The 71102-nt window shown below is 42.3% G+C and overlaps 3 protein-coding genes across 10 annotated transcripts in view; 1 reads left to right on the top strand and 2 right to left on the bottom strand.

Annotated features, from left to right (window-relative positions):
* The first annotated feature begins 10320 nt into the window (after positions 1–10320).
* TEKT1 (tektin 1) lies at positions 10321–42364 on the top strand. 2 transcript variants are annotated; one of them, XM_063629604.1, is made up of 9 exons: positions 10323–10401; positions 11930–12136; positions 22661–22826; positions 25660–25788; positions 26322–26465; positions 28570–28792; positions 39116–39312; positions 39825–40034; positions 40873–42364. In XM_063629604.1, exons 2-8 carry the CDS (start codon positions 11947–11949, stop codon positions 40030–40032), a joined length of 1257 nt encoding a protein of 418 aa, XP_063485674.1. In that variant the 5' UTR covers positions 10323–10401; positions 11930–11946; the 3' UTR covers positions 40033–40034; positions 40873–42364. The 2 variants fall into 2 exon arrangements, with proteins under 2 accessions (XP_055113943.1, XP_063485674.1); XM_055257968.1 differs by lacking the exon at positions 40873–42364 and having other exon boundaries at positions 10321–10401; positions 39825–40078.
* A 9493-nt stretch (positions 42365–51857) lies between these two features.
* Positions 51858–64222, bottom strand: FBXO39 (F-box protein 39). Of its 3 annotated transcripts, none has more exons than XM_055257207.2 (4): positions 64110–64222; positions 59527–60629; positions 52548–52724; positions 51858–52203 (listed from the first exon to the last, which is right to left on the bottom strand). In XM_055257207.2, exons 2-4 carry the CDS (start codon positions 60547–60549, stop codon positions 52075–52077), a joined length of 1329 nt encoding a protein of 442 aa, XP_055113182.2. In that variant the 5' UTR covers positions 60550–60629; positions 64110–64222; the 3' UTR covers positions 51858–52074. The 3 variants fall into 3 exon arrangements, with proteins under 3 accessions (XP_055113182.2, XP_063485673.1, XP_063485672.1); XM_063629603.1 differs by lacking the exon at positions 64110–64222 and adding an exon at positions 63967–63981; XM_063629602.1 differs by lacking the exon at positions 64110–64222 and adding an exon at positions 63680–63694.
* Positions 64223–64778: 556 nt separating this feature from the next.
* The window catches only part of XAF1 (XIAP associated factor 1), a 20161-nt gene continuing 13837 nt past the window's right edge, over positions 64779–71102 (bottom strand). For 4 of the 5 annotated variants that reach the window (XM_055257209.2, XM_055257208.2, XM_055257210.2 and 1 more), the window contains 2 exons: positions 69401–69742; positions 64779–67311 (listed from right to left, as the gene is read on the bottom strand). In XM_055257209.2, the coding sequence (XP_055113184.1) occupies positions 67255–67311; positions 69401–69742 (399 nt within the window). In that variant the 3' untranslated portion in view covers positions 64779–67254. Of the gene's footprint in view, positions 67312–69400; positions 69743–71102 lie in introns of those variants that run through there. The other variant, XM_055257211.2, reaches the window with a different exon arrangement.

Below are 71102 nucleotides of genomic sequence, written 5' to 3' on the forward strand. Positions count from 1 at the left end.
GTCCTGTTTCCTGTGGATACGTGAAACCAAAGAGAAGCTCACTGGTAGGACGGACCAAGCACCCGTGAAGGTGCAGCCTTTTTTAAACTTAAGTTCTGATCAGCAGGTTGGCGGCGGGTCCTGCGAATCCATCCTTTAACAAGCATCCCCTGCGAGAGGGGCTCTAATGCAGAGTGTAGGAGGGCTGCCTGTATTCTGAGAAACACTGGATGGTGTCTGCCAAGACTCAATAGCAGACATTATTACAATTATCAGGAGACACAAGCTGTGCCAAATAGTAAAATAAGAATAAATATATTTACATTTCCCAGGGTTTGGCCCAATCAGACTTTGCTTGGCTCACATAAATGCCAGCACATAGGTATTTGCAAACAATAAACATATGTTTAGCATCCTAAACTCTACTTTGAAATAAAACATTAAGGAATAGTCATGATTTATGCAATTAGTAAGTCCATAATTAACACTGAAGACTATTAACAATAATTAACACATAATTTTTACTATGTAATACAAATTTTATTTTTATTTTTATTTTTAATTTTTTTTTTTGAGATGGAGCCTCGCTCTGTCACCCAGGCTGGAGTGTAGTGGCGCCATCTCAGCTCGCTGCAACTCCACCTCCCGGGTTCATGCCATTCTCCTGCCTCAGCCTCCTGAGTAGCTGGGACTACAGGCGCCCGCCACCACGCCCAGCTAATTTTTTATATTTTTGGTAGAGACGGGGTTTCACCATGTTAACCAGGATGGTCTTGATCTCCTGACCTTGTGATCCGCCCACTTCGGCCTCCCAAAATGCTGGGATTACAGGCGTGAGCCACCACGCCCGGCTGTAATACTAATTTTAAAATACCTTTCACAACTCAACGGATCAGGCAGTTGTTCAAATTTTTCTAAAGGCCTGAAAATTTTCTAGAAGGCTTACACCAGCATCCATGACTATCTTCCTTTCTTGGAAACTGAACCTTCAGATCTTATTAATGTGTCTGATAATTTCATCATAAAGAACAAAGACAACTGCAATGTGCAGACATACTCTGCCACAGCATAGAATTATTCTTTGTAAAAGTTTGTCCAATACAAACTTTATATGAAAAAAAAAATGCCCTTCGAGAAAAAAATATACTTTTCTTGGAAGTTTCTGGTATTTGTATGGGAAATGCAATCCAGTTTAACCATATATATATATTTTTTTTGCTTATGAATTTTAAAAAAGATTACTGAGTGCCTATTTTGTTACAGGCACTCTTTTCAGTATTGGCCTAGCACCATCTTTAAAGCAATTTTCAGTGAATATAATATATATAGATTATATACTATACACTGCCTTATTGACTAATATGAGATAGAATAGTTAATTTCAAAAGAAATGGTTTTTCCTGGGCATCATTTTAGCAGAAGTTCTGCTTCCTTTTCTTTCATGTGTAGAAAATGTGTTTTCTCCTAATGCAGAGGAGTGGGGATGCTTTTTCTGCCCCTGAGTGGCCAGGAGAGAAATGCTTTCTCTTTGTCTATGAACTCAAGGGCCAACATTATTCTAGCAACAGTAGGACAGGTGGCAAAAGTGTTCTGGTGTCCTAGTTGTTGCCATTAGAAAGTTCAGGTAACTAGAAAGTTCCCTGAGGTCATGCCCTGCAAGTTATATGCCTTATATAATGAGGCACCGGAGAGAGAGCCCAAAAATTCCCAATTAAAAATATGCAAGCTAGGTGAGGTGGCTCACGCATGTAATCCCAGCACTTTGGGAGGCTAAGGCAGGAGGATCACTTGAACCCAGGATTTCAAGACCAGGCTGGGCAACATAGTGGAACACTGTCCCTACAAAAAATTTAAAAAATAGCAAGATGTGGTGTCATGTGCCTGTGGTCCCAGCTACTCAAGAGGCTGAGGTGGGAGAATTGCTTGAACCAGGAGGTCAAGGCTGCAGTGAGCCATGTTTTTACTGCTGCGCTCAGCCTAGGCAACAGAGGAAGACTCTGTCTCAATTAAAAATACATGTGCAAAAGTCAGTGTGTTTTGGTGTCTTTCTTCAAATCACTTAGCAGAATTCCTGCTGTTTTCATTTACGTTAGATGCTTGAGACAGTTTTCACGTGAAATATTATTTTTAAAGGATCCGAAATCCAAAATTGCTTTCAAGGTGAATAAAAGGATTTTAAAAGATTGTAACAATTTTATTTCTGTGATGATCACTGAATCTAAATTCTTCATTCTCTAGACAGGGAATCCATCTAAGAATTAAATAGAAGGGAAAAATATATATTTTTAGTCTGTGATTCAGGGGAAATAGTTCATGAGATAAGAACCGGATATAAATGGAAATATGTTCAGGACGAATGAACAAATAGGAAATTTCATCAGAGAAATAGAAACTACCAAAACACAACCAAATGGTTGCATTCTAGAACTAAAAAAATATGATATCTAAAATATTAAATTCACTGGATGGGCTTATAGCAGGATGAAAACGACCAAAAAAAGTCAGCAAGCTTGAAGATAGAAACATAGAACTTATCCAATTTGAAGAACACATAGAACAAAGATTAGAAAAAAAAATAATGAGACGTATCTTTGGACAAAATGAATGCCTTTTGGAGGGAAAAAGGAGCCAGAGGGATAGGAATGGGAGGGAGATTTACTTCTCGCTGTATTCCCCTTTATATTATTTAAAATTTTAATCCTCAGCACATATTACTGATTTAACAGGAAATAGATACATATTGAATTTTTATGCCCTAGCCCTACCTTTGGTGACTCTAAGTGAGCAGGTCTAAGAATAACTTTATAAGAAGGTTTTTGTTTGCTATTGATATGAGCTGCTAGTTAGGAACTACTGTCCTGTGATATACGCTGTTTGTATCACTTATTTGTTACAATATGCTGCCTTGTAAATAAATATTCCTGAGTATGTTAAGACACCAAGAACCTTAAAGAGAAAGGAAGGACATAACATACTTATTGAGCATCTGTTGCAATTTGCCTAGTGATATGGTTCGTATCAATACGGTGGAAGTAATTGAATCTTAGGGGTAGTTTCCCCGTGTTGTTCTGATAGTGATCGTGAGTGATAGTGAGTGAGTTCTCACAAGATCTGACGTATATATATATATATCTTTTTGAGATGGAGTCTTGCTCTGTCACCCAGGCTAGAGTGCGGTGGCGCGATCTTGGCTCACTGCAACCTCCACCTCCCAGGTTCAAGTGATTCTCCTGCTTCAGCCTCCTGAGTAGCTGGGATTACAGGCATCCGCCACTATGCCCGGATAATTTTTGTATTTTTAGTGGAGACGGGGTTTCACCATGTTGGTCAGGCTGGTCTCGAACTCCTGACCTCAGGTGATCCACCTGCCTTGGCCTCCCAAAGTGCTGGGATTACAGGCGTGAGCCACTGCGCCCGGCCAAGATCTGATGGTTTTATAAGAGGCTCTTCCTTCTTCTCTCTGCACTTCTTCCTGCTGCCTTGTGAAGGTGTCTAGCTTCCTTCTTGCCTTCTGCCATGGCTGTAAGTTTCCTGAGGCTTCCCTAGCCATGATGAACTGTCAGTCGATTAAACCTCTTTCCTTCGTAAATTACCCAGTCTCGGGCAGTTCTTTATAGCAGTATGAAACTGGACTAATACATATACGTGATTTCATTTAATCCTTATAGTGCCCTATGTGGTAGATATTGTTGTGTTCATTTGTCACAGATGAGGAAACAGATGCAGAGAGACAAGCAATTTTCCCAACATCACACAGCTGGGGCTGGGCACAGTTGTTCATACCTGTAATCCCAGCACTTGGGGAGACTGAGGCCAGAGGATCGCTTGAGACCAGGAGTTTGACACCAGCCTGGGCAACATAGGAGACTGTGACTCTACAAAAAAAAACAAGAAAGAAAGAAAGAAAGAGAGAAAGAAAGAAAAGAAAGAAAGAAAGAAAGGAAGGAAGGAAGGAAGGAAGGAAGAAAGAAAGAAAGAAAGAAAGAAAGAAAGAAAGAAAGAAAGAAAGAAAGGCACAGTGGCAGGTGGCCATGTGCCTATAGTCCCAGCTACTCAAGAGGCAGAGGTGGGAAGATCACTTGAGCCCAGGAGTTGGAGGCTGCAGTGAGCCACGATTGCTGCCACTGCATTTAGCCTGGGCAATAACAGAGCAAGACCCTGGCAAAAAAATAAAAATAAAAAATAAAACTAAACATCCCCCAAACAAACAGACAGACAAACAAAAAACAAGGGAAACAAATCCTGCAAGTAGTATAAGCCTGAATTGGACTTGAACTTGGGTCTGATACCAGAGGCTGACCCCATGCTACCCACCCTGAAGCACCTAGCACTGTGAGATGCAGGGAGCAGAGCTTAAAAAGAGACTTATTAAATGATGGATAAATAATGCAAACACTTTCTGATATACAGGCACTCAACTACTATTATTCAGGAAAACTACGAAATTTCTATTCATTATTCTGCCTGAATCACTTCTGGGGCCTCACTGCAAGAAGAAACAATGATTAGGAACTGGAATTAATCCAAATGTAAGTTATGTAATGGCTTCACCAAAGCACAGATTTTATTTCGGCTTTCTTTACAGCAAATGACCAGATGTAGTGACTCTTTTAACTGGCTAGTCCTGACCCGGTTCATAGCCCATCATTGTAACTGAAATATTCTAGCCCTTTGTCTTATTTGTTATAAGATTTTCTATCTTGTTCCTACTTATCAATACTGGTCTAGAACTAATTTTAATAATAATAAAATAAAATTCAATTATTATTTTTGCAAAAGTAGTACATACATGTGTATGGTTCAAAGTGTAAAAGACACAAAAGGGTATTCAGTGAAAAGTCTCCTTCTACCACTGTCCCTGGCCACCTAGTTTGCTTCAGAGTCGGCCAAGGTCACCAGTTTCTTGTGTATCCTTCCAGAGACATTTATGCATTTACGAGCAAGTATGTATATATGTTTTCTTCCTCCCCTCTTACTTATAGAAATATCTTTGAGGACAAAATAGGTAATATCAACCTTTCTGCTTCAGCTACTTAGGAGGCTGAGGCAGGAGGATCACATTGATTTTTTATTGTTTTTCACTGAAAATTATCCTTTGGAGGTCATTTCATTTGGCTACAAAAGGTCCTTCCTCATTCTTTTGTAGCTTCATAGTTTCCAATGGTAAGGATGTGCCATAATTTGTTTAGCAAGATACCTACTGATGGGCATGCAAGTTGTTTCTAGTCTTTTCCTGTTACCAGCAATGCTGAAATGAATAACATCGTGCATGCAGGTGTCATTTTAAAGCCGTCTCATCATTTCTTTCTTGCTTACTTTTGATTATATTTGGTCTTGTTTTTGGAGTACTTGGTAAAACCCTGAATATGTTCAACATTTGGTTTGGTTGCCTACAAAGCAGCCAAGAGCAAGCCTTCTAAGCCTGATCGAGTAGATACATGTTCCCTGAGGGTCTCCAGAGCAAAAACCTTAGACCCTGACAACAAAAGAGTTTCATAAAAGTTACTTCAGTAGTTTTTGGAGATGAGGACCGCTCATCATCCTCAAATTCAAATTGCCAAAGCACAGTCAGGATCCTGTTGTGATTCAAGAGCCCAGACTTCCAGACGTAGGAGACAGCCTGGAAACAAGGCTTCTGCTCAGGACCTTGTCGGCTGGGTGAGGAAGCTTACGGGAGAGCCCGTGGGGGCAGATGGGGTGCTCAAAGGATCACGCACATGCCTGGTTTTTCTTTAAGGAGAACCATACAGCGGGCAGGAAATAGCCACTTTGCTCAAACTCCAGAAGGCAAATAGGAACCAGACTTAAGAAAGGTCTAGTGAAGCCTCCAATGTTACACAATGAGAAGATCATTATGCACTACCTTGAAAAGAACTAACCTGTCTCTTAGGAGCATGTGAGTCAATATAATGCTCTGACAATGGGTATAGTAGTTAACATTGCAGGCTCTAGGGTCAGGTAATTAAAATCCCCCCCTTTTTTTAACCATGTAGTAGCTGTAGGTAACTTCTTTGTGCCTCCTCTCTTCTAAAAAATTGGGTCATTAATCATAGCTCCCCTAAAGGGCTGTGTGTAGATTACATGGGATAATATCTCCAAAGCACAGTGCCTGCCACATACTACGTGCTTGATAAATGATGGTGGTGGTGATCATTCGAGAAACAGAAAGCATTTCACAACTTAATTCTATACCACAAGCTACTTTAAAATTTCGTGACGACTTGTAGAAATAAATACATGTTGCACATATTCTTGACTATCATGTTTCTAGCCTCAGGATTTTGATTTATTTTGTACTGTGGTGTCAGTTACAGAGAAAAGCCACCTTCTAGAAATGAGAAATGGGGACCCTGAATGGGGCCTCGCTTGTGAACTGTGCTGGGACATCCTGGTGTGTGCCATACAGTCCTGTAATTGATCAGTGTCTTATGAATCTTTCCCATTTTTTTCTTCCTTGTTGATTTGCTGTGAACACCTGAAAGAAAGATGGTGGAGAACATCTCTTCATCCTTACTGGCGGTGAAAATCTGTTATTTCAAAGGGGAAGCACATGCTTTACATCCTCTTATTCCCCTAAGGGCCTCTTAAAAGCACACCACAGTTATTTGGTAGGTTAAAATTCCAGTGAAAAGCTTTTAAGTTATCATGTTTGTTAACTGCTAATTTGGGGATAGCGTCATACAACAGGGGACTAAGTCCCTGCTACAGACCCAGGACACTGGGATCTTGAATGCCCAGCTTCACACAATGGCCTGTGATATTGATACTTATTATAAGGAATAGCGAGCATAAAAGGCGGGTGGTTTCTTATCAATGAACTCACTGTTCCACAGTGAAACCGAAGATGGAAAACAATTCATATCTTACCAATACCCGTATATGAAGGAAGCTTCTTTTCCCCCCTCATCCAGGTGCCGTTCAGTGGGGAAGTTGACACAGATCCCAATACCACTGGCCATGCTACCAAAACAGAGGTCAAGGGTCACAGTGGCCACTGTATGAAAGTTAAACAAGAAGTGAATAAGATCTGATGTTTGGGTAGCACTTTTGCATCCATAAAATACTCAGGATAGCATGACAGATTTATCGAGGATGGGAAACCTGAGGCTCGTCCGTGGTGAGATCCAGGCTGGAAGCCAGTCTTCAGGCCCCTGGCTAAGTGTGTTGTCTCCTAGACGTACCGCCTCTGTTCATCTCCCTCCAAATTCTTCTGGTTTCAAAATAACTAGTTAGCTCTTTCTCAATGCTTTCACTTCTCCTGCTCTTCTATCGGCTGCCCTATTTGTGTCATTCGTTTACTGAAATCATTTATTATAAAGAGTTTCTGCATTTTTATATTCTTTTAAAAGAGATAATATATTGTACAACTCTCAAAAGGCAAAAGATTATTCAGTGAAGCCTCCTTTCCCCTCCACACCCCAGCCATCCAGTTCTCTTTCCAGAGGCAACCAGTGTTACCAGTTTCTAATGTATCTGTCTGGAGAAATTCTATGGGTACACAAACAATTACATTTTACCATTTTCTATCATAACAATGGTAAAATACTATATATATAATTCCTCTGAACCTTGCTTTTTTCATTTAATATATCTTGTTGGTCACTCCATATCAAAGAGATGTAAAAAAGATTTCCAATTATATATTTTGCAGTAAAAAATACTGTATGACTGTTTCATAATTTATTTAACCAGTCTCCTCTTGGTGGACATTTGGGATATTTAAATTTTTTTCTATTAAGAACAATTTTGCAATGAATAACTTTTTACACACAGTTACATCATTTTGCACATGTGCAGATGTATCTGTAGGATAAATCCCTAGGTGTGGAATTGAATTGCTGTGTCAATAGCTGTGCATCTATAATCTCCACAGAAGGCACAGACTGTGTTTTATCTTCATCTATCCTTAGTGTCTAGTACAGGTCTTGATACTTCATAGATGTTCAATAGGTATGTGGACAAATTAATGAATGAGTGAATTCAGAGAACGAGTTCAGAGAGTGGTCAACAAATCTTTGTTGAGCAAATCAATGAATGAGTTCAGAGAATGAATGAGTTCAGCTGCGATGCTCATGAAGGGGGTGGTGACTTTTGGCACCATCTATTGTATTTCATATACTACTCTGAAAATGACATCAAAATTTAATTTTCTTCATACTTATAACTTTCTTCTGTAGGTTTTTTATTTATTTTTATTTTTTTAGAGACAGGGTCTCACCATGTTGCCCAACCTGGTCTTGAACTTCTGAGCTCAAGCAATCCTCCCGCCTTGGCCTCCCAAAGTGCCAAGATTACAGGTGTGAGCCACCATGCCCAGCCCTTGTGCAGCTTTTAACTTTTCTCAGAATTTGTATTTGTCTATTTTTAACTTATAAAAATTAAAAAATATTTTAATAGACAGGGGTCTGTGTCACCCAGGTTGGAGTGCAATGGTGTGATTATAGCTCACTGCGGTCTCAAACTTCTGAGCTCAAGCCATCCCTCCCAGGCATTCCAAGTGACGGCACCTCAGGCATGCATCACGGAGCCTGTCATCATTTATCTACTTTTTATTGATCAGAAGAGACATAATTTCAACTCACCATGTGGTTATACTTCTGGGTTATGAATCATAGTTTGTATAACTCTTCTTAAAGATATTGTTCAAAACTTCTTTTGACTTTCAGTTGTAATTTGGACTGATTGCTTTTTAGTTCTATAGCTATTACACTGAGCTTTCTTTTCATCACACAGCTGGGTTGGTTCCACTATGTCTTATGTCCAATATCTTCTTCTTTCTGGATTTTTTACTTTTGCTCTATTATTTTTTTCCATAAAGAATGTACGCTCACCATTTTGAGTACTGACGTGTCCAAAGAAGTCTTTTATTTTGCTCTCATACATGAAACGCTTTGACTGGTTGTAGAATCCCAGATTTGAAATAATTTTCTATAGAATTTTGAAGGCATTATTCTAGCATCATTTCTAGCAACCACCATTTCTAGACACCTGTGTTAGAGATGAAATGCTTGATACCTATTCTTTCTTTAGCTCCTTATTCTTTGAATTAAGAAATTCCACCAGAATAGGTATAAAGTTGGCCCTTCATATCCGTGGATTCTACATCCTTGGATGCGATGACACACAAATAAAAAATACTCAGGAAAAAAATTCCACAAAGTTCCAAAAAGCAAAACTTGAATTTGTTGCGCCCTGAGTGCTATGTTGAATCCATGTGAATGAAGTGATGAGTAGGCATTGTTAGGCATTGTATTAGGTATTGTATTAGACATTGTATTAGGCATTGTATTAGGTATTATATTAGGTATTAGGCGTTGTATTATGTATTGTATTAGGCACTATATTAGCTATTGTATTAGGCATTGTATTAGGTATTGTAGCAATCTAGAGATGATGTAAAGTATGCCTATCTAGGGATGTGCATAGGTTATATACAAATACTACACCACTTTATATAAGAGACTTGAGAATCTGCAGATTTCAGTATCTGAGGGGGATCCTGGAGCTAATCACTCTATGGATTATATGTATAATCCACAGGGAGGACTATATGTAAGGAGTGGGCGTGTGTGTGTTAATTTCAGGTGGGTCGTTAATCCAAAGACTTGAGTCTTCGGCTCAAGTTCTCTCTCTCACTTTCACAATTGTTTTGCCATTCTCTCTCTTGTTTTCTTTCCTTCTGGAAGTCCTACTTGATAAATATTAAATCTTCTGGAGCTATGCCCTCCGATTTAATTTTTCTCCCATATTTTCCATCTCCTAGTGGATGCAGAGTGACTTCTGGAGTGTTTGCCTGAAGGCGTTCTACTCACACCTGCCCTCACAGTGTGCCCCGTCGGGCGCTCCACGCAGAAATAAGCCAGTTGTGGTGACAGACCTATACAAACTCTGGAGGAAACTCACTGTAGCTTACAGAAACAATCAACTTGGCTTCCTGATTGTTAACCCTCAATTTCGCCTGCGACTGCGAGGGCCTGGAGGCATCACCCAGCCCACCCCCTCTGTATAGCCGGGGAGTCCGAGACCCGGGGTACAGCGCGACCCGAGATGATCCCGCCCGCGGGAGGGCCCGGACTAGACGCAGGTCTCCTGACTCCCAGCTCGGGGCTTTGGCTGCTGTCTTCTGTTTGGTGCCCCGCGTCTTCGCGGTAGGTTGAGGTGGCCGGAGCATCTGGCCCTACCCTTCCCACGCGCCACACTCCTGGGTCTCTGGCTCTGGGGTCCGCAGAATTTGCGCCTGCGCCAAGCCTTTGGCCAGGCTGCTCAGTGGCGGAACCCGCCCTCGTTGCCCTGGTAACGCGTGTCACTTGTTGTCATGGAGACCGCGATGTTTACCTCTTTGTTCTGCAGTAGCTGGAAGCTCCAGTTTGGGTAAGGAGGCTCCCATTCCGAGCTTGCGTAGTGGTTCTGTGTGGCGCTGAGGTAAGTAAACCTTGAGCCCACCCCACCGACCCCTACCTGCAACCCTCCCCGCCTAACCAAATCCTTATGCCGTTGGGATGAGCCCTAATTTAGGTCCCCACCTCTCTGGGGGCTACTCAGACTTATCCAGGAGTCTTGGGTTAAATGCTGGGCTCCACACTCAGATAAATTTGGTAGAAGCCATAAAAGGGACTGAGCTAGGAAGAAATGGAGAAATTCCATGTTGTCTGAGGGGGCTGAGTGGGCTGAGGTTCTCAGCCTGGTCAAGATCTGACTCTAGTTTCATCCTTATATATGTGAAGGCTTCAGAGATCCAGAGGGCCCTAAGAGCAGGGGCTCGGACTTTAGGGCAGAGATGGGAGTGGGGGCAGATTTCAGCCCTGTCTGAGGAAGGCAGTTCTCACGGTCCATCAGAGTTGTATGAAGATGAAGTGGGTAATTTTAGCGTTTCCAATGCCGACAGCCTCTGCCAGCTGGCTTCCCCTGTGTTTTTCCCCTTCCTGTTCTCTCCTTTTCTTTGTCCTGAAAGTTTTTAGATTCTTTTATGTGTTGAACAAGTTCAATACCCAGTTGTCAGTTTACACATGTTACATTTCCTCCTCCTCCTCTTCTCCTCCTCCTCCTGCTGCCTCTTCTTCTTCTTCTTCTTCTTCTTCTTCTTCTTCTTCTTCTTCTTCTTCTTCTTCTTCTTCTTCTTCCTCTTCCTCTTCTTCTTCCTCTTCTTCCTCCTCCTCCTCCTCCTCCTCCTCCTCCTCCTCCTCCTCCTCTTCTTCTTCTTCTTCTTCTTCTTCTTCTTCTTCTTCTTCTTCTTCTTCTTCTTCTTCTTCTTCTCCTCCTCCTCCTCCTCCTCCTCCTCCTCCTCCTTCTCCTCCTTCTCCTCCTTCTCTTTCTTCTTCCTTCTTTCTTCTTCTTTTTCTTCTTCTTTTTTAAAGAAAACATGTCTGGGCTCATGTGTTTGGCAGAACATTACTCCATGAACCCACAATTCTAATGAGTATAAAAATGCATACACGTGTTCCCCAAAAGACAGGTATGAGACTATTAATAGCATTCTCATTATGGCCCTAGAGTGTAAACAACCCAAATACCCATAAACAGTAGAAAAGAAAGCTAGATTATATTCATATAATGGCACCTACACAGCAATGAGAACGAACAAATTGCAATCATATAGACAATATGGATGAATTTTACAAACATAACGTTGAGCTAAAGAAGTCAGAGACAGAATAATACACACTGTATTATTCCATTTATGTTAAATTCAAAAACAGCAAAACAAATTTGTGGTGTTAAAAGGCAGGATACTGGTTACCCTGAGGGGCTTGAGGTGGAGTAACTGGGAAGAAGTTAGAGATACTGGTAATGCTTGATTCTCGGTTTGGGTGCTGGCTACACAGACGGATTCATTTTGTGTACAGATTATGATTTATGCAATTTTCCATATATATGTCACGCTTGAATAAAAATTGCCATAAAAAAGGACAAATTGCTTTCATTTAATCTAAAAGAGTCTGCTTTTGATCAGGACTTTGGAAACCTCAGATGGCTAAACTACTACAACCTCCGCCCAAGTTCCTGCCCTCAGAGTGGCACATTGCTAACAAGAACCAGTACCACAGAGCAGACGCTCAAAGGTCCCGATCAGAACGCCTGGTCGCAGAAAGCCAGAGGCTTGTGGATGAAATTGAAAAGACCACAAGAAAATCTCAAAGCGATGTGAACAAGAAACTAGGTAAGACAACATGCTTGGCATATTCGTGAACATGCTAGGATGAGGCTGTTGAGTTTAGCTATAGTGTCATGTTCAGGTGTGGCAACATATTATTTTTGAATATTAGAGAAAATCATGTGTATTCTCCAGGTTCTATGTTTAAGTTCACTGCCCTAAGACAGATGCAAGGTAACCCAACCTGATTTTCAGCCACCCATCATTCATTTATTTGTTGATTTGATCCACAGTTATTGAGCATCTATGTACTACACACTAGGCATATCACAGGGAATGATCAGAATCTCTGCTTTTTAGGGGCTTCTAGCTTGAAGAGGATAAAGATACAAAAATTAACCATCAGAATACAGTCAGCCCTTCATATCCACGGGTTCAGCCAATTGTAGGTCCAAAATACTTAGGAAAAAAACCAATAAAAGATAACAATACAATTAAAGAATACAAATAAAAGCAATATAGTTCAACAGCTATTTACATAGTATTTGCATTGTATTAGGTATTATAAGTAATCTGGAGATGATTTAAAGTATACTGGCTGGGTGTGGTAGCATGTGCTGGTAGTCCCAGCTACTTGGAGGGCTGAGGCAGTAGGATCCTGTGAGCCCAGGAGTTAGAGACCACCTTGGGTGATATAGCAAGACCCTGTTTCTTAAAAAAAAAAAAAAGAAAAAGGAGGGAAGAAAGAAAGAGAGAAAGAAAAGAAAAGAAAGAAAAAAAGAAAAGGAAAGAAAAGAAAAGAAAGAAAAGGAAAGTATGTGGGAGGATGTGCATAGGTTATATGCAACACTACACCATTTTGTATAAAAGACTTGAGCATCCATGGATTTTGGTGCCTGCCAGGGACTCTGGAACAAATCCTCCAGGGATACCAAGGGGCAGTTGTATAACCAGATAGGTGCTGGGGTAGGGGAACAAAGACAGGGGTGGAGTAGACATGAAAAATTGGAAAAGATTTTCTAGAGAAGAACGTTTACTTGAGTCTTAAAAGAAGAGTCATTTTCTCTTGACAATTCCTTACTTAAAACAGTATTTATTTATATTTATTTAAATTTCTTTTTTTTTTTTTTTTTTTCTTTTTTTTTTTTGAGACGGAGTCTCGCTCTGTCGCCCAGGCCAGAGTACAGTGGCACAATCTCAGCTCACTGCAATCTCTGCCTTCCAGGTTCAAGCGCTTCTCCTGCCTCAGCCTCCTGAGTAGCTGGGATTACAGGTGTGCACCATCACACCTGGCTAATTTCTGTATTTTTGGTAGAGACGGGGTTTCACTATGTTTGCCAGGCTGGTCTTGAATTCCTGACCTCAGGTGGTCCACCCACCTCAGCCTCCCAAAGTGCTGGGATTACAGGCGCGAGCCACCGCACCCGGCCTAAAACGGTATTTAAAAGGTAGTGTTCTTTAGCAAAGACCTCAGGAAAGCACATTAAAATAAAAAGATAGTGTCCTTAAATAATCAAAACAAAAATAAACATCATAAAACAAAACAAACAACCAACATCTGCTAAATGCCAAAAAGGGATTAACCAGAGGTCACCAACTAAACTATCTATAGGGGCCAAGCAGGTAGCATAGGGGTTGAATGTAAGGCATTAGGATTTAGTATGGACTGTGGGGACCTGGAGAACATGTGCCCCATCTAAGGAGGAAGCTGCTACTCGATTTCAACCCATCGCTTCCAAGAAAGAACATGGGCCCAGTGTTGCCTGACTGTCCGATTTTTTCAAGAAAATCTGGAAAGCTAGAATTTATTCACGTTTTAAATGTTGGTAACTGACTTAATTTACTTATAACACTGGGCCAGCTCAACAAACACATTTATGGATCAAGCCTAGTCTGAGGACTGTAGTTTTCTAATTTCCAATAAACGAAACCTTCACTCAGGTCAGCAATGTTATATGTTAGGCTCTCCTAATAGGTTGACCCTTAACATTGATACCACCCTGTAGATGGGCCTGTTCTAAATAATTGTGCAAATAGGTAGGTGTTAAAAATGAGAAGGCGCCCGGGCATGGTGGCTCACGCCTGTGATTCCAGCACTTTGGGAGGACAAGGTGGGCGGATCACGAGGTCAGGAGATTGAGACCATCCTGGCTAACACGGTGAAACCCTGTCTCTACTGAAAATACAAAAAATTAGTGGGGCATGGTGGCATGCATCTGTAGTACCAGTTACTCAGGAGGCTAAGGCAGGAGAATCACTTGAACCCAGGAGGTGGAGGTTGCAGCGAGCCGAGATCATGCCACTGCACTCCAGCCTGGGTGACAGCAAGACTCTGTCTCAAAAAAAAAAAAAAAAAAAAAAGAGAAGGCATTATTCATTTTCACAATACTGTGTTTCAGTAGATATGGGAAAAAAGTGAACCTTCATTGATTGATAGAATCATTTTAAAAATTAGCCATTAGGCATTAAAAACATCAAATACGTAGGAATAAATCTAGCAAAAGATGTGCAAGTGTTTTGCACTGAAAAATCATTTTTGCAAGAAATTAAAGAAATTCTTAGTAAATGCAGGGATTTATGAGTTAATGGATTGGAAAACCTAGTATTTAAAAAGTTGATTCCCTTCAAAAATTAATCTATAGATTCAATACAATGCCAGTGAAAATCTCAGCAGGTTTTACGGTGAAATTGGCAAACTGCTTCTAAAATTCATATGGAAATGCAAAGCGTCAAGAATAGGCACGAGGCTGGGTGCAGTGGCTCATGCCTGGCTCCCAGCACTTTGGGAGGCCGAGGCAGGTGGATCACCTGAGGTCAGGAGTTCAAGACCAGCCTGGCCAACATGGCAAAACCCTGTCTCTACTAAAAGTACAAAAAAATTAGCTGGGCGTGGTGGTGGGTGCCTGTAATCCCAGCTACTCAGGAAGCTGAGGCAGGAGAATCCCTTGAACCTGGGAGGCGGAGGTTGCAGTAAGCCGACACTGTGCCACTGCACTCCAGCCTGGGCGACAAGAGCGAGACTCCATCTCAAAAAAAAAAAAAGAAAAAGGCACAACCATCTTAAAGAAGAACACAGTTGGAAGACTTCTACCACAGGTACTGAGAGCTGTGACAAAGCTATGGTAATTGAGACAGCAAAGTATAAGTGAGGATAGACCTGTTGACCAATGAAACATGACAGAGTCCAGAAACAAACCCACATACATTCATTCATCTGAGTATGACAAAAGCAACACTACAGTGTAATGGGAAAAGGAGAGCCTTTTCAATGAATTGGCCAATTGGATATTCATATAAAAAAATGATATCCCGGCCAGGCACGGTGGCTCATACCTGTAATCCCAGCACTTTGGGAGGCCGAGGCAGGCGGATCACGAGGTCAGGAGATTGAGACCATCCTGGCTAACATGATGAAACTCCATCTCTACTAAAAATACTAAAAATTAGCCAGGTGTGGTGGCGGGGGCCTGTAGTCCCAGCTACTCGGGAGGCTGAGGCGGGAGAATGGCGTGAACCCAGGAGGCGGAGCTTGCAGTGAGCCGAGATAGTGCCACTGCACTCCAGCCTGGGCGACAGAGCAAGACTCCATCGCAAAAAAAAAAAAAAAAAAAAATCCCAACCCCTACCTCATATTATCTATCTATCTATCTATCTATCTATCTATCTATCTATCTATCTGCAAATCTAAGTGGAGTGCATATCTAAATGGGAAAGGTGAAACAATGACACTTAGGGGAGAATATATTTATGATCTTTATGACTTGGAGAAGGCAAAGATTTCTTATTCTTAAGCAGGCCTGAAAATAACAATTCATAGAAAAGAAAAACAATAAATTAGACTATATTAAAATGAAGAAATTTTGTTTAACAAAAATACCTCATCAAAAGGCTGAACAGAAATTTAAGGAGTAGGAGAAGATATTCGCAATATATATATCTGAGAAATCCATATCCAAAATATATAAAGAACTTTTAAGAATACAAAAGAAAAAGGCAGATAACTCAATAAACAAATGGACAAATCTTGACAGACACCTTACAAGCGAGGACATTCAAACAGCCGATGAACATGTGAAGAGGTGCTCTAATTTTATGAGTCATCAGGGACATACAAATTAAAATCAAGTTGAGATGCCATTATACAGCCATGGAATGGCTACAATTAAAAAGAAGGAAGAGAACAAGAAGAAAGGAGAGGAAAGAGGATGTGGAGCAACTGGTACTGTCATATTCTGCTGGTGGAAATATAAATTGCTATAATCACTTTGGAAAGCTTTGGCAGTATTGACTACAGTTGAAGACATGCACACTTTTCACCTGGTTATTCTACCTTTAGAGTTTTATCATACAGAAATATATGTTTACCAAAGCTATATGCTGCAATGGCCAAAGGAGTGCCATTTGTAATGGCCCCAAACTGGAAATTACCCACATGTGCATCAACAGTAGGATAGATAAATATGCTATACCTCACAGCAAAGAGAATGAGTGGCCTACAGCTATATACAACACTACCTATGAATCTTACAAACTTAGTAAGATGTTGAGTGAAATAAATGACACACAGATGAGTACATGCCATATTATTCTATTTATGTAAAGTAAAACAAACCAAATAAAATGAAAAATTAATCTATACCTTGGTGTGTGGAATGATACGAACTGGAAGGGGTCATGAGAGACCTCCTAGGATGCCAGTTATATTCTGTTATATTCTGTTTCTTGAGTTGGGTCTTATATGTGTGTGTTCACTATGAAAATACATTGAATTTTATGATTTTATGATATGTGTACTCTTCTATAGGTTTTTGGTATTTCAATAAAAAGTTAAAAATAACTTGCAAGTACCTGTGCTGGTGCTGATGATATAGACACACTAGACTGGTGCTTGCCCTTGGGGAGCTTGCAGTCTGAAAGTAGAGATGAGTCCAGTACAGGATACCCAGGATATGGTGTGCTTCATCCCATAAGAGGCACCAATAAGGCACCGTCAGATTGGAGGAGAGGGCAAATCACTTCCAAATGGTCACATCAAATGACTACTCAATTTTCCAATCTAATGATCACTTAGTCGTCATCCAGCTTGATCTCTCTACGATACTGGATGCTCAAAACTGGATGTGTCCAGTTACTTTTAGAATTCTATGACACAAATTTTTCCTGATTCATTTCCTTTCTCTCTGGCCATTTCTTCCTCTTCTCTATTGTTGATGCTGCTTTCCACATTCATTTCCTATTGGTATTCTTTAGTGTTTTGTTCTTGGTCTTCTTAGATTTTTCTTCTCTTCCCTCTATGCAGTCTCTCTTGATGATCTCATTAGAAATTTTATCACTATTTTCTTTGTGTTATTGGTTTGCAAATAGAAATCTTCAGCTCTAATTTCTCATGAGAACTTTTTGGGGAAATAGAGAACTACTTGCTATATATTGCCATCTAGATTCCTTCAGGCACCTCAAAATAAGTATATCCCAAGATGAACTCATCATTGTCCTTCAAAACTTGTTTCTGCTTCTGTAGTTCCCTATCCTGGTTAATGGGACCAGAGCTCATTCATTCATTAATTCATTCATCCTTCAAATAGGTCTGACCCTGTGCTAAATGCTTAGGAGTATAAAATTGAAAAAGACTGATACATTCTACTATGTAAAAGAGACACAACACAAGTAAAAAGACAAGTAACTAAAATTATTGTAAGTTGCTGGCCTAGATGAAGGCAATGGCAGTAAAGATGGAGAGAAAACATGCTTGATAATATGTATGTTGGATTTATGAATGAATTTTAACAACAAAAGTCAAGGAGATAGCTTGGACAAAATAATAAAGGCAGGATGAGTGTGACATTTATGGGGAATGAGTAGAGAGGTCCAAGTTGATGTATAGAGTACGTGAGGAAGAGCAGCGTGATGAAGATGAGAGGGAGATGAAGCAGGGTCAAGTCTGAGGAAGACCTTGATTTTGGAATGTTCAGTTCATTGGGTAGCCTGTTAGAATTTAAGAGGTAACGCTAGAAATCTGGAGGTAATCACATAAAGATGGGTGAGGGGAGCCATAAGGGTAGATTAGACTACCCAAAGAATATATCAAAAGAGAAGAAAAGGGCACATGAGTTGAAGAGGACCAAGAGAAGAGCTGAGGAACATAAGTTCAGGTGGAAGAATATAAAGATGAGACCAAGGTTATGAAAGCCAAAAGATGAGGTTTCGGCCGGGCGCGGTGGCTCACGCCTGTAATCCCAGCACTTTGGGAGGCCGATGCGGGAGGATCACGAGATCAGGAGATCGACACCATCCTGGCTAACGTGGTGAGACTTCGTCTCTACTAAAAATACGAAAAATTAGCCAGGCATAGTGGTGGGCGCCTGTAGTCCCAGCTACTTGGGAGGCTGAGGCAGGAGAATGGCATGAACCTGGGACGCGGAGCTTGCAGTGAGCTGAGATAGTGCCACTGCAGTCCGGCCTGGGCGAAAGAGTGAGACACTGTCTCAAAAAAAAAAAAAAAAAAAAAAAAAAGATGAGGTTTCACAGGCGAGGAAGTCTTCTATTGTATCAGTGGTTGTCTAAATGTCAAAGAGGTTGAGAGCTGAGCCAAAATAAATATGGACTGGTGACTTGAAGATTATTGGTGACCTCTGAGATACGAGATGTCCAGTAGGATAGTGGAGGGTACACAGTAGAGGTGAAAATCAGTTACAAGGTGTCAATTGGAAGATGCCCATCTATATGGTGGATTAAGCACATGCAGTGTCTTCTCTTCCTTTTAGAATTCCAACAAAATAGCAGTAAAGAATTAATAACAGTAAAGCTAATAAAATAAATAATAAAGCTATGCCCCAAGCATGAGAGAGATTGAGACACATACACATGCAAGCGCATGTGCACACACACACACACACACACACACAGAGTTAGAGAGGAAGCAACAGTAGACAAATAATGAAATCAAGATTTTAGAAAGCAAATGTCAGCCTGTAACAGACCTAGGGACTGCAGAAAATCAGGGTGGGTAGAGAACAATAAGAAGCCAGCTGATTCATGCTGCAGAAATCTTGTAATGCTTGAAACTGGATGCATCCAGTTACTTCTGAAGCTGGAGGGTCAGGATAGAACCAGAAACAAGATTGGTTGAAAGTCTTTATAAAGAGCTTCCTCTTCATTCTGGCTCTCCCTCACCCCAGCAGAAGGTTAAAAGTTAAAGGGTTCAATGAATGTCTACTTAGTGATTCATTCATTCCTATGTCTACATAGTAATTCCTCCAGCTGGTTCCTAGGACACTGGTAGCCAGGCTTCTACCCTCAGACAGGAGACTGGAGGATTTTTCTGTGGAGAAAGTAGAAAGTAACTGGCCCCAAAAGGAAAGATCTATAAATATTAACATTTGAGGATTCTCCTGTGAGATGCCAGGGTCTCACCTGATCACTCTGTACAATAAAGCATTCTGGTTGACAAGCACTGTCCCTGTAAACAGCATTTCCAGGTAGCACTTTAGCATCTCAATCTAAATCAGATGATCACCAAATAATTGAGGAGAGCCACTAACATGGCAGACACCAAAACAAATAATCAAAGACACAGAAACTCAGGAGACAGACAGTGCATAGAGAAAAAGAAGAAATACACTATCAAATCCATCAAGAATTTAGAGAAGAGACTGCATCCTTGGAACAGGCAGAGGAGTCTTTAAAAAAGAGAACATTTGGAGAACAGGCATTCTTAGAAATTAAGAATATAAGAGCAGAAAAATTTTAAAAATCAAAAGAAGTGTTGAGAATCTCCAGAAAGTGGGAAAAAAGGACAACAAAATAAATAACAGCAAAGAAAAGACAAGGAAATTAGAGGATCAATCTGGGAGTCTCAATAACTAATAGGATTTTCAGAAAGAGCATAGAGAAAATGGAGAAGATATGGTGGCTCACACCTGGCATCCCAGCAGTTTGGGAAGCCAAAATGGGAAGATCAATTGAGACCAGGAGTTTGAGACCAGCCTTGGCAACATAGAGAGACCCTTGCCTCTACAAAAATAAGAAAATTAGGTGGGTGTGGTGGTGTGTACCTGTAGTCTCAGCTACCCAGGAGGCTGAGGTGGGAGGATCTCCTGAGCCCAGGAGTTCAAAGTTACAGTGAGCTATGGTTGTGCCACTGCACTCCAGCCTGGGTGACAGAGTGAGATCCTGTCTCTAAAAAGAAGATGAGGAAGCAGGGCCCTAGGCCTGGCCCAGGAAGCATTTCTTTCTCCTAGGCCTCTGGGCCTGTGATGAGAGGGGCTGCTGTGAAGATCTCTGACATGCCCTGGAGACATTTTCCCCATTGTCTTGGCAATTAGCATTCGGCTTCCTGTTTCTTATGCAAATTTCTGTAGCTGGCTTGAATTCCTCCCGCCAAAATGGGTTTTTCTTTTCTACCACATGATCAGGCTGCAAATTATTTAAACCTTTATGCTCTGCTTCCCTTTTAAACATAAGTTCCAACTTTAGATCATCTCTCTCAAATTCAAAGTTCCACAGATCTCTAGGGCAGGGGCAAAATGCTGCCAGTCTCTTTGCTAAAGCATAAGAAGAGTGAACTTTGCTCCAGTTCCCAATAAGTTCCTTATCTCCATCTGAGACTACCTCAGCAGGACTTCATTGTCCATATCACTGTCAACATTTTGATCAAAACCATTCAAGAAGTCTCTAGGAAGTTCCAAACTTTCCCAAAACTTTCTGTCTTCTTCTGAACCCACAGTTCCACATGGCTAGGGAGACCTCAGGAAACTTACAATCATGGTGGAAGGCGAAGAGAAAACAAGGACCTTCTTCACATGGTGGCAGGAGAGAGAAGAGAAAGTGAAGGCAGAAGAGACCCTTATAAAACTATCAGATCTCAAGAGAGCTCACTCACTCTCAGGAGAACAGCATGGAGGAAATTGCCTCAATGATCCAATTACCTCCCACCAAGTCCCTCCCTCAACAGGTGGGGATTAGAGCTGGAGATGAGACTTGGGTGGGGACACAGAGCCAAACCATATCAAAGGGTATATCTGGCATGTGGCACAACAATTAAATAAGTTTCACACCAGTGTGAAATTTCAGAAAACTAGGAAAATAGATTACTAAAATTTTTCAGAGTGGAAAAAACAGGTCATATACAAAGAATCAGGAATCACAATGTCATCACACTTCTCAACAGAAACTCCAGAAATTAGGAGGAAATGGAGGGACACAATCACAATTCTAAATAAAAAAGAGTTACAAACTGTAACTCAGGGCACAGCCAAATAGAATGAAATGGTGAGGGTAGAATAACGACATTTGCAGACTTGCGGGTTTTCAAAAACTTTACCTCACATGCGTCCATTTCTTAGGAAGTTACTGAAGGATATGCTTCAGCATACTGAAAGAGTAAATCAAGGAAGAGGAAGAAATACAATCCAGGAAATGGGAAAGCAACACGAGAAGAATGAAGGGGATTCCCGGAAGCAAAGTCATAGAATGATAGCTACACAGCAAACTAGAGAGCAACTCATCCAGCTGGAGGAGAAGGTGCTCTAGGAGAGACATCTCCAAGGAAGAAAGAAAACTGATAGCTTACTTGATGGGTTGGAATATATTGAGGGCATACTGAGAAAAAATTAATAATATAAAGACAGTGAAGCAATCACTATGCTACCCATTTTACTATCTCATAATGTCATGTTGCAAACCTCAAATATATACAATAACTTTTTTTTTAAAAAACAGAGTCAGTTTACGGAAGTGGAAACTGACACTGCAATACAACCAGCACATTATGACTTTAAGATTCAAATGCTGAACTACTCATTATCAATTAAATATATATATAATATATAGTTTTCCTAGTATAATCAGTCATTTTTTACTGATGGTGCCTAATAAATCTGCCTTTAATTATCATTTAAAAAAGAAAGTGAAGCAAAAATGCCATTTTAACTCCTCCCCGAGACAGAAAATTTTATAAGAAAAGAAATTTATTACAGTGTATGATAGGGCTCAGGTGTAAATAACATTTATATGTTTACAAAATATAAATAAACAATAAGTTTACTTATTTATTGTTTAACAAAATGGTGATACAACCATATTGGGAGACGGAAGTATGCTGTGTGAGCTGGTTAAGAGCGAATCATTATCTTTCATCACAGGAAATTAATGTATAATATCAAAACTGACAATGAGTGAATAGCAGTATAAACAAATGTCAGAAGAAAGTGATAAGCATGTTTAAAGTGGTTGCCCCAGAAGGTGGGCATGGGTGGGTACAGGTCAGAGAGTTTTAATTCTTTGTGATACTATTTGACTTTTCAAACAACATACACTTATATCTTTGATAAAATTAAAAGTTATTAAAAACAGTGGGCACCAAAGAACTAGTGGGTATAGAATGATAAATCTGATGTGGACTGTAAGAAAATATATCTTCCTTCCTTCCTGCAAATAAACATTTAAAAAGATGAAAAGATGCCCCAAATAGCACAGCGCTAAGAGGAAAAGAGCATATCACAGGTAGTTTTACAACAGTCCTCAAGTTTCTAATTCAAATGTTGGCTACCTTGGGGTAAATTAACCCTGGTGTAACTTCCCTGTGTGCTTCAGAACAGAGACTCGAGGAAGTCCGGTTCTGGAAGAAGGAGTTAGATGACAAACTTGAGCAGCTTGTGAATGTAATCAATGATCTACTCATATATAAGATCAGATTGGAAAAAGCCCTGGAGAGATTGAAAGAGCCCTTGCACATTACTGAGACGTGCCTGGCATACAGGTAGGAGTGAAGGGCCCTCAAATGATTCACGTGTTGTGACAAATGAGATGCTGGGTAGTAAATGCTTGCTGTGGGCGATGGTGAATTAGAACACGGCAATTGAGCAGGTGTTCTTTTAGAGCCTGAAGTTATCCTGGCATGCCCCTGATGCTGGGCAGTGCAAGGGGCACTGGACTTGGTTCATGCCTCAACTCTGCTCTTGACTAACTCAACTCAAATATATGTTAGGACTAGGTTTGGCTGTGGGTAGCAGAAAACTCTAAAATAACATTGAATTTAAAGAAAATGATTTCTTTCTCTCTTACATTCAAAGAGCCTAGAGATAGTCAGTCCAGGGTTGGAATGGTGGGCCACAGTTTTAGGGTTCCAGGCTTTGTCTATCTTCTTGTTCTACTGCACATGGCTTTCACTCCTAATGTTACCTCATGGTTTAAGATGGCAGCTGGAGCTCCAGCCATTATGTCTACATTCCAGCAAGTAGGAGCGAGTGGGTTCTGGCATTCATCATTTCTATTTGCATCCTACTGACAGAACTTAATTACATGGCCACACCAACAGAAGCTGGGAAATGATTGGTTTTACTTTGGGCAGCCAGGTGCTCAGCTAAAAAGCCAGGGGTTCTGTTGCCAAGGAAGAAGGTGAGAACAGACACTACAGCTCCCAGGGGACAGTCTGTCTCTCCCAGGCAGAGCCACACGGAAGCACTTTGTAATCCAGACAGCACCATAGGAACATGCTTTTGATTATTATTTCCCTCCTCTAAATCCAGTGAGTAGAACGATCCTTTCTACTCTGGGGTGATGCTGGTTTCCAGACCTGGGTCCTGCCGCAGCCCTAGCTGGAGTGCCCTGACAGGTCTCCTTGCTGTTAGCATAGTCCCCTATAATCTAGTGCACACTCCACACTGGCTGTTGAGTGAACTTCTCCAAATGCAAATTTTTCCCGGTCACCGCCATGCTTAGAATCCTTCAAACCCCAATGGCTTCAAGATAAATTTTAAGCTTCTTAGCTTAGCAAACCAAGGTTCTTCATGATAGGGCCCCCAGTGACCTCTCTGAGTCCATATCTTGTCCCCAGTAGTGGGATGTGCTTAGGTGTGTAGAGCTACTTGCAGTTTCTCAAATGCACCATGCCCCTGTCTTCCTGGAAAGCCCTATTCCTTCCATAAGCTTAACCAGGACCCTTTGCAGGAAGCAGGCAGCAGTCTCCCCAGCCAGATTTAGAAAGTCTATGAAGCAAAGAGAAATAGCAGCTCATCAAAGAGCTCAACACCCACTTGGCTCAAGTCTAAACCTAAGAATAATGATAATGTAGAGGCTGCTAAGTTTATTGAGCATGTACTATGTGCCAGGTACTGTAGCTTATGCTTTTATAGCTCATTTGTAGTGTGCTACAATCCTATGAAGTACTAATAATTACCCCTATTTTACAGAAAAGGAAACCAAGGCACAGGTAGGTTATAGGGTGGCTAAGGGCACCCAGCTAGTGAGTAGGGGAACCTCCTTTCCAAGCACTATCATGCGGGTTGAAAAAGAGCAAAACGTCATGCAGCAGGGTCAGTTTGGGAGGAGGATGGCATCTTGGCTAGAAGCACATGTGACACACAGTTCTGTGACACTGGGTAGATCACTTAATCTGAAACTCAGTTTCCCCATCTGTACTTGAAAGGGCTAAGAAAGGATGTTTATATATAAATAAAGCTCAGCACAATGCCTGTCACGGAGTGAAGTGCTCACTGGCAGAGGCAATATTACTATTGGCGTTATTATTATTCATAGTTATTATTACTATTGGAAATGGAAAAAAAGTCCATTTGGCTGCAAATCAAAACCACAATGAGATATCATCTCACGCTAGTTAGAATGGCCATCATTAAAAAGTCAGGAAACAACAGGTGCTGGAGAGGATGTGGAGAAATAGGAACACTTTTACACTGTTGGTGGGAGTGTAAATTAGTTCAACCATTGTGGAAGACAGTGTGGCAATTCCTCAAGGATCTAGAACTAGAATTACCATTTGACCCAGCGATCCTATTACTGGGTGTATACCCAAAGGATTATAAATCATGCTACTATAAAGACATATGCACACATTTGTTTATTGCAGCACCATTCACAATAGCAAAGACTTGGAACCAGCCCAAATGTCCATCAATGATAGACTGGATTAAGAAAATGTGGCACATATACACCATGGAATACTATGCAGCCATAAAAAAGGATGAGTTCATGTCCTTTGCAGGGACATGGATGCAGCTGGAAACCATCATTCTGCACAAACTATCACAAGGACAAAAAAACCAAACACCGCATGTTCTCACTCAGATGGGAATTGAACAATGAGAACACTTGGACACAGGGTGGGGAACATCACACACTGAGGCCTGTCAGGGTGTGGGGGGCTGGGGGAGGGATAACATTAGGAGAAATATCTCATGTAAATGATGAGCTGATGGGTGCAGCAAACCAATGTGGCATATGTATACCTATGTATCAAACCTGCACCTTGTGCACACGTACCCTAGAACTTAAAGTATAATTTAAAAAAAATACAAAGAAAAGAAAAAGAGAGAGAAAAAAAGTCCATTTGGCATGTTTCAGACCAAGTGACCAGTCATCAATCAATTTTTCTTCATTGTATTCAAATTGTATTCATTTGGATATTTTGAAGTCATATAGACACCAACTAATATCTGTCACCCACTGTGTCATCGGATGGATCGGGTGACACTCAAATCAGTTGTGCAGGTAGTTCTGAGTGTGCAGACATTAGCCAACGTTGAGTCACCTCATGTTGCACGTGTTGGCTGAGTGGCTGCCTTTCCCCCTGCCAGGGAGAAACGCATTGGCATTGACCTGGTGCATGACACAGTGGAGCATGAGCTGATAAAGGAGGCTGAGATCATCCGGGGCATTATGGCTCTGCTGACCCGTACCTTGGAGGAGGCTTCCGAGCAGATTCGGTATGACTCTTCGGCCTGCCCTCCAAATCTCCACTGGGAATTTTGAGAAGAGGCAGTGTCCACAAAAGCTGGGCTCCATGGCACAGAAAGAAAGGGGTTCAACATTCCCACTCCCACTGTGTCCCCAGATCGCCCCAGCACTCAGGGTAAGAGCTGGCCACATCCCTCATACATGGCAGCCGCCCTCTGGTAAGGGTGGGGCTGGAGCTGGATTTCACCCTGGTTATAAACTGGAGGACCCACTGGAACCCACTGGTGAGGCTGACCCGTCACATATAGTAGGCTGCGATGGTGACATTGGAAAATGTCACAGTAGAAGGGAGAATCTCCAAGTCCATGTTTGGTTACGTTGATTTGTCACCAGGCATCAAATGGTATACGCATGAGTGTTGGGGTGATGGGTTGGGGGGGGTCAGCACCATCATCCTGCACCAGACCCAGCTGCAGCTTCACTTTCCAGGACCTCCCTGAGGACCTGTGGGTGCCACCTGGGCACTCCAGAGGCAGAAACCCAGTTTGCTTTCTCCCTTCAGGATGAACCGCTCTGCCAAGTACAATCTTGAGAAGGATTTGAAGGACAAGTTTGTGGCCCTGACCATAGATGGTATCTGCTTCTCACTCAACAACAACTCACCAAACATCAGATACTCTGAGAATGCCGTGAGGATTGAGCCAAAGTGAGTGGGCCTTACCATCTTCCTCCTTGTTGGTGATGTCCCAGTGCTTCTCAGACAGGCAAGACCTAGCGGCTCGTCCTTGCAGCTGGCTGAGAGCTTGGAAGTGGTGGGTTGGGGCAAAGACAGTGTTGAATGGTGACCTTCACATTGGGCCCAGAGGCTGCTGATCCTCCAGGTTAGGCCCACTAACTAAGAAAGTCTGACATAAAACCTTTAAACCGTGAAAGAATAAAACAATTTATTCCTTTATCTATACATGTTTTTAACAAGTAAAATAATCTAAAAATGTATAAAGAGCAAGTTAATTTTTCTCCTTTCCTTTTTTTTCTTTTTTTGAGGTGGAGTCTGGCTCTGTTGCCCAAGCTGGAGTGCAGTGGCACGAACTCGGCTCACTGCAAGCTCTGCCTACTGGGTTCACGCCATTCTCCTGCCTCAGCCTCCCGAGTAGCTGGGATTACAGGTGCCCACCACCATGCCCGGCTAATTTTTTGTATTTTTAGTAGAGACGGGGTTTCACCGTGTTAGCCAGGATGGTCTTGATCTCCTGACCTCATGATCTGCCCTCCTCAGCCTCCCAAAGTGCTGGGATTACAGGCATGAGCCACTGCGCCCAGCCTCCCCTTTCCATTTTTACATCCACTGAGATAACTGGTGTTAGCTGCATGTTCATACAAACATATGTACATATGCACTCACACACGTATGGTAAACTTTGTTTAGTTTATAAAAATGAGATGATACTATGTACCTTTTCTGTGACATCTAATTTGCATTTTTCAGTTAACATTATATCACAGCCTAACTCACTCTAATTTTTAAAACCTTCTGTTTGAAATAAAACATACATATAGAAAAACGCACAAGTTCGTAGCATTTTCATTGTGTTAGTTATCTTTTGCTGTATAATAAATTATCCCAAAACTTTGCAGCTTAAGACTATAAACATGTATTATCTCATGGTTCCTTGGGTGGGGAAGCCAGGACCTGTTCAACTGGGTGCCCCGGGCTCGGCGTCTTCTGAGGTTGTAGTCAAGCCAGGTGCCAGGGTTGCAATCCATCTGAAGGCTTGACCCGGGTAGGGTCCAATTCCAAGCTGATTGTGGGTGATGGTGGGCCTTGGTTCCTTACCTTGTGAATTTCACCATGGGGTGTCCCATGACATGGCAACTGGTTTCTCCCATAATGAGTGATCCGAGAGAGAGAGAGAGAGAGAGAGAGAGAGAGAGAACCGATGACAGAAGCCACAGTCTTTTTTATATCCTAATCCCAGAAGTGACATCCTTCTATTTATCAGAAGCAAGTCAATAAATTCATCCCAAACTCAAGGCGAGGGGATTACACAAAGGCATGAACACCAGGAGGGGGGATCACTAAGGGCCATCTCAGAGGCTGCCTCTAATCACAAACTGAACAAGCCTCATATCACCACCAGGTCCAGAAAGAAAACATTATCACCATCCCTATCATCCTGTCCTCTTCCAATCAATAGTCCCTCCCTCCATCCTGAAGGTAATAACTTTCCTGACTTGTAATAGGGTGGTTTTGCCTGCTTTTCATTAAACAGCATTATATACTAGATATGTGTGTGTGTATGTGTGTGTGTGTCTGGTTTCTTCCAATTAACATTATTTTGAAGTTCATCAGTGTCATTCCAGAAGATAGTTCCTCTTCAAATGAGTAATTTATTCACTTGTTTATTTAAATCTGTATAGATGGATGGTTTCTATTTTATTCAGTGTAATCTATTACATTAGTATTTATTTTGATGCTCAAATTTTCTCTAGCTGAGCATTCTCACCCAACTTACTTCATTTTTCTGAGCTCAGTTTCCCTCATCTGTAAAATGGGGATTAGAAAAGTTAGCTCACTTGGCCGTCATGAGGATTAAATGAGATAATGTCTGTAAGGTGCCAGCCCAATGCCAGAGTAGGGCGGTTGCCCAAAGTGACAGCTATTGATACCGACAGACCACTATTTGCTCTGCCTAGAGACAGGGTATCATTCTAGGTGCTTCTGATGAGAGGAAGGTGTAGCTCGTCCCTCTCTCCCAACCCCCTTCCCCACCCCAAATATGCTGTGAATGAAAGCGTGGGATCTGTTTCAGCTCCGTGAGTCTGGAAGACTGGTTGGACTTCTCCAGCACCAATGTGGAGAAGGCTGACAAGCAGCGGAACAACTCCCTGATGCTGAAAGCCCTGGTGGATCGAATCCTGTCCCAGACAGCCAATGATCTGCGCAAGCAGTGTGATGTGGTGGACACGGCATTCAAGAATGGGCTGAAGGATACCAAGGATGCCAGGGACAAGCTGGCTGTTCATCTGGCCAAGGTGAGGTCCCTTGAGGGAGCATGGAAGAAGAGCAGATTCAGGAGCTTTCACCATGGAAAACAAGAATGCCCCCTGGGCCAGACCGCTAGACTTCTGGGCTTGGGATATTGGGTTAACTTGTCGGTAAGGGTCACTCATATCTCTCCAGCTTAGCAGCAGGCTTTGCATTTTTGGGGACTGGAGTGGGACTTTGCCCCACTCTGGGTCTTCATTTTCACTCACTACTGCAGAGAACAGAAATGCAGACGACAGAGCCCTGAGGCAAGAGACGGGATGCTTAGGGGCTGGCTGCAGCTTTGTGCCTGGCTGTCTTCCCACTCCAGTTGCCATTTCTCCGTATGTGAAATACGGAAATGGACTACATGCTCTCACGTGTCCTTTAGGACTCTGAAGTTACAAGAGTTGATGTAGCCAGTTTTTCCAAACCCGGTTGGAGCTTTAGGACTCTAGCTGGTCGTTTCTCCTGGTTATCCAGCGTTGTGCTGGTAAACTGGCTCTCAGAGGGTGTTTTAGTCCACTTTCACACCACCGTAAAGAGCTACCCAAGACTGGGTAATTTATAAAGGAAAGAGGTTTAATTGACTCACAGTTCCACATGGCTGGGGAGACCTCAGGAAACTTACAGTCATGGCAGAAGGTGAAGGAGAAGCCAGCACCTTCTTCACAAGGCGGCAGGAGACAGAAAGAGTGCAGGGGAAACTGCCACTTTTAAAACCATCAGATCTCCTGAGAACTCCCTCACTATCATGAGAACAGCATGGGGGAAGCTGCCCCCATGACCCAATTACCTCCCACCAGATTCCTCCCTCAACATGTGGGGATTACAATGCAAGATGAGATTTGGGTGGGGACACAGAGCCAAACCATATCAGAGGGGGTTAGTATTTGTACTGCAAATACAAAGTGGGAGCATTTGTACTACAGATATCGGCAAATTCTACAGATTAGGGTCCTTCCTGTGGAATTTGTCGATGTCTGTAGTACAAGTACTCCCACATTGGTGGATTTCAAGCTACTCATTTCAGCAGGCCACTGTCAGCCCACCCTACACTTTACTGCTGGTGAAGCTGAAACAGAGAGGGGAAGGGCCCCAGGGCGGCAGGGTGGGAGTGGAGCCCAGGCCTTCTCAGCCCCTGAATCCCTGTCCTGCTGCCACATCCTGAATACTCCCTCCCAGAGCTCAGAGTCCAGTTGTGGACAAGATTTATTTCTGTGATGTGCAGGAGAAACCAGAGTATCATCGAGGGTGAAACTGCAATATTCAGCAAATGGAGAGGTAGATGAGCCTAGTGGAAATGGGTAGACATCAGAGCCAGATATCTTGGGTTTGAATCGTGGCTTCAACACTAGCTGTGTGACCTTAGGGAGACCCTGAAGCCCCCTGTTCCTTAGTTTCCTCCTTGATAAAATGGGGAGAAACAATAGTCTTCCTCAGCCAGAGTTAAGTTAGACAACTCATATAAAATATTTAGAACAGCGCCTGGCAATTATACATTTCACACACACACACACACACACACACACACACACAGAATTTGCATATATGATTAACATATAATATCATACATATAAATAATAAAAATTAGTTGATTGAGATGATGATGATGATAGCCAAAGAATAATCCAGAGACTTCCTGGTGGAATAAGAACTTAGTATAGGCCTTGAAAGATGGATCTGAGATAGGAGAGGGGTGAGGAGGGGAGAGCACTGAGAAGAGAAGAGAGGAAGAGAAGAGGCTAAGGAGCAGAAACAAAGACACACTGGTAATAAAACAATAAAATAAGATGTCACGGCCAGGCGCGATGGCTCACACCTGTAATCCCAGCATTTTGGGAGGCTGAGGCGGGTGGATCACCTGGGGTCAGAGGTTCAAGACCAGCCCGGCCAACATGGTGAAACCCTGTCTCTACTGAAAACACAAAAATTAGCTGGCTATGGTGGCGCATGCCTGTAATCCCAGCTATTTGGGAGGCTGAGGCAGGATAATTGCTTGAACCCAGGAGGCAGAGGTTGCAGTGAGCTGAGATTATGCCATTGCTATCCAGCCTGGGTGACAGTGTGAGACTCCGTCTCAAAAACAAAACAAACGAACAAAACCCACAGAATGTACAACGCAAACAGTGAACTCTAATGTAAACTGTGGACTTTAGTTAATAATAATATATCAATATTGGCTCACCAATTGTATTAATAATAAACGTACAACACTAATGGAAGATGCTAATAATTAGGAAAACCTGGGTAGGGGGAGAAAGCATATGGGAACTTTACTTTCTGCTCAATTTTCCTTTAAACCTAAAACGGCTCTAAAAAAATTGAAGACTATTACTTAAAAAAAAAATTCTTGTTTCACAGTCTGTACAAAAACAGGTTACAGACTGGATTTAGTTTGTAGGCCATAGTTTGCTGATTCTTGATCTCACTCATAGCAGTAGTAGTTTTATTATAAGTGTATTGTTATCCATGTATTTTGGATGGTTAAGGTACTTGTAAAATTTAAGAGATTTGGCGGGTGGAGCCAAGATGGCCAAATAGGAACAGCTCTGGTCTACAGCTCCCAGCCTGAGTGACACAGAAGACGGGTGATTTCTGCATTTCTGTTTGAGGTACCGGTTTCATCTCACTAGGGAGTGCCAAACAGTGGGTGCAGGACAGTCGGTGAAGCACAGTGTGCTAGAGCCGAAGCAGGGCGAGGCATTGCCTCACTTGGGAAGCGCAAGGGGTCAGGGGTAACAGGCGGCACCTGGAAAATCGGGTCAGCCCCACCCTAATACTGCGCTTTTCCAACGGGCCTGGAAAACAGCACACTAGGAGATTGTGTCCCACACCTGGCTCAGAGGGTCCTATGCCCACGGAGTCTCGCTGATTGCTAACACAGCAGTCTGAGATCAAACTGCAAGGCAGCAGCGAGGCTGGGGGAGGGGCGCCCGCCATTGCCCAGGCTTGCTTAGGTAAACAAGGCAGCCAGGAAGCTCTAACTCGGTGGAGCCCACCACAGCTCAAGGAGGCCTGCCTGCCTCTGTAGGCTCCACCTCTGGGGGCAGGGCACAGACAAACAAAAACTCAGCAGGAACCTCTGCAGACTTAAATGTCCCTGTCTGACTGACAGCTTTGAAGAGAGTAGTGGTTCTCCCAGCACGCAGCTGGATATCTGAGAACAGAGAGACTGCCTCCTAAAGTGGGTCCCTCACCCCCGAGCAGCCTAACTGGGAGGCACCCCCCAGTAGGGACAGACTGACACTTCACTCGGCCGGGTACTCCTCTGAGACAAAACTTCCAGAGGAACTATCAGACAGCTGAATTTGTGGTCTCACAAAAATCCGCTGTTCTGCAGCCACCGCTGCTGACACCCAGCCAAACAGGGTCTGGAGTGGACCTCTAGTAAAATCCAACAGACCTGCAGCTGAGGGTCCTGTCTGGTAGAAGGAAAACTAACAAACAGAAAGGACATCCACACCAAAATCCCATCGTACATCACCATCATCAAAGACCAAAAGTAGATAAAACCACAAAGATGGGGAAAAAACAGAGCAGAAAAACTGGAAACTCTAAAAAGCAGAGCACCTCTCCTCCTCCAAAGAACGCAGTTCCTCACCAGCAATGGAACAAAGCTGGACAGAGGATGACTTTGACGAGTTGAGAGAAGAAGGCTTCAGACGATCAAACTACTCCGAGCTACAGGAGGAAATTCAAAACAATAGCAAAGAAGTTAAAAACTTTGAAAAAAAATTAGACGAATGGATAACTAGAATAACCAATGGAGAGAAGGGCTTAAAGGAGCTGATGGAGCTGAAAGCCAAGTATCAAGAACTACGTGAAGATTGCAGAAGCCTCGGTAGCAGAAGCGATCAACTGGAAGAAAGGGTATCGCTGATGGAAGATGCAATGAATGAAATGAAGCGAGAAGGGAAGTTTAGAGAAAAAAGAATAAAAAGAAATGAACAAAGCCTCCAAGAAATTTAGGACTATGTGAAAAGACCAAACCTACGTCTGATTGGTGTACCTGAAAATGATGGGGAGAATGGAAAGAAGTTGGAAAACACTCTGCAAGATATTATCCAGGAGAACTTCCCCAATCTAGCAAGACAGGCTAACATTCAGATTCAGGAAATACAGAGAGCGCCACAAAGATACTCCTCGAGAAGAGCAACTCCAAGACACATAATTGTCAGATTCACCAAAGTTGAAATGAAGGAAAAAATGTTAAGGGCAGCCAGAGAGAAAGGTCGGGTTACCCACAAAGGGAAGCCCATCAGACTAACAGCTGATCTCTTGGCAGAAACTCTACAAGCCAGAAGAGAGTGGGGGCCGATATTCAACATTCTTAAAGAAAAGAATATTCAACCCAGAATTTCATATCTGGCCAAACTAAGCTTCATAAGTGAAGGAGAAATAAAATACTTTACAGACAAGCAAACGCTGAGTGATTTTGTCACCACCAGGCCTGCCCTAAAAGAGCTCCTGGAGGAAGCACTAAACATGGAAAGGAACAACTGGTACCAGCCCCTGCAAAAACATGCTAAATTGTAAAGACCATCGAGGCTAGGAAGAAACTGCATCAACTAACGAGCAAAATAACCAAGTAACATCATAATGAAAGGATCAGATTCACACATAACAATATTAACGTTAAATGTAAATGGCTAAATGCTCCAATTAAAAGACACAGACTGGCAAACTGGATAAGGAGTCACGACCCATCAGTGTGCTGTATTCAGGAAACCCATCTCACGTGCAGAGACACACATAGACTCAAAATAAAGGGATGGAGGAAGATCTATCAAGCAAATGGAAAACAAAAAAAGGCAGGGGTTGCAATCCTAGTCTCTGATAAAATAGACTTTAAACCAACAAAGATCAAAAGAGACAAAGAAGGCCATTACATAATGGTAAAGGGATCAATTCAACAAGAAGAGCTAACTATCCTAAATATATATGCACCCAACACAGGAGCACCCAGATTCATAAAGCAAGTCCTGAGTGACCTACAAAGGGACTTAAACCCCCACACAATAATAATGGGAGATTTTAACACCCCACTGTCAACATTAGACAGATCAACAAGACAGAAAGTTAACAAGGATATCCAGGAATTGAACTCAGCTCTGCACAAAGTGGAGCTAATAGACATCTACAGAACTCTCCACCCCAAATCAACAGAATATACATTTTTTTCAGCACCACACCACACCTATTCCAAAATTGACCACATAGTTGGAAGTAAAGCTCTCCTCAGCAAATGTAAAAGAACAGAAATTATAACAAACTGTCTCTCAGACCACAGTGCAATCAAACTAGAACTCAGGATTAAGAAACTCACTCAAAACCGCTCAACTACATGGAAACTGAACAACCTGCTCCTGAATGACTATTGGGTACATAATGAAATGAAGGCAGAAATAAAGATGTTCTTTGAAACCAATGAGAACAAAGACACAACATACCAGAATCTCTGGGACACATTCAAAGCAGTGTGTAGAGGGAAATTTATAGCACTAAATGCCCACAAGAGAAAGCAGTAAAGATCCAAAATTGACACCCTAACATCACAATTAAAAGAACTAGAAAAGCAAGAGCAAACACATTCAAAAGCTAGCAGAAGGCTAGAAATAACTAAAATCAGAGCAGAACTAAAGGAAATAGAGACACAAAAAACCCTTCAAAAAATTAATGAATCCAGGAGCTGGTTTTTTGAAAAGATCAACAAAATTGATAGACCACTAGCAAGACTAATAAAGAAGAAAAGAGAGAAGAATCAAATAGATGCAATAAAAAATGAAAAAGGGGATATCACCACTGATCCCACAGAAATACAATCTACCATCAGAGAATACTACAAACACCTCTATGCAAATAAACTGGAAAATCTAGAAGAAATGGATAAATTCCTCGACAAATACACCCTCCCAAGACTAAACCAGGAAGAAGTTGAATCTCTGAATAGATCAATAACAGTTTCTGAAATTGTGGCAATAATCAATAGCTTACCAACCAAAAAGAGTCCAGGACCTGATGGATTCACAGCCGAATTCTACCAGAGGTACAAGGAGGAACTGGTACCATTCCTTCTGAAACTATTCCAATCGATAGAAAAAGAGGGAATCCTCCCTAACACATTTTATGAAGCCAGCATCGTCCTGATACCAAAGCCTGGCAGAGACATAACCAAAAAAGAGAATTTCAGACCAATATCCTTGATGAACATTGATGCAAAAATCCTCAGTAAAATACTGGCAAACCGAATCCAGCAGCACATCAAAAAGCTTATCCACCATGATCAAGTGGGCTTCATCCCTGGGATGCAAGGCTGATTCAAAATACGCAAATCAATAAATGTAATCCAGCATATAAACAGAACCAAAGACAAAAACCACATGATTATCTCAATAGATGCAGAAAAGGCCTTTGGCAAAATTCAACAATTCATGCTAAAAACTCTCAATAAATTAGGTATTGATGGGATGTATCTCAAAATAATAAGAGCTATCTATGACAAACCCACAGCCAATATAATACTGAATGGGCAAAAACTGGAAGCATTCCCTTTGAAAACTGGCACAAGACAGGGATGCCCTCTCTCACCACTCCTATTTAACATAGTGTTGGAAGTTCTGGCCAGAGCAATCAGGCAGGAGAAGGAAATAAAAGATATTCAATTAGGAAAAGAGGAAGTCAAATTGTCCCTGTTTGCAGATGACATGATTGTATATCTAGAAAACCCCATCGTCTCAGCCCAAAATCTCCTTAAGCTGATTAGCAACTTCAGCAAAGTCTCAGGATACAAAATCAATGTACAAAAATCACAAGCATTCTTGTACACCAATCACAGACAGAGAGCCAAATCATGAGTGAACTCCCATTCACAATTGCTTCAAAGAGAATAAAATACCTAGGAATCCAACTTACAAGGGATGTGAAGGACCTCTTCAAGGAGAACTACAAACCACTGCTCAATGAACTAAAAGAGGACACAAACAAATGGAAGAACATTCCATGCTCATGGGTTGGAAGAATCAATATCGTGAAAATGGCCATACTGCCCAAGGTAATTTATAGATTCAATGCCATCCCCATCAAGCTACCAATGACTTTCTTCACAGAATTGCAAAAAACTACTGTAAAGTTCATATGGAACCAAAAAAGAGCCCGCATTGCCAAGTCAATCCTAAGCCAAAAGAACAAAGCTGGAGGCATCACGCTACCTGACTTCAAACTATACTACAAGGCTACAGTAACCAAAACAGCAGGTACTGGTACCACAACAGAGACATAGATCAATGGAACAGAACAGAGCCCTCAGAAATGATGCCGCATAGCTACAACTATCTGATCTTTGACAAACCTGACAAAAACAAGCAATGGGGGAAAGGATTCTCTATTTAATAAATGGTGCTGGGAAAACTGGCTAGCCATATGTAGAAAGCTGCAACTGGATCCCTTCCTTACACCTTATACAAAAATTAATTCAAGATGGATTAAAGACTTAAATGTTAGACCTAAAACCATTAAAATCCTACAAGAAAACCTAGGCAATACCATTCAGGACATAGGCGTGGGCAAGGACTTCATGTCTAAAACACCAAAAGCAATGGCAACAAAAGCCAAAATCGACAAATGGGATCTCATTAAACTAAAGAGCTTCTGCACAGCAAAAGAAACTACCATCAGAGTGAACAGGCAACCTACAGAATGGGAGAAAATTTTTGCAACCTACTCATCTGACAAAGGGCTAATATCCAGAATCTACAATGAACTCAAACAAATTTACAAGAAAAAAACAAACAACCCCATCAAAAAGTGGGCAAAGGACATGAACAGACACTTCTCAAAAGAACACATTTATGCAGCCAAAAAACACATGAAGAAATGCTCATCATCACTGGCCATCAGAGAAACACAAGTCAAAACCACAGTGAGATACCATCTCACACCAGTTAGAATGGCCATCATTAAAAATTCAGGAAACAACAGGCGCTGGAGAGGATGTAGAGAAATAGGAACACTTTTACTTTTACACTGTTGGTGGGACTGTAAACTAGTTCAACCATTGTGGAAGTCAGTGTGGCGATTCCTCAGGGATCTAGAACTAGAAATTCCATTTGACCCAGCCATCTCATTACTGGGTATATACCCAAAGGACTATAAATCATGCTGCTATAAAGACACATGCACACGTATGTTTATTGCGGCACTATTCACAATAGCAAAGAGTTGGAACCAACCCAAATGTCCAACAACGATAGACTGGATTAAGAAAATGTGGCACATATACACCATGGAATACTATGCAGCCATAAAAAATGATGAGTTCATGTCCTTTGTAGGGACATGGATGAAACTGGAAAACATCATTCTCAGTAAACTATCGCAAGGACAAAAAACCAAACACCGCATGTTCTCACTCATAGGTGGGAATTGAACTATGAGAACTCATGGACACAGGAAGGGGAACATCACACTCCGGGGACTGTTGTGGGGTGGGGGGAGGGGGGAGGGACAGCATTAGGAGATATACCTAATGCTAAATGACGAGTTAATGGGTGCAGCAAAACAGCATGGCACATGGATACACATATGTAACAAACCTGCACATTGTGCACATGTACCCTAAAACCTAAAGTATAATAATAAAAAAGAATGGCAATGAAAGGTAAAAAAAAAAAAAAAAAAGAGAGATTTGGCCTGTTTTTTAAAAATTTCTTTAAAATATATAATTAAATAATTGTTTTAGCCTTATGATTTTGGTTGAAACTTTAAATTTGAAGATAGCATTAGAATATTTAAGAAAATTTAAAACACCGTTTTTTTTTTTACTAATTTATTAGATTGACAAGTCTAAGAACTCCAGAAGGTCTTATTTGCTAAGATAATTCAAATATTTTAAAAAGTTATATATCAAATTTATAAATGCTGCTTTAAATAAATATTCAAAGGACTTTAAGTAAGTTTGAAGTGGGAGCAATTATTAGTCGAAATCAGCTTAAAGTAATTGCTAATATCTGCTAAATTTAAAAATAGCATATCTGTGAACTGGACTTATGAAAACTTTAAGAAGTGTTTAAAAAGGAGCTTAAGAAAGCCAAGTGCAATTTCTGGACCTCATTGGGATGTAATTTGGACAAACCAACTCTACCAAAATATATGGAACGATTGGTGAAATTTGATCACTAAATATTAAAGAATAAGTTTTTTGGTGTGATAAAGGTATTGTGGTTATGTCAAAAGAAAAAAAAGAATCCTATGCTTAGAAATACACACTCAAATATTTAAGTGAAATATTTAACTAAAAGGACATAATATCTGGGATTAGTTTTAAAATAACTAAGCTGATGGACAGGAGTATAGATGAAGCAAGACTGGCCACGCACTGCTCATTGCTGAAACTGACGATGAGTATGCAAGGTTCCTTAGTCTATCTACTTTTGTGTATATTGCAAAAGTAGATGTACAAGTTTAAAAAAATGCTTAATGAAGAAATACATTTTAAACCAGTTAAATATTAATTTTGTTAAAACCAAGTAACTTAAAAGTAGTCTTTTTCTTTTCTTTTCTTTTTTTTCTGAGATGGAGTCTCACTCTGTCCCCCAGGCTAGAGTGCAGTGGCGCGATCTCGGCTCACTGCAACCTCCGTCTCCCGGGTTCAAGCAATTCTCCTGCCTCAGCCTCCTGAGTAGCTGGGATTACAGGTGTGTGCCACCACGCCAGCTAATTTTTGTATTTTTAGTAGAGTTGGGGTTTCACCGTCTTGGCAGGCTGGTCTCGATCTCCTGACCTCGTGATCTGCCTGCCTCGGCCTCCCAAAGTGCTGGGAGTATAGGTGTGAGCCACCGCATCTGGCCTAAAAGTAGTCTTTTTCTGTGCATAAAGTCACTCACAAAAATAACAACCAAACTCAGACCTAACTGCTCCTTCTTTCCCCAGGCTTCCAGAGGACAGAGCTGGTGCTAGCAGGGTAGGAGTGGTGAGGAAATAGGGCAGCTTTCTGCTCATGATACAAAGGTACCCTGTACCAAGGTGAGCAGGCGGCTTTGAGCAGTAGTGAGATCCCCACGCTGGCCAGGCCTTTGCTGAGGGCATTCTCCTGTGGGTAGATGAGGTGACAATGGCCCGTCCTGTCCCTTGAGTCCATAAGGTTCTAAGTCTTTTGTGACCTTGCCCACCAGCAATCACTGCTTTAGGGAAGAGAGATCAGACTCACTCTGGCATGCTGCTGAAGAAGAAATCTGAGGTTCCCTCTTCCGAAGATCACAACCCATCTGCTGTCAGCTGTTGAGTTTTGAGGAGCACAGCTTGACCTCACCTACTCTAATCCTTTTTGTAAGGTCATGGAAGAGATTGCTTCCCAGGAGAAAAATATTGAAGCTCTTGAAAAAGCCATCCTTGACCAAGAAGGGCCAGCCAAGGTGGCTCATACGCGCTTGGAGACCAGGACACACCGGCCGAACGTGGAGCTGTGTCGTGATGTCGCACAGTATAGGCTAATGAAGGAGGTTCAAGAGATCACCCACAACGTTGCAAGGTAGGCTAGCAGCCAGTGGGCAGAGGCCGTTCGGGTCTCAATCCCAACCTGGATTTCAAGCAGAGGCTAGATAGTGACCAGCAGGGTGAATGAAGCCGGCCTGCTCTGTAATGCTTGAGGAATGCCCCCTAGAGGGCAGCCTCCACCACCTCCGGCCAAAATGGTTGCCTTGGAGAAAATGGATCCCAATATTGAATGATTCTCAAGAAGCCCAAATCCAGATGTTTAGGTCAAATCTGCAGTTTTAAACATCAGCATTTCATAAGGTGTCTACGTCATGAATCTGGCCTGTGGCCACCAAATTGAAATCTCTGTCTTTTTTTTTTTTTCATGGTCTTTTCAGTATGCATTTTATTCTAAAATTAGTGAGATCTCTGTCTTCGGGAGGAGAGAGGAAGGGGAAGAGCACATATCAATTTGGCTCCTGCACTGAACACTGGGGAACATTCTTTCCCTTGAAAAAGCAATGCATAGAGAGAAATTATTCTCTTCTGTTCTTCCCTTTCTCCTAGATTAAAGGAAACTTTAGCCCAAGCTCAGGCAGAGCTGAGAGGGCTGCATCGCAGACAGCTTGCCCTGCAGGAGGAGATCCAGGTCAAAGAGAACACCATTTATATCGATGAAGTGCTGTGTATGCAGATGAGGAAATCCATCCCACTTCGGGATGGGGAAGACCATGGGGTCTGGGCCGGGGGCCTCCGCCCTGATGCTGTCTGCTAATAGTAAGGCTAGTTCCAATTCTCATTAAACCATATAATAAACAGTAGTTAGAGTAGTACAGACCTCTCATTTCAGGCTGGCAGGGCCTCTAGCCAGCCTGCTGCAACCTCTTGGCTGGCATTCCAAGCCTGCTCAGGGGGCTGATTTTGGGGCAAGTTTCTTTTCTTATGCTGGCGTGGTGTTTGCCTAACAATTCAACTCCATATTTTAGCACAGGCCACTCTTATAATATCACAGGACTTGGGGCCCCAGGACAGGGTTTCAGTTCAGATTCAATTCAATAAAGTAGTTGGGCTGGATCACGTATGTAGACCATGCCCCTCTTGCTCATGAGATGGGATGCTAACCTTTCTCTTGGCTCGCAAAATTTCTTTTCTCTAGAAAATAATGTGTTTTTTTTTACTCTGAAATACTCAAATAACATAAAGAAAAAAAAATTCCATTCATGCCATGGGTTCAAGTCAATGGTTAAGACTGTAGGTTCTGGAGTCTGCCATCTGCGTATAGGACCTCCAATCGTCCCTACTCACAGGGCTATGGGGGCGTTGAATGAGATCACCTCCGTAAAGGGCTTCACACTGAGCCTGTATCATGGGGCAGTGAGTGTTTAATGAATGTGAGCCATTGTGAGCAGTGCCACCCTATACCAACATAATTTCTGCACAATTGTACTCGTGGCATAAACTCAATTTCAGGATTATTTTTTTCCTTCACTGCTAATTATTGCAAGCCTTTGTTCATGTTGCTAAATTGTCTTTATAATTATTTTAATGGTTACGTACCTCTTTACAAGTTTTCAGCAAGACTGTTTTATATACTTACTGTTTCTTTTCCAAAAAGAGCTCTACTTGTGGGAGGTTGCCTTCCGCTGAGCTGCAGCAGGTCAGAGATCTATGTGGGCAACTGTCAAAGGAAGACCTTTGCTGTGGGAAACTGCTCATTCGTTCCTTATTCCGCTAACACCGAAGGAACACCTTCCAAGGATGAGGCTTACCATCTCAGCACCATGTGCGAAGCTGCTGCTACACTCTGCTAACATTTGGTTCCCTGATGCTTTCAGACACCTGATGGTGTGGGGCTCAGGAGACCTAGCTTCTAGTTCCAGCACTGCCAGGAAAGTTTCTCTCCTTCCTTAGGGCCACCTGGAAAGTAAGGAATGGACTATATCGTCTGGAACTCTTCCTAACCTTGCTGTTCCCTGAATCTGGCTGTCTAGCTGCACATATGGTGTCATAGGGCACAATGATAATTCAGAGTGTGGGCCTAATTCCTGGGAGCTTTGCAATCTAGGTGCTCCTTGGTTCAGAGACTCTTTGCCATCAGAAAGGGATGTTCCCAATCTGGGATGGAGAAACCCCCTTTGAGGCCAAAAGCACTGGCTTAATTCTGTTAATTCTGATTTATGCTACCCCAGTGCTGAACGTGTCCTCTCAGAGTGCTCAGCAAATACACAGCCCTTCCCATGCCCCAATCAAGGAGGGAGGCCCCTCTCTGCTCACTGGGAAGCCTCTGGGTGCTCTTCTGCTCTGGCTCGGAGGAGTCCAAATAGGCCTTCCCAGCTCACTGGGCAGACCTCAGAGTTCCTGCTAACTTAGCAGGGTTATGAGGTCTGTGCCAGAGGATGTGGCCAGCAGGGCGTGAAGACATTGGGCAAAATCCTTCCTTGTGAATACAGCTCTCAGAGGCAGCCAGGCTCAGTGGTGGATTCAGAGCTCAGGCTCTGCAGGGAGATGTGATTCAGATCAGCTGGTGGATCAGTTCCACGCTCTCCCTGTGGTGTGATCCCCGCCAAGTTACTCAACTGCCCCGAGCTTCAGTTGCCTAATCTGTAAATAAGACTAATAAAGCCTAGATTGGCGAGATAACGTGTGGAAGGCTCTCAACATAGTTCTGGAACACGCTGCTTTTAAGGGAAATGTGATTTTGATTATGGTTGAGGCCATTTCTCAACATGTAGACACAAAATGCGGAAACATCTAAGATTTCAAGAAATCAATGTTTTGTTAGTAAACCTGCTCATGCAATTCCTAGGTCTTATTGGGTATCAGCGTGTTTCACAAATGAAATCTGGTCTTAGCCTGTGTTTCATGAAGGACATTTGCAATTAGCCTTTGTAGCTACTGATGAAGGCCACCCTGTTCCATACCCCTCTGACCCATCCAAGCCAGATATCTTTTCAAAATGAAACACAACTTTCTTCATAGATAATACAAAATTTATTTTTAAATACCATCACTTAAATTGGGAGTCATTTAAACTTGAATTTTCTTAACGTAGAACCAAAGTTGAACATGTCTATAATCCACATAATTAAAAGAAACACAGGAGCAAAGTTTCTGTCTCTTCCGTGGTTCATTTGGCAGTGATGAGTGGGAATCCTCCCGGCTAGCACAGGATTTTGCACGCTGGGAAAATCTCCGGAAGGTTGTTTTTCTCCCAGAGTACCCAAGCTAGGTAGTTCTCTGTTCTGTGGATTCTGTTGCCTGCCACTCACCCTAACCCAGAGAGTCCACGTCTTGTCATTTTTGCCCTCCACCACCACTCTAGCATGCTCTGGGGGTGCCAGGGTTGGGAGTGACAAGGTCAGAACCCCCCTCCCAGGGGAGCAGGATCATATTTGGGTAACAGTAATGAGTAATGGTATTAGAACCCACCTTTGGTTCCCATGCAGTCTGGGCTCCATTTAAACGTAGTTTCTCGTTCATTCATGCCCAGCCCTGATTCTTTCATGACTCAATTTTTCTGTGGCTTATGTAGGTATGACACAACCTCAGGCCATCCCAGATAATTGACTGATGGGCAACAATAGTGACGACCTGTCACACTCAGCTGTGATCCACAGTTCATAAAGTGACTTCTTGTATATTTTCTCACCAAATCTTTACAAAAACCTGAAGAGGCTGGTATGATTACTAGCTCCATTTTATAGATGAGATGCTGGCCTTTATGTCAGATAGACCAAGGTTCAAATCCTGGCTCACTCTTCCTCTTACTGTGTGACCTAGGGTAAGTTGCTTAGCCTCTCTGTGCCTCTGTTCTGTTATCTCAGAGTCATGAGGCCTACACTGTCCTTGTGATCCACATAGCCCTTTTCTGGTGTAGCCCTTTGCCATCCCAGGTTCTGGGATAGAGGAGGCTAGTGAGATTCTTGTGGTTTCCAATAAATGTTCTTATAGCTTACTGTCGACAAGTGCAGATACCTAAAGCTACAAAACTAACAAGAAATTAATAGGAACACTGATGCTGGATTCTGAGCTCCTTGTCACAAGGAATAAAGTACCTGATCATGAGTCAAGCTGGTATCTCCCTCCCCCAGGGCAAAACAGAGACCTATCCTTGCAGCTTCCTAGACCTGCTGGCTAACCCACTGGTCTCTTGTGCAAAGAGTCCTCTTTTGGGGGGAGAGGAAGGAAAGGGGGAGTGGATGAAAAACACAAGGAATGGAGGGCTCCACCTCAGATACTGGTGTTGCAAAGGACACACACTAGGGCAGGGCTGGTGGCCATACAGTCAACAGTCTCATGTAGTTAATTTATTTTTACAGGGCATAGGTAGTATTGAGGCAAACCAAGTCTGACTTACAGAAAATAGCCCAAGGAAGGAAAATAGGGAACTGGAAAGAAGAAAGTCTTTCAACTCTGCTTAATAAAGTGAAGAACTGGCTCCCACAATCTCACTTTAAGTCCATTGACTAGAATTCTAGCTTCCAAAGGTCACTCTGCTACTGGGATCTAGTTTCTGTGGCCACCTGATAAGGATGAGCTAACCTTTAACTGAGACCAGATCTGAAGTAAATTAGGTAAACATTCTTTGTTAATCACTGGCACTTGTGTTTTTCACAATGAGGCAACAGTGTTTAAGATCTGGCTTAAAGGCAACCATTTCCACTCTTGCAAAAAGGCTCCACATTTTCCAGGCTTTGATGAGAACTTCGACATAAACGTCAAACATAGTTCCCGCATCCAAACTGATTCTGAGGCTTTGTAAAACCTGCCAAAATAATAGTTCCAGATACATCCATAAATCATTGAAAACCATATTTAACAGAAAGAGAATAATCTTATTTAGGAGAATCATCATATACAGTCTACCTAACGCCACTGCTAAAATACTGGGAATGAACTTGGTCCATAAGAAAAGTACTTGGAGGCCTGGTGTGGTGGCTCACGCCTGTAATCCCAGCACTTTGGGAGGCCACGGTGGACAGATCATCCAAGGTCAGGAGTTCAAGACCAGCCTGGCCAACATGGTGAAACACCATGTCTACTAAAAAAAAAAATACGAAAATTATCCAGGTGTGGTGGTGGGTGCCTGTAATCCCAGCTACTCGGGAGGCTGAGACAGGAGAATTGCTTGAACCCAGGAGGCAGAGATTTCAGTGAGCCGAGATCACACCACTGCATTCCAGCCTGGGCAACAAAGAGAAAAACTCCATCTCAAAAAAAAAAAAAAAAAAAAAAAGAAAGAAAGAAAGCCACTCAGTCACAATCAATTGTTCTATTTGCTGCTACCTGAAGAAGACTAGTATGTTTAATTCAGAAGATAATTTTCCAAGTCTTTTTTTCTCTACATAAAATTTTTCTCAGCTAATTCTCCAAAGTTAGTGGTGTGATTTTTTATCCCTCCCAGTTGTTAATTTTATAATTGGAGAACCCCTTATATCACTTGTCCTTCTTGTGTGAAGATCTGGCACACAGAGTCAGCTGGGCTTTAAACTTGGGGGCTTCCACACCCTGGGAAAATGCCAACATCAGTCACTGTCTCAAACACCACCAGAAAAAACTCCTGAGAGATAATCAGTTGAAAAAATGAATATTAGAAACAATTTTAAATCCCACATGCAATTTCTCAGGCAAGTAAACAGTTCATTCTTGCATGGTGGCATTAATGGTGTCAATGTTAAATGAAAGCCAGTTAGAAACCGTAGGGTGTTATAGAACAATTAGGTACCTTAATCCATTGAAACAAGTAAGAGGAAAGTATAAACAGTCAAGTTCCTAGCTTATTGGCTCCTAAGATTCCTAATAGCCAGTGGGAGTGGAGAGGAAAGATTCCTCAGAGAGGACCCAGATCCTAGACTTATCTTCCTAAGAGCATGAAAAGTAAATCTGCATCCTTGTTCTCACCAAGTCAATGGCATGTGGCCACTTGCCAACTACCACAGTAATGGCTTGATTTATTCTTTTCCCTGGATCATCCCCTGAAAACAGATTAATGTTCAAAATTACAGAAGGGCTTAGACATTTAGGTGTGATGTTAGCATTTGGTCACATATTTGCTTGGGCTGTTTCTGCCGTAGGTAATCAACCTGATGGTATCAGAACCCAACTTTTGTTCCCGTGCAGTCTGGGCTCCATTTAAACGTAGTTTCTCGTTCATTCATGCCCATCCCTGATTCTTTCATGAGTCAGTTTTTCTGTGGCTTATGTAGGTATGACACAACCTCAGGCCATCCCAGATAATTGACTGATGGGCAACAATAGTGACGACCTGTCACACTCAGCTGTGATCCACAGTTCATAAAGTGACTTCTTGTATATTTTCTCACCAAATCTTTACAAAAACCTGAAGAGGCTGGTATGATTACTAGCTCCATTTTATAGATGAGATGCTGGCCTTTATGTCAGATACACGAGGGTTCAAATCCTGGCTCACTCTTCCTCTTACTGTGTGACCTAGGGTAAGTTGCTTAGCCTCTCTGTGCCTCTCTTCTGTTATCTCAGAGTCATGAGGCCTACACTGTCCTTGTGATCCACATAGCCCTTTTCTGGTGTAGTAGCACTTTGCTATCCCAGGCCCTGGGATAGAGGAGGCTAGTGAGATTCTTGGGGTTTCCAATTGACCAACGCACGTCAGGGAAATTTCTTCCTCTTAGCAAATGTAGATACATCCCAAGGGCGCCTCTCTAGGCAGGGGTTTCTATGTACCAGATCAGCAGGTAACTGCCTAATTTAAGACTGAAGTTTTTGAAAGATCATTGTCAAGTTCCAAATCACCATTTCCTAAAAAGCCTGAGTCAGCGTCTTGCCAGGATACTGCCCCTGCAACAGCACAGAGTGTGGGGCGGTGAAAGGAGAGGGTGGGATTTGAATTCCTGCTCTGCACGAAGTGGCTGTGAGGCTTCAGGGAAGTTACTTAACTTCTCTGATCTTCATTTTCTTGGTCTGTAAATCAGATGAAGAACATTCTTCTTGCCAGGATGTTGTGAAGATAAAATGAGTTATGGTATGTATAGTGCCTGATGTAGTGGGTTCCCATTAAATGGTACCCAGTTTCTTCTTAAATGAGTTAATTTCCAATATTTTGAGAAAAAGCATCTGTGAACTAAGAGTAAATATTGAAAAGTAGTACCAGGGCTTTAAAAAGTACAAATTTGTCCAGGCAAAGTACTCATACTTGCACTTTGGGAGGCCGAGGTGGGTGGATCACCTGATGTCAGGAGTTTGAGGCCAGCCTGGACAACACGGTGAAACCCCGTTTCTACTAAAATTACAAAAATTAGCCAGGCATGGTGGCGGCTCCTGTAATCCCAGCTACTCGCTAGGCTGAAGCAAGAGAATCGCTTGAACCCAGGAGGCAGAGGTTGCAGTGAGCTGAGATCACGCCACTGCACTTCAGCCTGGGTGACAGAGTGAAACTCTGTGTCAAAAAAAGAAAAAAAAAATAAGAAGTACAAATTTCCTTTCTCTCTTTCTCTCTCTCTTTCTTCTTTCTTTCTTTTTCTTTCTTTTTCTTTCTTTCTTTTTCTTTTCCTCCCCCCCTTCCTTCCTCCCTCCCTTCCTCCCTCCCTCCCCCCTTCCTTCCTCCCTCCCTTCCTCCCTCCATCCCTCCCTCCCTCCCTTCCTTCCTTCCTTCCTCTTCTTTCCCTTCCTTCCTCTTCTTTCCCTTCCTTCCTCTTCTTTTCTTTCTTTCTTTCTTTCTTTCTTTCTTTCTTTCTTTCTTTCTTTCTTTTTCTTTCCTCTTTTGACAGAATCTTGCTCTGTCACCCAATCTGGAGTTCAGAAGCGTGATCAGGGCTCACTGCAGCCTCGACCTCCCCAGGCTCAGGTGATCCTCCTGCCTCAGCCTCCTGAGTAGCTGGGACCGCAGAAAAGTACAAATTTCAAAATAATATATCCCACATTTATTGAGCACCTATCATGTAGCAGGCATAGTGGGGAGGGAGGCGAAGCAACAATAACCATGATAGCTGTGAGAACAGCCTTGGGGATCAGGAACAACTTCCTGGAAGAGGAGCCGCCTAAACTCAGACAGGAAGGATGATGATGAGCCTATCTGAAACAGCCATTACCAATTGGTGAGCACCTGCTATGGAACATGAGCAGAAATTCAGTAGCCAAGGAAAAAGGTAGGAAGGACATTCCAGGAAGATGGGAAGGAAGAAACCGATGCTTGAAAGAGCAGGGTGCTTTTAGATAAGTGTAGATGGGGCTGAGGGCTGGAGGCTCGGAGAGATTGGACCTGGAGGCCCGAAGGCAATGTAGAAGGCCCAGTAATCCAGGTAGACATAAGAGAGACTGAGTTAAGACATGAATATAGAAATAGTGAAGACAGGACAGAGTCCAGAAATGTCTAGGGGCTAAGTGGTTTGGAGACTGATTTGTTGTACAGGGCGAGGGACAGGGAGGGATCTAGGGTAGCTCCCAGGTTTCTGGCTTAAGTAGCACGGCGAGTGGAATGCTGAGAGGGAATGTAGAAGGAGGGCTTCTAAAATGAGGGTGAAGGCTGGGCATGGCAGCTCACGCCTGTAATCCTAGCACTTTGGGAGGCTGAAGTGGGTGGATCACTTGAGGTCAGGAGTTTGAGACCAGCCTGGCCAACATGGTGAAACCCCATCTCTACTAAAAATACAAAAATTAGCCGGATGTGGTGGCGGGTGGCTATGGTCTCAGCTACTCAGGAGGCTGAGGCAAGAGAATCGCTTGAAGCTGGGAGGCAGAGGTTGCAGTGAGCTGAGATAGTGCCACTGCACTCCAGCCTGGGCAATAGAGTGAGACTCTTGTCTTAAAAAAAATAATAAAATAAAATAAGGGTGAGGGTGGCAGAGAAAAGGAGGCAAGCTCTCTCGCTAAGTATGAGGAGCCCGTGGGTGGAGAGAGGTCTGGCTGTAGCAAGAGGGCTGGGAGACATCTGCAGACAGTGGTGGTAGAAGCTGTGGAGGGGCTGAGCCCTGAGAAGCGCCAACACTCTCAGGTTGAGCGAGACATCCCAGGAGCTGGAGGAAGCCAGGAGAGCATGGCCGTCACGGGTGCCACTTTTTGAGGCACTGGGTCAGCAGGTCGAAGCCTCCAGAGAGTCAGCTAAAAAAGGAAAAGCATCCTCTAGATTTGGCAATTAGCCCCCAATGAGACTTTGCCAAAAGCAATTCCAAAAGAGTATTGGAGGAAGAAGTCAAGAAGTGTAGAGGCTTATTTCTGTTTTACCTATTGTTTATTTGTATTAGAGATGGGGTCTCGCTCTGTTGCTCAGGCTGGAGTGCAGTGGTGTGGCAGAGGCTTAAAGATGCTTATCTTTGGCTGGACTTTGAAAAGAAATTGACTAACTTCTGCTGTCTGCTGGTACATACATTGCCTCAAGGACTGAGAAAAGCTAATGGGACAGAGAAGAAATAGTGAAACATCTCCCTGTTTAATACATGCAAACCTACAGTCAACATTATAAGATGCCAGGTTGGCTTCTTTCAATTTGGCCTACAGCCCTAAAAAGTAAGTGTGTCTTGAAGGCACAAACCTTAAAGCTGTGAATGGAGACTTTGAAAAGTATCTAGACTAGCCCAGAAATCGAAGTAGCAGAATGCTATCGACCGAGTTGTACCCCAAACACTGAAGTCTCATTAATACCTAAAAAGCCTGAGCCAGCTTTTTTTTTCTGTGTTTACCTTCATACCAATTACATAGTGAAGTCATTATGGAGCAGAGGGGAGCTTGCTCTGAGGCTTGTGTGAGTTGTGGCTGTCAGACCCTGGCATATATTCCTTAAAATCCTTAAAGAAGACAAGTTATTTAGAAAATACTTCCCATTTCCTGCCATATGTCATAAATGGCATTTAAAAGGACGATCTCAATTAGGTTCACAAACTCTTTATTGGAGGGAGTTAGCATTTCTCGAATTTGTTGGGATGGTTAAAATTAAGGAAAGGATAGCTTTCTGTTGCCATGGAGATTAATGTGTCAGTAACAAGCCATATTGACTGGTGCCTGTTGCTCAAGCTGGTACAGACCCTCGTTCCCTCATCATCTCTGGATACCATGGGAAATCTTCAGTATTTTGGAGTCCTTGAGGTCCGTTTGTGAATAAATGCCACCTGTGAGTGCCATGTGGTGGATGGTGAATCTATAACAGTTGCAAATCCTTTGTCTGACAATGTCACCAACACTTCTCACTTCTGAAAACCTCAGCTAAGCAAAAATATGGGCACAGCACACAAGAGGCAAGACAAACAAAATCTGAAATATCACTTGTTAAAAGTGTTCTGGGATTTTATTAATTTATATCTATTGAACAACAGAACGCTATGCCACCGCATGCACAAAACCCTCAAAGGACCAGAGGTAATACAATGTCTATAGCATGGGCTCAGGAATTTATTATTATCATTGATCCTCTCTTCCAACCATGCTCTTCACCTAATAGAATTATGGTACAACAGACCCCAAATCCTCTCGCTGTGGGGGATAATATGTAGGAATTAAGAGCAGAGCTCTGGAATTAGGTTGAGTTTGACACTCACTTCCAGCACTTCCTAAATGTGTGACCGGGGCAGGGTTGACTTGCCAACCCTTCAGGATCCCTCTAAAAGAGGGATAACAGTAGTCTCTACTTTCTAGAGCTGTGTGAGGATTAAATTTTATGTCTAGAGTGTAAACGCTCAACCAGTGATCACTTTAATATCTGTCGGGACAAGCTGGGTGGAGGAAGGGAGAGGGAATGGGTTCTTCTCATTTTGTAGTTGGGGTAGAAGAAAGAGTCTTGGGTTCTAAATCGGGAGACTTTGGTATTAGTTCTGCCACAAACTGGCTGTATGACTCGGGGTAAGTTAACTTCCTTAGAGCCTGTTCCTTCATATATCAAACAAGATAAAAGCCAACACGGGCCAGGTGTGTGTGTTGCAATGCATGTAATTAATTTTTTTCTTCATTTACACACAAAGAAGCTGAAACTCAGGGAGGTTAAATTCTTGCCCCAAGGCACAAGACAAGTTCATGGCAGGCCAGTACTCACCCAGACACTTGGCTCCAAAAGCCAGGTTTGGGGCCATCAAACTTGGCCATTCACATCTATGTTCAACATCACAGACCCGGTCTCAGCATATTTGTGGAAAAATAAAGGAGACACAGGAAAAACAGAGGCAGGAGATTTGAGTCCATAATGCCATTAAGTCAGGGGCTGAGTTCCTCCTGTGGGAGGGAGTTCCAGCTCTGAGCAGACTCCTCCTAAAAGTAGGGCTTTTCCTGCTTCATCCAAGGGCAGGCTGCAGATTTCTATGCATCTGAGATTGGACCCACACAATGTCAATGTCAGGAGGCTCCCGCATGAAGGTCAGCGGATACGACGGATTTCTAAACTGATAATGTCAGTCAGTAGAAAACGTGATTCTGTTTGCTCAATGGTTACACACACCCTTTCGGGTGCACAGGTTAGCAGGAGTCAGGGTCCTCTAGTAAGAGTCTATTCCGGGGCTGGGTGCCGTGGCTCACGCCTGTAATCCCAGCATTTTGGGAGGCTAAGGCAGGTGGATCATTTGAGGCCAGGAGTTGGAGACCAGCCTGGCCAACGTGGTGAAACCTTATGTCTACAAAAAATACGAAAATTATCTGGGCATGGTGGTGCGTGCCTGTAATCCCAGCTACTTGGAGGCTGAGGCAGGAGAATTGCTTGAACCTGAGAGGCAGAAGTTGCAGTGAGCCGAGATCGCACCACTGCACTCTAGCCTGGGCAACAGAACGAGACTCTGTCTGAGGACTAAGCTCTGATTTTTTTTTTTTTAAACCTTGCCCAAATTCCAATCTAAGGGGTCTGCGGAATCATGCCCTACAAGCCATAAATTCTAATCAGATGGGTTTTAGTTAACCCTGTATATGGTGACTTTCCAATCTGACTCTGGCGTAACAAGGAAGAAAATAAAAATGTTTTATCCCAAAATATATTTTCTTGCCATACCTTGAAATTGCCCTGCAAAGTCTCTTGTGGGAAAAATACATATTCTATAGAGAATCTCCTTTCTGCTTTGTTTTCCTTCCTTTCTTTCCAGTTCCAGGAGATAATCAACTAAGAGCCAGGGACCATTCTAATTCCAATAAGAAACATTTTACAACCTGCTGTCTCTGAAGTCTGCTATCTGAGAGCTTCCTTCGCACAGTAAAACTTGATCTCCACAATCCTTTATCTTAACCCAAACATTTCCTTTCTGTTGATCCCAGGTCTTCAGATAAACTCAACCAATTGTCAACCAGAAAATGTTTAAATTTACCTACAGCCTGGAAGCCTCTGCTTTGTTGCTCCGCCTTTCTGAATCTAACCAATATATTTCTTAAATCTATTTGATTGATGTCTCATGCCTCCTAAAACATATAAAAGTAAGTTGTACCCCGATCACCTTGGGCACATGTTCTCAGGACCTCCTGAGGGCTGTATCACAGGCCATGGTCACTCATATTTGGCTCAGAATAAATCTCTAAAAATATTTTACAGTTTGATTCTTTTCGTCAACACATCTCAAAAAAAAAAAAAGGAAGCTACTCTGAGTGGCTTTGGGTTTTTAGCTCTGTGGATGAGTGAGGGTGTCAAAAAGCAAAATCGACGAAAAGAGAAATTACACCTGGATAGTTGGTAAACATAGCGCTTTAAAGCTTTAAAGCCACCTGGAGCCTTCAGGTCATCGGCAGTCTCAGCTTTTGCTGGGCTGCTCGTGTTGTTGTGGAGCTGACAAAAAAAGTGGGGAGAGAGAGGAGCAAAAGGGCTGGCAGTGCCCAAGTGTAGTTCTAAGACAAATGATTTTCAAGTTCAAAGTGCTCCTAGCTTTCTTCATCTGTAGTTCACTCATTACATTATAGAGTAAGCGATGACCAAATAGCTAAGCTCTGATTCGATCAGCTTTCTGTACTTCCTGTAAATTTCCCGCAAGGTCTTGTCCTCTTCATTCGTGTCATTTCTGTTTGTATAAATTCTCACCTGTGCCAACAGAGAAATACATCCACATATGAGCATGCACACACACACACACACGCACACACACACACACACACACGGTGACTACACTTTTCAGGGCTTGACAACAACTTAAATGATCTCCACGTACAATTGTTGAATCAGGAAAATATGTTGGCAGAATCAGAAAAAGACCAAACCCAACTACTAGAAAAGAGAGCTCCAGATTCCCTTCTGTGAAACTGCTGATTTCCAATGAATAGATGATTGTCCCCCACTGCCTTATCTCTGCCCTTCGTTCCAGAGCAGAAGCACCATTCCTGGATGTCCCCACTCTACCCTGTGCAACCAGCCTGGGGGCCTCTTACCTTGAATATACGCAGGGCACACTGCCGTTCTTTCTGACTCTTCAGGATCCGCTCCACAAAACTAACATCAAGGAAAGCCCAGATTTTGAAGTAAAACAACTTCCTGCAGGATATGATGAGGAGGTGCAGCTCCTCGTCGAGTGACTCATGGTTATTGTTGAATTCACAAGTTAATTTCTGGAAGAGCACCAAAAGGGAAGATGTGTGTGGGCAGAGATGCTGAGACTGAGTTGTTCTGTAACATTTCCACGACCTGGCTCTGGGCCTGATAGCCATGATGGTTTGGGGGCTTTCAATTTTAATCTTTAATTTTTGTGGTACATAGGTATATATATTTATGGGGTATATGGGATATTTTGATGTAGGCATACAATATGTAATAATCACAATGGGGTAAATAGGATATCCTTAACTTCAAGCATTTATCCTTTGTGTTACAAACAATCCACTTATACTCTTTTAGTTTTTTAAAAATGTACAATTAAATAATCATTGACTATAGACACCCTGTCATACTATCAAATACTAGATCTTGTTCATTCTTCCTAACTTTTTTTGTAGCCATTAGCCATCCCCACTTCCCTCTGCACCCCCTACTACCCTTCCCAGCCTCTGGTAACCATCCTTCTACTCTCTATCTCCGTGAGTTAAATCGTTTTAATTTTTAGCTCCCACAAATAAGTGAGAACATGCAAAGTTTGTCCTTTGGTGCCTAGCATATTTCACTTAACATAACAACCTCAGTTGCATCTACGTTATTGCAAACAACAGAATCTCATTCTTTTTTGTGACTGAATAGTACTCCATTGTGTACACGTACCACATTTTCTTTATCCATTGATGGACACTTAGGTTGCTTCCAAATATTGGCTATTGTGAACAGTGCTGCAATAAACATGAGAGTGCAGACATCTCTTTGATATATTGACTTTCTTTCTTTGGGGTATATACCTAGCAGTGAGATTGCTGGATCATATGTAAGCTCTATTTTTAGTTTTTTGAGGAACTTCCAAACTGTTCTCTACAGTGGCTGTACTACTTTAAATTCCCACCAACTGTGTATGAGAATTTCCTTTTCTCTGCATCCTTTCCAGCATTTGCTATTGCCTGTCTTTTGAATAAAAATCGTTTTAACTGGGGTGAGATAATATCTCATTGTGGTTTTGATTTGCATTTCTCTGATGATCACTGATGTTGAGCACCTTTTAATGTACCTATTTTGCCATTTATATGTCTTCTTTTGAGAAGTATCTGTTCAGGTCTTTTGCCTATTTTTTAATTGGATTACTATTTTTTTCCTATAGAGTTGTTTTAGCTCTATATATTCTGTTTATTTATTAATCCCTTGTGATATGGGTAGCTTGCAGATACTTTCTCCCATTCTTCCTGTGGGTTGTCTCTTCACTTTGTTGATTGTTTCCTTCATTGTGCAGAAACTTTTTAACTTGATGTGATCCCATTTGTCTATGTTTGCTTAGATTGCCTGTGCTTGTGGGGTATTGCTCAAGAAATCTTTGCCCAGTTCAACGCCCTGGAGAGCTTCCCCAATGTTTTCTTGTAGCAGTTTCATAGTTTGAGGCCTTAGATTGAAGTCTTTAGTCCATTTTGATTTGATTTTCATATATGGCAAGAAATAGCAGTCTAGTTTCATTCCTCTGCATAAGGCTATCCAGTTTTCCTAGCACCATTTCCTGAAGAGGAGATCGTCCTTTTCCCAATGTATGTTTTTGGCACCTTTGTCAAACATGAGTTCACTACAGATGAATGAATTTGTTTCTGGGTTCTCTATTCTGTTCCGTTGGTCTTTATGGGATTAATAAATAACCAGAATATATAAGGGGCTCAAAATCTGTTTTTATGTCAGTCTCATGCTGTTTTAGTGACTATAGCTCTGTAAGATAATTTGAAGTCAGGTAATGTGGTTTTCACAGTTTTGTTCTTTTTGGTCAGGACAGCTTTGGCTATTCTGCATCTTTTGTGGTTCCATATATATATATATATGTGTATATATATACACATATATATATATACATATATATATATGTGTATATATATACACATATATATATATACATATATATATACATATATATACATATATACACATATATACATATATATATAAATTTAAGATTCTTTGTTGTATTTCTGTGAAGAATGTCATTGGTATTTTGATAGGATTGCACTGAATCTGTAGATGGCTTTCGATAGTATAAACATTTTGACAACATTGATTCTTTCAACTCAGGATTAAAAAACTCACTCAAAACCACTCAACTACATGGAAACTGAACAACCTGCTCCTGAATGACCATTGGGTACATAATGAAATGAAGGCAGAAATAAAGATGTTCTTTGAAACCAACGAGAACAAAGACACAACATACCAGAATCTCTGGGACACATTCAAAGCAGTGTGTAGAGGGAAATTTATAGCACTAAGTGCCCACAAGAGAAAGCAGTAAAGATCCAAAATTGACACCCTAACATCACAATTAAAAGAACTAGAAAAGCAAGAGCAAACACATTCAAAAGCTAGCAGAAGGCTAGAAATAACTAAAATCAGAGCAGAACTGAAGGAAATAGAGACACAAAAGACCCTTCAAAAAAAATTAATGAATCCAGGAGCCGGTTTTTTGAAAAGATCAACAAAATTGATAGACCGCTAGCAAGACTAATAAAGAAGAAAAGAGAGAAGAATCAAATAGATGCAATAAAAAATGAAAAAGGGGATATCACCACTGATCCCACAGAAATACAATCTACCATCAGATAATACTACAAACACCTCTATGCAAATAAACTAGAAAATCTAGAAGAAATGGATAAATTCCTCGACAAATACACCCTCCCAAGACTAAACCAGGAAGAAGTTGAATCTCTGAATAGACCAATAACAGGTTCTGAAATTGTGGCAATAATCAATAGCTTACCAACCAAAAAGAGTCCAGGACCTGATGGATTCACAGCTGAATTCTACCAGAGGTACAAGGAGGAACTGGTACCATTCCTTCTGAAACTATTCCAATCGATAGAAAAAGAAGGAATCCTCCCTAACACATTTTATGAGGCCAACTCATGAACATAGAATATCTTTCCGTTTTTTGTGTCCTTTTCAATTTCTTGCATAATATTTTATAGTTTTCATTGTAGAGATCTTTCATTCCTTTGGTTAATTCCTAGGTATTTAATTTTATTTGTAGCTATTGTAAACAGGATTACTTTCTTGATTTCTTTTTCAGATTGTTCACTGTTGGCATATAGAAATGCTACTGATTTTTGTATATTGATTTTGTATCCTGCAACTTTACTGACTTTGTTTAGCTGATAGTTTTTTTTTTTTTTTTTGGTAGAGTCTTTAGGTTTGTCCAAATATAAGATCATGTCATCTTCAAGCAAGAATTATTTGACTTCATTTTCTATTTGGATGCCCTTTATTTCTCTCATCTGATTGCTCTAGCTAGGACTTCCAGTACTATGTTGAATGGCAGTGGTAACAGTGGCATCCTTGCTCTGTTCTGGATCTTAAAGAAAAGGCTTTCAGTTTTTCCCCATTCAGTATGATACTAGCTATGGGTCTGTCATATATGGCTTTTATTGTATTGAGGTATGCTCCTTCTATACCCAGTTCTTTGAGAGTTTTAATCATGAAGGAATGTTGAATTTTATCAAATGCTTTTACAGCATCAATTAAAATAATCATATGTTTTTTGTTCTTCATTCTGTTGTTATGAGGTATCACATTGATTTATTTGCATATTTTGAACCATTCTTGCATCCCTGGGATAAATCCCACTTGGTCAGGATGAATGATCTTTGTAATGTGTTGTCGAATTTGGCTTGCTGGTAATTTGTTGAGGAATTTTCCATCAATGTTCATCAGGAATATTCACCTATAGTTTTCTTGTTTTTGATGTGTCTTTATCTGGCTTTGGTATCAGGGTAATACCAGCCTTGTAGAATGAGTTTAGAAGTATTCCCTCTGCTTGTATTTTTCTGGAATAGTTTGAGTAGGATTGGTGTTAGTTCTTCTTTCAATGTTTGATAAAATTGATAAAATTCAGCAGTACAGCCATCAGGTCAAGGGCTTTTCTTTGCTTGGGGACTTTTTATTACAGCTTCTATCTTGTTACTTGTCAATGGTCTGTTCAGGTTCTGGATTTCTTCATGGTTCAATCTTGGTTGGTTGTACGTGTCTAGGAATTTATCCATGTCTTCTGGGTTTTCCAATTTATTGGCATATAGTTGCTCGTTGTAGGCTCTAATTATCCTTTGGATTTCTCTGGTGTTGGTTGTAATGTCTCATTTTTCCTCTCTGATTTTATTTATTTGGGTCTTCTCTCATTTTTTCTTATTTTGGCTAATGGTTTGTTAATTTTGTTTATTTTTCAAAAAACTTTTATTTCATTGATCTTTTGCATTATTTGTTTCACTTTCACTCATTTCTGCTCCAATCTTTATTATTTCTTCTCTTCTACCAATTATGGGATTGGTTTGCTCTTGGTTTTTTTAGTCCTTTAAAGTGTATCATTAGAATGTTTCTTTGAAGTTTTTCTTCTTTTTTGATGTAGGTGCTTATAGCTATGAACTTCCCTCTTAGTATTGCTGACTGTATCCCACAGGTTTTGGTAGCTGTGTCTCCATATTGTTTGTTTCAAAAATATTTCAATTTCCCTCTTAATCTCTTCATGACCCACTGGTCATTCAGGAGCATATTGTTTAATTTCCGTGTGTTCATTAATTTCCAAAGTTTCTTGTTATGAATTTCTAGTTTTATTCTGTTGTGGTCAGAGAAGATGCTTGCTATAATTTCAATTTTTTGAATGTTTTAAGATTTTTTTTTGGCCTAACATATGGCCTATCCTTGTGAATGATCCATGTGCTAAAGAGAAGAGTGTGTATTCTTCAGCCATTGGATGAAATGTTCTGTAAATATTCTTTAGGCCCTTTTGGTCTATAATGCAGACTAAGTCTGCTGTTTCTTTATTGATTTTCTGCCTTGAAGATCTATCCAATACGGAAAGGGGGGTGTTGAAGTCTCTAGCTGTTATTATATCGGGGTCTATCTCTCTCTTTAGCTCTAATGATATTTCCTTCATATGTCTGGGTGCTCCGGTGTTGACTGCATATATACTTACAATTATTATGTCCTCTTGCTGAATTGACTCTTTTATCATTATATAATGACTCTGTCTCTTTTTACAGATTTTGTCTTGAAATCTATTTTGTCTGATATAAGTATAGCTACTCTGCTCTTCTTTGATTTCCATTGGCATTAAATATCATCTCCCATCTCTTTATTTTCAGTCTATGTGTGTCTTTATAGGTGAAATGTGTTACTTGTAGACAGCAGATAATTGAGTCTTTCTTTTTAATCTGTTCAGCCACCTGTCTTTTGATTGAAGGGTTTAGTCCATTTGTATTCAATGTTATTACTAAGTAGGGACTTACTCTAGCCATTTTGTTATTTGTTTTCTGGTTGTTTTGTGGTCTTCTCTTCCTTCTTTTCTTCCTTCCTGTGTTCCTTTTAGGGAAGGTGATTTTCTCTGGAGGTATGTTTAATGTCTTGCTTTTTATTTTATCTGTTGTATGTTTTTAGATTTGAGGTTACCATGAGGCTTGCAAACAATATCTTATAACTCATTATTTTAAACTGATGACAACTTAACACTGATTGCGTAAACAAACTAATAGACGAGCAAAACTAAACTTAATGAAAACTTTTTACTTTAACTTTGTCTCCCTACTGTTTAACTTTTTGTTATTTCTATTTGTATCTTACTGTACTGTCTATCTATGTCTTGAAAAGTTGTTGTTGTTATTATTTTCGATCGGCTTATGTGTTTGTCTTTCTACGTAAGATATGAGTAGTTTCCTCACCACAATTCCCGTGTTACAATATTCTGTGTTTTTCTGTGTACTTACTATTACCAGTAAGTAATAGTAAGTATACATCTTGGACCTTCAGATGATTTCTTATTGATCATTAATGCCCTTTTCTTTCAGATTGAAGAACTCCCTTTAGCATTTCTTGTAGGACAGGTCTGGTGTTAATGGAATTTGGGGACTTTTTAGATAAGGGACATTGGACATGTAGTTCTTAGAGGAAGAGATTTGAGAATGATGGTGATCTCATCTAAGGTTGCAAAACTTGGAATTTGGAGGCAGTGTACTTGAAGTATACAAGGTGCTCGTCCCAGCCCTGCAGTGGACTGGCTGGGTGACTGTGGGCTGGTCACTGAACCTCAAGTTCTTCTGCAGCACACAAGGATCATGATGATGTGTGCCCTACCCCACCTTTGGTTTATGTGGGTACCTAATGAGGTATTAGCACTTGGAGTCCATCCATGTTTGTAGAGATACATAAACCTGTTAATATCAATTGTCACAACCACTGTGAGGTCCTTGGAAAGACAAAATGATCCTGATCTTACAGGTGAGAAATCTACTAGATTAGGGAAAAGCCCAGAAGCTCTGAGCTCTTCAGTTGTGTAAATCAAATTTGACTTTTTGTCTGGCCTGGTCCTCCCCATTCTATCTCCCCAATTACCAGGAACTGGCACTGCTATAACCAGACAGATCCCCCACTGAGATCTGACCATAGGAGCCACAGGGTCCCCTGCATGCTGCTGTGGCCTCGTGGAAAGGTAGGAAGAGGCAGCCCAGCTGCTATTCACCTGCAAGGCACCTCTAGGCTCAGGATTCATAGCTCTGAGTGGGGACTTAGGGGCTTTCCCTGCCTGACAGCTAACCAGATAATTCCTTGTGTCTGTACCACATGTAGGAAGTGAGTAGCAGCTTTTGTTGCCTACTGTGGTCTTGGGAGGAGGGCAGGAGGCTTAGTTGGTGATATTTCCTAGAACTTCAATTTGAGATTGAGTGAACATTTGGGAGCCCAGCCAAGAGCAGGCAGCAGAGGACTTTCTTCTGGGGAAGCCAGTCACCTGAACAGCAGTCACTCCTCACAAGTCCTACCTACCTGCAGAGTGTGCCGGAAGGTGGGCAGGAGATCTATCAGAGTGGGTCTCATTGACCAGTCTGGGTCACTGAAATAGCAGCTTCTCAGACTGATGCTCCTGATCGGGATCTCCTGCAAGAGGATTCGGGCTAAGCGTTCGTACTTCATGATCCGTTCAAAGTAGAAGTTCACCTTCAGATTGGTGGCCTGCCTGGCCAGCTTGGCCCAGGACAGACCCCAGATGACCTGCCCGTGGGGGTCATGAATGTGGCATTTGATGTTGATGGTCCGGAGGGTGCTGGCGTTCTCACACAAGTTCTCAAGCAGCTCGTCGGAGATACAGTTGTAGTTGAGGTTCAGGGACACAAGACGGTGGAAGGTGGACATGGTCTTTTTGAACTGGGGGCTGCTGTAGACAGCAAGGTGATGGCTGAAATAGTCCTCGATGTTGAGCTCTGAGATCATATTCTCATTCCTCATGTAGCTGAGGGAGTCGAGAATTTGGCAGCCTTGCTCCACGGTCAGCCTGGCCCCTTTTAGGTTGAGATATTCCAGATGTTTGCCCATCTTCTTTAAGAAGAAGCTCAAGCTCTTGATGAATGAGCTCCTGATGCTGTTCCTCCACACCAGGCGGTCCAGCTCCAGGTATTGGATGGAAAGAGATTTCAGACGGTTGTTGCTCTTACTCAGACGAGACAGGAGGCCCCGCATGGTGACCTGGAACTTCCTGGTCAAGACAGCATTGTAAGGATTCAGGAATTTGACCTCCAGGCGCTCCAGATAACGACCAAACTTCTTAACATACCAAAGAGCTGACTCAACTTCGGATGCATGTACCCTGGAAGGTCTCCCGCTGAAGGTGATGGTCCTGTACCGCCAGAGGTCAGCAGAATACATCATCTGGTTCCACTTTCTGCAGACAAGAGCAGCTCTGGACCTGTCCCTGTCTCCTAGCCACCAGAAAACATGGCACAGACACACATCGGGCAGAGTGGCCCAGCAGCTCTGGTCTTGGGGCTGGATCAGTTCACTTTCTTCATCCATCCAGGAACTGAGATGTACAGTGCAGCTGTGTGTTAGGCAGGGCTTCCAAAAATGAGGAAAGGAAAGCAATCACTTGCTTTCTGTGGGGAATAAAAAGGAAGAGCCATTAGCTGTCAAACGGAGATTAAACTCAAATGAACCAGCTTTCCCTGTGGTCCCAAGTGCATTAGGCACTGTGCCAGGTGTGGGTGGTTCAATGATACATTCATGACAGAGTCCACACCTGCAAGGACTTCACAGTCTATCCAGGGATACAGACCAGTACTCAATTATAACCCTGTGAGAGAGCGGGAAGTTTCAGGCGGACACATAGTGTGGGGTAGCACAATTGGAAGGTGACTTACTGTTTGACTAAATACAGTGTTTGGAAGTAGAGAGGGCTGCTCAGAGGAGGTGACGTCTGAGTTGGGTTTTGAAAGGTGAGTAGGATTTGCAAGGCAGATCAGGTGAGCCTAGTGGTAGTGGTGGAGGAACTGATGCATTCTGGGCAGAGGGAACAATACGTGCAAAGCCCAGAACTGCGAATGTATGTGTGTTCCCATTCAGAGAACTAAAAATGGTTTGGTCATCTGGCACTTAACTTGTTAAGTGGGATGGAAATGGAGGAACTGGATCACGTGGGAGCAGTGGGAGGTGCTGGATCAAGGGATCTTGCGTGATGTGATAAAGATTATGTCCTAGAAGCCAGAGAGTCCCACTTCCCCTTTCCCCAAGATTCTGGAATCCTGACGTGGCCTGTCCCCTTCCTACATTGCTGACAGTTGTGTTTACATTGAAGAGCTGTAGCAGCAGAACAGGGTGGAAAACCCCAGCTGAGGTCACGGAGAGCCATGAAGTTTGATGGGTCAAATGTCTGGAAGCCATGTGGTGAGTTTTGAGGTGTGGAAAGGACACTCTGGGGGATAGAGGAAGGACGGTCAAGAGCAGAGTCCAGGCATTGTGGTGGGAATGGGGATGTGTTTGCAAGTTCTTTAGAAGACATGATTTGGTAACCGTTGAAGGAAGAGGTAGGGAAGGCTGGAAAGCTTCTCACCCAACTACAGAGTCCCAGCAGAGAGCTGGGCGAATGTCTGCTTCATCCATAGATATTTTATAGCCATCTGCTAAACTTTTTACAGTTTTTTGCTTTCAAAGTTTCATTTGCCTAAAAACTCTCCTCATGTTGTTTGCCCCTCCCAAACCCCCACTGTTCAAAGCTCAAGCCCTACCACTCCTTAAAGCTCTCACTGACTACTTTACGAAGTAAACCTAAGATTATTGATCATGGCTCATAAAATTGTGGGGCTGGAAAGAGACCTGAGAATCGATTTCTTTTCAGATGAACACTGAAGGCCAGAGAGGTGAAGGGACTCACCTACAGTCTCACAGCAAGTTAGTATCAGGCCCCAGACTGGAACTTAGGCTTTTTGATTCTTTCTTCTGTACTTTTTTTTCCTGTCCCCACCTCTTGGGCCTCATGGGTGTAGGGGCAAGTGAATCACATTTCTCAATTCAGGACCGACATTATTTGTCTGTGCAAGACCCCTCTCTGGTTTTATTAATTCACGTGTTCCATTTTAACCCTCTGTCCCATTCCATTGCCCCCACCATAGACAACTGTTCAAATGTGCTTGATGTGCATCTTTTTGTTTGTTTGTGTGCCTGCAAAATGTGTACTTACTGTTTGTGGGAATAAACTTACTGTTTATTCCTGTGGCTCTGTGTACATTTCACCCATTGCGTCTAGCAGCTGAATAGAACCCATGGCAGGTATCCTGCCTGTCTCCCATCCTCTTTCCTTTGATGGACTCCAAGTCTTCTCCAGCTCCCACCAACACTACAGTGGCAATGAGCATCCTCAAGTAAGCACAGGTGTGGGCCTCCCCAGGGACCTTCTCCAGGCTTTGTCCTCACTATCCCATCACTTTCTCTCACCACCCGCTCACCGATTTGGCCCCAGTCTCCAGCTGGCCCTCCCACCTCCACATCCGAACAGACTTCCATAAAGGATTTAACAGCAGCCCGCCCCACCCATGACATGGCACCCCAGTGGTTCCCAGCATGGCTGCGTCCATGTCCACATTTAGTCTGCCTCCTTCTGCTACCTCTTGCCAGTGCCCCTCTTTGTATAACCTATGTCCTTGCCTTTCTCTCCCAAGGGATCCACACACCCCTTGACATCCTCCTTCTGCTTTTGAGAAGTACTTAAACATTTAACAAATGAAGAAATAGGTCTCTTCAATCACTTGTAAACTGCCCAAGGCTAGGGGCCTCCACAGCACTCACCACCGAGCAAAGCTCCTAAAAGGTGCTGCAGAAGAGACAAACCAATTTAAAAGCTCCACAAAGGAAAGACTTGGAATCAACCCAAATGCCCATCAATGATCGACAGGATTAAGAAAATGTGGCACATATATACCATGGAATACTATGCAGCCATAAAAAAGAATGAGTTCATGTCCTTTGCAGGGACATGGATGAAGCTGGAAACCATCATTCTCAGCAAACTAACACAGAAACAGAAAATCGAACACTGCATGTTCTCACTCATAAGTGGGAGTCGAGCAATGAGAACACATGGACACAGGGAGGGGAACATCACACAATGGGGCCTGTCGGGGGGTGGGGGGCAAGGGGCGGGAGAGCATTAGGACAAATACCTAATGCATGCGGGCCTTAAAACCTAGATGATGGGTTGATGGGTGCAGCAAACCACCATGGCACATGTATACCTATGTAACAAACCTGCACGTTCTGCACATGTATCCCAGAACTTAACGTATAATAAAATAAATAAATAAATAAATAAATAAATAAATAAAAGCTCCAGGAAACCTTTTGGCCTAGCAAGGTCGTAGGTCAGAAGAATCATCAGATACTGGTGCTGTAAGGGTGGGGTTGGAAGAATACGTGTGTCTGGAAGAGTTGCTGCAAGGAGACTCCAAATTCTACTTAATGACTGGGAACCTCCCCTTACCCCCCCAGACCCCAGCAGAGGCGGTGTAGCTTAGTGGGCTGGATCCTAGCTATGCCCATTACAGTCGGATGACCTTAAGCAAGTCAATTTCTTTGGGTCTCAGTCCTCACATCTGTAAATGGAGTAATAATAGTGCCTTTCTCCTAGTGTTGGGAGGATTAAGTGAGCTGATACCTGGAAAGCACCGGGAACAGTGCCTGCCACATAGTAAACGCTATGCAAGAGCTGGCTGCCATTAATAAGAAAGTTGGTACCGAGGTACTTCTGCAACGTCCCGTCAAGGAAGATAGGAATACAGACACATCCATTTCACAAAAACGGAAACGGAGGTGTTGGAAGGTGAATAAAGTTTCCCAGGGAGAACGTGTAGTAAGTGGGGAGATGGGATTCGAACCCAGGGTTGGTCCACCACATCACACAGCTGCCAACCAGGGAAGGAAATCTAAAGATGTCCTACCCACCGCGGGAGGGGAGTTGGCCGGGCAACTCCTGCAGCCAAAGATGCTTCCCAGAGGAGGTGATGAAAGCAGCCCGCCTCCCCTCCGCGGGCCTCGGGGCACCCCACCGCCACCCCAGCCTGCTCCTGCCCGCGTTCGCCCGTTACCCGTTCGCTGAGCCCCGCTCGGGCTGCGTCCGGTTTGGGCTGCAGGGACTGCAGCGCGCCTGCCTGCTCCGCCCGCGCAGCTGCTGGTCCGACGCCAACTCCATGGGCGCCCGGGGTCTGCGCCTTGCTCTGGCCCAGGCTAAATGCCAAGCTCCGGCCGCCTTTGTGACGCGCCGCCGCCTGCAAGGCTCTGTTCCTGCCCCCAGGTTCGCAGAGCCCCAAACCTGCAGTTGCCGGGTCAGTGGATCCCATGTGCAGAGGGCGAGACGGGGCCCTGGCCAGGCGTTGGGAGGCGGGAGGCTCGGCCGGCACTCCGGGTGAGGATGGCACGCCCCTGCCCTTGCTTCTGCGCACAGGGAAGTCATTCGGCCCCGAACTTGGGCTGCCTTTCCCATCCTGACCCAGCCCCGGTTTTTTTTCGAAGCCGCCGCTGGATAGGTTGCATTACTAGGCTTCCTCCAGCCACTCTCCCTGCCCAAAGCCTTCAGAAGCCGCCCCTCTGCCCTTCACCTGGCCCTTATCCACTGTCCCAGCCTCATTTCTTTCTCCCTCCCTGAACATCTTCTGCTCTCCTTTCCCTGGGCACTGCCCTCATCCTGGGGTCCCGGCTGCTGCCATCCCTGGCCCTGGAAAACCAGTGTGGAACCCAAAGAAAGGTGGAAGAGCAGCTTTTAGAGTGGTGTTTTTATTCTTTGGGGACAAAGCTGGGTTCTGTGGGTGTAGGATTCTCCAGGTTCTCCAGGCCGTAGGGCCCAGAGGCTTAATCAGAATTTTCAGACAAAACTGGAGCCTTTCTTTTTTCCCGTTGGTTTATTTGTAGTCCTTGGGCAAACCAATGTCTTTGTTCGAAAGAAGGAAAATAATCCAAACGTTTTTCTTTTAACTTTTTTTTTTTAGGTTCGGGGGCACATGTGCAGGCTTGCTATATAGGTAAATTGCATGTCACGAGGGTTTGTTGTACAGATTATTTCATCATCCAGATAAAAAGCATAGTACCGGATAGGTAGTTTTTCGATCCTCACCCTCCTTCCATGCTCCAACCTCAGGTAGGCCCCATTGTCTGTGGTTCCCTTCTTTGTATCCATGTGTACTCAATGTTTAGCTTCTACTTATAAGTGAGAACATGTGGTATTTGGTTTTCTGTTTCTGAGTGAGTTCATTTAGGATAATGGCTTCCAGCTCCATCCATGTTGCTGCACAGGACATGATCCCATTCTTTTTTATGGCTGCATAGTATTCCATGGTGTATATGTGCCACATTTTCTTTCTTTTTTTTTTTTTCAAGGGAGAGTCTCGCTCGGTCACCCAGGCTGGAGTGCAGTGGCATGATCTCGGCTCACTGCAACCACCACCTTCCAGGTTCAGGCGATTCTCCCGCCTAGGCCTCCCAAGTAGCTGGGATGACAGGCGCTTGCCACCACGCCTGGCTAATTTTCGTATTTTTAGCAGAGACTGGGTTTTGCCATGTTGGCCAGGCTGGTCTCAAACTCCTGACCTCAGGTGAACCACCCGCCTCAGCCTCCCAAAGTGCTGGGATTACAGACGTGAGCCACCACGCCCGGCTGCCACATTTTCTTTTTCCATTCTACCACTGATGGACATTTAGTTTGATTCCCTGACTTTGCTATTGTGAATAGTGCTGCCGTGAACATTTGTGTATATATGTCTTTGTGACAGAATGATTTAGATTCCTTTGGGTATATAACCAATAATGGGATTGCTGAGTCAAATGGTAGTTCTGTTTGATCATGTCCCATTTGTCAATTTTTGCTTTTGTTGTAACTGCTTTTGGGATCTTTGTCATGAAATCTTTGTCCGTTCCTATGTCCAGAATGGTATTGCCTAGGTTATCTTCCAGAGTTTTTATAGTTTGGGGTTTTACATTTAAGTCTTTAATCCATCTTGAGTTGATTTTTGCATATGGTGTAAGGAAGGGGTTCAGTTTCAGTCTTCTGCATATGGCTAGCTAGTTATCCCAGTACCACTTATTGAATGGGGAATTCTTTACCCATTGTGTATTTTTGTCAACTTTGTTAAAGATTAGATGATTGTAGGTGTGTAGCTTTATTTCTGGGCTATTATGTTCCATTGATCTATGTGTCTGCTTTTGTACCAGCACCATGCTTTTGTACCAGTATCATGCAGTTTTGGTTACTGTAGCCCTGTAGTATAGTTTGAAGTTGGGTAATGTGATGCCTTCAGCTTTGTTCTTTTTGCTTAAGATTGCTTTGGCTTTTTGGGCTCTTTTTTAGTTCCAAATAAATTTTAAAGCATTTTTTTTCTGATACTGTGAAGAATGTTATTGGTAGTTTGACAGGAACAGCATTGAATCTATAAATTGCTTTAGTATGGCCATTTTAACAATATTGATTCTTCCTATCCATGAGCATGGAATGTTTTTCCATTTGTGTCATCTCTGATTTCTTTCAGCAGTGTTTTGTAATTTTTGTTGTAGAGATCTTTCATATCCCTGGTTAGCTGTATTCCTAGGTATTTCATTCTTTTTGTGGCAATTGTGAATGGGATTGCGCTCTTGATTTGGCTCTCAGCTTGGATGCCGTTGGTGTATAAAAATGCTACTGATTTTTGTACATTGATTTTTGTCTCCTGAAAGCTAGCTGAAGTTGTTTATTAGATCTAGGAGCTTTTGGGACAAGATCATGGGGTTTTCTAGGTATAGAATCATATCATCTGCAAACAGAGATACTTCGACTTCCTCTCTTCCTTTTTGGTTGCCTTTTCTTTCTCTTGCCTGATTGCTTTGGCGAGGACTTCCAGTACTATGTTGAATAGGACTGAAGTGCCTTGTTCTAGTTCTCAAGGGTAGTGCTTCCAGCTTTTGCTCATTCAGTATGACGTTGGCTGTGGTTTTGTCATAGATGGCTCTTATTATTTTGAGGTATGTTCCTTCATCGCCTGGTTTGCTGAGGGTTTTTAACATGAAGTCAAGTTGAATATTATCAAGGCTTTTCTGTATCTATTGAGATGATACGTGGGTTTTGTTTTCAGTTCTGCCAAATCTTTTCTTTTAAAGCCCAACGAACAAAACCCATCACTTTTCACAAGACCACCACAGCAAGTAGGCAGGAAAGCCAGTGTTAAAAGTGAAATCTTTTGAATTTGTAGTACCTTTTCTTTTCCAAATCTAGGTGAAATTTCTCACTTGTTTTCCTTTCGGTGAAGCTAACCACTGGCATTTCTCCTAAGAAATGGATATAAAGAAAGTTTGATATGGTTAAAGTAGGAAGTGGTAGCTCCTAGAATATCTCTGGATATTGCTGTCCCTTGTTACAGAGCATGAGCCCTGCCCAAAGACTGGAGTGTAATGGCATAGAAAAGGTCAGGAGCCCACTGAGCCAGGAGTATAGGAGGCTTGCAACAAAGTTTAACAGGGGCCTGTTGCTATCACTGGGTGGAGGGACAGATGGGAGAACACTCACACCATGGAATCTTAGGCAGCCATTAATAAAAATAAAAATAAGCCACACTGTTTGGCTTGCAGGGATTTCCTTGGGTATTGCTGAATTTACATTAGGATGTAAAGAAATGTTGGCCAGGCATGGTGCCTCATGCCCTGTAATTCCAGCACTTTGGGAGTCTGAAGCAGGTGGATCACCTGAGGTCAGGATTTCAAGACGAGCCTGGATAACATGGTGAAACTCCATCTCTACTAAAATGCAAAAATTAGCTGGGTGTGGTGGTGGGTGCCTGTAATCCCAGCTACTCAGGAGACTGAGGCAGGAGAATCGCTTCAACCTGGGAGGCAGAGATCGCAGTGAGCAGGATTCTGCCACTGCATTCCAGCCTGGGTGACAGAGCGAGACTCTGTCAAAAAAAAAAAAAAAAAAAAAAGAAAGGTAAAAAAATGTATATAACAGGACTCCAAATGTGTATGTTTGTATGTGGTTATATAAGAAATTGCTAAATAAAATACAGGGTGCCCCAGTTAAATTTTAATTTCAGCAAAACAATCATTGCATGGAACATACTTATACTAAAAACAATTCTTTGTTTCTCTGAAATTCAAATTTGACTGAACGTCCTGTATTTTTATTTGCTAAATCTGGCATCTCTGTTATATAAGGATGGAGAAAATTATGAAAGGAAATATACCAAATCGTGGGAGGCAAGGAAAAATGGCCCTAGTAACACCCCCAGCAAATATGAAATTAGCCCATTTTTGTAAAATTATATGCCTATATGCATACATGATGCATAAGGAAGTTAGAAAAAAAGGTTTTGGCCTAGTAAGCCTTTTGTAAGGAGCATGCATAATATACTAAGTGAAAAAGGCAAGTGGCAGAGTAATAAGTATAGTAAGATAATATGTGTGGAAAAAGAAACAAGTAAAAACTTGTTTAGGTTTGTATACGCAAAGGTAGAGCTTTGAAAAGATGCCCATAAGACTGTCCAAATTGGTATCTCAGGGTATGGGGTTGGGGAAGTAGGGTTGGCTTTGCTTTTATACTTCTTTATATGATATTATATCAACTAGCTCCAACAAAATCTAGTACTTATGTATTTTGAAAAAAATTAAATTTTTTTAAGTAAGACATTTAGTCTGGAGCTTAAGAGCATAAACTTTGGAGCTATATACATGTGGACTCAGGCTGGATACTGCCACCTTCTAATTGTATAGTCCTTGGGAAGCTACTTTACCTTATCTGTAAAATGGGGATAAAATGCATGCCTATTGTTTATGATGAAGATTATAAAGAGCTCTGTATTGTAACTGGCACACAATGGTTAACAACCTCTAATGCCAGTTGTTATTTTTACTAGAAAATAACCTAGGACATAAAAATCAGGATATTCAGGGAGATGCCTATAAACCCTGATCTTCTTGAAGCACACCTTGATCTGCTGGAGGTAAGCCACCAACTGGCTTAGGATCTTGACCAAGACATCTCATCTCTGGGCCTCAGTGCCATATCTACACCATGAGAGAGATAGACTGAGTACCCTCTGCTTCATGCATTTAATCAACAGTATTGGGGCACTTGCTCCAAATCAATCCCTGGCCTAGAAGCTGGAGACACAGAGAAGAGGGACCTCGCTCTACCTTCAAAGACCTGGCTTGAGTCAAAGGTGACTCAGTCTCTTGGAGGTGATGCAAATAAACAGGTGGTAAGTGCTATGAGAGAGTGCATTTGGGCACCCAAAGAAGTGAGAGTAAGAGAAAAGGGCCTTTTCAGCCACAACATTTGTGAACATCTTTCAGATCTTGGATTTTTTTAAGACACTGTGTGGATGGTTCACAGCAAGGTAAGCAGAGAACAGAGGCTGAGTACCTGATGTTGATTTAGGATCGGCAGGGGAAGCAGGATGCCACACTGAGAACATCTCCTCAGAATGTCATAGGCTGCTTTATCTCCTCTAGGGGAGCTGGTCCTGGGCTTGGGCTCTGACATCAAAAGTGGATCCAAGGTTTTGTTTTTGCTTCTTGGTGCTTTCTTTGATGAACTTTCAGAATGAAGAGGAAATCTGTTTATACTTCTTGTCTTTGGACGAACATCTTTCTCCATCGTGGAAGTTTGATTCTCAGCAGCTTGACTTGGAAGAGATGAAGGAAGGATTTTTGGCTTTCCAACAGGAAAGTGTTTCTTAAACTCTGAGTCTGGACAACACTTACCCTGCAATTGTGAATAATGTATCAAATTTTAAAATGACTTCAGCTTTAATGGTCAGAAAATACAGTAGACTAGATAACACAAAAACTTCCCACTGTAAACACTTTTAGATGCTGTAAAAAATGTGACAGACATTCAATTTAATAGCTGGCTTTGCAGGACAGAAAGAAAATTTTGCATTCGAGGAATGAAGGTCTGACTGGTTGCTATGGTTTGAATGTGTCTCCTCCAAAATTCAGGTGCTGCCAATGTGATGGTATTAAGAGGTGGGGCCTTTGGGGGTGATTAGATCATGAAAGCTCCTCCCTTTTTAATGGGATTAGGGTCCTCATAAAAGAGGCTTCATGAAGCATTTGGCTACAGCCTTCTACTCTTTTGCTTTCTACCATGCTAGGAGGCAGCAAGAAGGCCCTCAACAGACACCAAATGGTGGTGCCTTGATCTGAACTTCCCAGTCTTCAGAGCTGTTCGAAATAAATTTCTGTCCTTCATTGTTACTCTGTCTGTGGCATCCTGTTATAGCAGCACAAATGGACTGGTTAAGCCCAGGAGTTGACACTGCTTATGGGAGATGTAGGGTCAACTTTGTAACTAGGGGCTTGGATGAGAGGAAAGTCCCATCCACACAGGTGGGGAATTGGAAGTAAGACTCTATTGACCCTGCATAAAGCTGGAAACTTTAAAGGGTAAATTATAGTGGGTAAGAGGAAAAGTATCAGCTAATGAGAAAAGGAAAGTGGCAAGGAAGCTTTTCCTTCTTGGGTCGGTATTTGAGTGTGGAGACGAAAACTCACGTCCCTGAAAACTCAAAATCACAGGTCCATGCCATTCCCGTGTTTGGGATTAGGATTTACTTTAGCCTCATGGTCTGGGAATCCCTGAGCAGAAGAATTAACATAAACATTGAGATGTCTGGCAGAAGCAATCACAAAATTCCTCTGGAGGGACAATAGCCTCAAAATAGGTCATAGAGAATCCTCATAGGTAGAGTACCACCAGATAGAAACTCACAATCCAAAATTACACAAGGAAGCTATCTACCTTGAGTAAGAGTCACAGACACAAAAGTAGTCAGATTAGCCTCCAAGAAGTTCAAGTAATGCAACTATAGGATAGAGACTGTAAAATAAATTAATTAAAAATGATTAAATCCAGGAAAAGAATAACACCTCATGAAAAACAGAACAGGTAAATTTGAAATTTTCTAATTTGTAATAAACAAATAATAACTTTATATATTTATGGGGTACAATGTGGTATTTTAATATATGTATACATTGTGGGATGATTAAATCAAGTTAATTAACATAACCATCACTTCACATACCTATCATTTTTTTTTTGTAGTGAGAACAAAAATAGG

The sequence above is a fragment of the Symphalangus syndactylus genome, chromosome 20, assembly GCF_028878055.3.
Source record: "Symphalangus syndactylus isolate Jambi chromosome 20, NHGRI_mSymSyn1-v2.1_pri, whole genome shotgun sequence".
Classification (NCBI taxonomy): Eukaryota; Metazoa; Chordata; class Mammalia; order Primates; family Hylobatidae; genus Symphalangus; species Symphalangus syndactylus.

What these genes read in the sequence shown, in the direction of transcription:
- TEKT1 (XM_055257968.1), top strand. Translation starts at nt 11,947, where the DNA reads ATGGCTAAACTACTACAACCTCCGCCCAAGTTCCTGCCCTCAGAGTGG. An exon ending in CGATGTGAACAAGAAACTAG is followed by an intron (nt 12,137 to 22,660) that starts GTAAGACAACAT and finishes TGTGTGCTTCAG; the next exon opens with AACAGAGACTCGAGGAAGTC. An exon ending in GCCGTGAGGATTGAGCCAAA is followed by an intron (nt 26,466 to 28,569) that starts GTGAGTGGGCCT and finishes GATCTGTTTCAG; the next exon opens with CTCCGTGAGTCTGGAAGACT.
- FBXO39 (XM_055257207.2), bottom strand. Translation starts at nt 60,549, where the DNA reads ATGGATGAAGAAAGTGAACTGATCCAGCCCCAAGACCAGAGCTGCTGG. An exon ending in CCTTCCGGCACACTCTGCAG is followed by an intron (nt 52,725 to 59,526) that starts GTAGGTAGGACT and finishes GTGCTCTTCCAG; the next exon opens with AAATTAACTTGTGAATTCAA. An exon ending in GTGCCCTGCGTATATTCAAG is followed by an intron (nt 52,204 to 52,547) that starts GTAAGAGGCCCC and finishes CTGTTGGCACAG; the next exon opens with GTGAGAATTTATACAAACAG.